The sequence below is a fragment of the Camelus dromedarius genome, chromosome 3 (assembly GCF_036321535.1).
Source record: "Camelus dromedarius isolate mCamDro1 chromosome 3, mCamDro1.pat, whole genome shotgun sequence".
NCBI lineage: Eukaryota > Metazoa > Chordata > Mammalia > Artiodactyla > Camelidae > Camelus > Camelus dromedarius.
The window spans coordinates 106,090,329-106,142,365 of record NC_087438.1 but is presented as its reverse complement, the minus strand read 5'-3'; the positions used below and the strand labels follow the sequence as shown (position 1 = coordinate 106,142,365).

At 52.5% G+C, this 52,037-nt stretch overlaps 2 protein-coding genes across 8 annotated transcripts; one reads left to right on the top strand and one right to left on the bottom strand.

Moving 5' to 3' along the window:
- Positions 1-6,324: 6,324 nt before the first annotated feature.
- On the top strand, positions 6,325-14,966 carry CD74 (CD74 molecule). Of its 2 annotated transcripts, XM_010991166.3 has the most exons (9): positions 6,421-6,670; positions 10,023-10,195; positions 10,408-10,481; positions 11,017-11,079; positions 11,808-11,903; positions 12,182-12,269; positions 13,301-13,492; positions 13,996-14,058; positions 14,332-14,966. In XM_010991166.3, exons 1-9 carry the CDS (start codon positions 6,594-6,596, stop codon positions 14,340-14,342), a joined length of 837 nt encoding a protein of 278 aa, XP_010989468.2. In that variant the 5' UTR covers positions 6,421-6,593; the 3' UTR covers positions 14,343-14,966. The 2 variants fall into 2 exon arrangements, with proteins under 2 accessions (XP_010989469.1, XP_010989468.2); XM_010991167.3 differs by lacking the exon at positions 13,301-13,492 and having other exon boundaries at positions 6,325-6,670.
- Positions 14,419-51,746, bottom strand: TCOF1 (treacle ribosome biogenesis factor 1). 6 transcript variants are annotated; one of them, XM_031449339.2, is made up of 27 exons: positions 51,566-51,746; positions 49,137-49,192; positions 46,184-46,326; positions 44,003-44,076; positions 43,038-43,224; positions 42,359-42,432; positions 40,409-40,639; positions 38,331-38,543; positions 37,894-38,115; positions 37,507-37,713; positions 37,180-37,359; positions 36,759-37,013; positions 36,476-36,670; positions 34,075-34,302; positions 33,786-33,971; positions 33,458-33,661; positions 30,778-30,888; positions 26,275-26,458; positions 24,890-25,011; positions 23,306-23,419; positions 22,778-23,024; positions 22,192-22,277; positions 21,488-21,677; positions 19,083-19,622; positions 18,402-18,499; positions 17,618-17,661; positions 14,419-16,795 (listed from the first exon to the last, which is right to left on the bottom strand). In XM_031449339.2, the coding sequence occupies exons 1-26, from the start codon at positions 51,671-51,673 to the stop codon at positions 17,635-17,637; spliced, it is 4,482 nt and encodes a 1,493-aa protein (XP_031305199.2). In that variant the 5' UTR covers positions 51,674-51,746; the 3' UTR covers positions 14,419-16,795; positions 17,618-17,634. The 6 variants fall into 6 exon arrangements, with proteins under 6 accessions (XP_031305199.2, XP_064340508.1, XP_031305200.2 ...); XM_064484438.1 differs by having other exon boundaries at positions 30,778-30,885; XM_031449340.2 differs by having other exon boundaries at positions 34,165-34,302; positions 51,566-51,745.
- Positions 51,747-52,037: the final 291 nt, after the last annotated feature.

Here is a 52,037-nt window from a genome sequence, read left to right as displayed (position 1 = left end):
ATGTAGGTGTAGGTGTCACACAGAATACAGCCGGGACCAAAACTCTGGGGTCTACCTGTCCTGGAATGTGTTCTCCCAAATTCCCCATCTCAGTGAATGCCGCCATCCATTGTATAGCTCTAAACCTGGCACCATCTCTCACCTCACTCCCACAGCAAGTCCTGACATTTCTACCTTCAAAACAGCTGTTGAACCCATCCACTTCTCCCTGTCTTCACCACCACCTGAAGTCACCACCGTCTCTCACCTAAACTACTTTGCTTCTAACTGATCTCCAGGCTCCCACTCCTGCCCCCTGTAAATCTCTATGCCACACATCATTTTAAAACATAAACCAGCCCCAGCCCCAGCCCCTCCCTGCCTGACACCTTCTGCCAGCTTCCCACTGTCCTTGGAATAATACCTAAGCTGCATCAAGCCTGCACCATCCTGTTCTGGCCTGTCCCTGCAGCAGCATCCGAAACCACTCTCCCCCTCACTCACTAGGCTCAGACACACTGTACTTCTTTCCGTTCCTCAAATGTGCCAAGGACTTCTTGTTTCTGTGAATGACATCATCTTCTCCGTCATCCAAGCAGGAGAACTTAGCAGCATCCTGGTCTCACCCCTCTGTCCATATCTAGTCAGGCCTGAGTCCTGGCCTCTGTGACAAGTGAGACCTCCTACTCTATTAGAAGAGAAGGAGGGAGCTGTCTTCCAACCCATCCTTCTAGTTGGAATTATCTTCAGCCTCCTGTGGGTGAGGACCGGATGACCTTTTAGGTCATCTTCAGCTTTGGCCTAAAGCTTCTTCACAAGGAAAAGGCTTTAGACTGCCATTTTGTTATCACAGTCAGCTTAGAATCAACTGACTTTGATGCATGTGTTTTCATTTAAATGTAATTTTAATTTGTATCAAAGTTATAAATTCACGTATCTAGAGAACCAAATCCTTCTAAAAGGCTGGCTGTGAAAACCAACAGTTCCTCACCTTCCTTTTCTTGCCACTTTATATAACACTTTTCGCTGATGCTTTTGGTATTTACCTCCGTATCTCTGAATGACTTCTGGTATTGTTACTGTTTGATTCTTCAGTTTTAAACCTCTGGCTGGCTTTTCACTGTGGAAGACAAAGATTTAGCCCTCTTTCTTCCTCTGTCTCCCTAGGTGACTCTTCCTGTCCTCGCATCCTCTCCAATGCCTCTATTTTTAGTTAGATCGGTATTCACAGTTTACTATATTAAGACAATGTAAATGCCATTCATAGCTGAGCTGCATAGTATATAGTATGATGACTAGTCATCTCCTTTGTTTTCCCAAGAGTTAATAGTTGTCTTGATTTCTCATTTGCTTAATTTTCTATGAATTTATCAGAATTCAACCTCATACTGTCTAAAAATGACCTAAATTGCCTCTCAGTGTGTTCAGACATGTCAGGTATCTATCAGTTTTGTCTTGTTGAGGAAATGTCTTTAGGAGCCTTTGGGCCTGATCCAGTGTGGATCTGCTACTTAACTCCCAGGACTTCACCGTACTGTCATCCCAGGGATCCCCGTTCTCTCTCGTGAGTTAAAGTTTAGTTTCCCATGACCCAGGTCTTTCTTTATTTTTAGTGAACACTTTTGTTTTGGTGTTCCTTGAAGCTTTCTGAGGAAGGAAAAATTTTTGAGATACTGAATGTCTGAAAATATCTTAATGATGCCCTCATACCTATTTGATAATTTGGCTCAGTAAACATTTTAGGGTATAAATCATTTTCCCATAGAAATTTGAAGGCATTGACCCAATATCTTCTGGTTTCAAAGGTTGCTGCTAAGAAGTCCAAAGTCATTCTGGTTCCTGGTACTTTCTATCTGTCCTGTTTTTTCCTTTCTGTGGAATCTTCTCTGTCTTTATTTTTCTGAAACTTCATTTGATATGCCTTGGCATGAAATTATTCTCGTACCTTGTCCTTGGTATTCACTGGGCCTTTTCAGTTTGGAAATTTATGTCTTCAATTTCTGGAAATAGTACTGGATTATTTCACTGACATCTTCCCCTGTATTTTCTCTCTTCCCTATTTCTAGAACTCTGATATTTGGCTTTTGGACCTCCTGGACTGGTCTTTAATTCTCTTACTTTTTCTATTTTTTTCTTTTTATCTTTTGGTTTACCTTCTAGGAGATTAAAAATAATTTATCTTTTATCTACTTATTGTTTAATATCTGCCTTTGTAGTTTTAATCTTTAAGAGATGTGGGGTTTTTGTTCTAATAGTACTTCTATCTTTATAGCTTTCTATTCTTGTTTCATGGGTACAGTATCATCCTTTATCTCCCTAAGGCTGTTTATTAATGACTGTTTGTTTCCCCCATGGTGCTTTTTTGGAGTTTGGTTATTTGTTTTGTTTACTCTCTTTTATATTAGAGGTTTTCTTCAGATGTCCCATGAGCCTTGATTGTCTAAAAAATCATGTGGAACCTGTGACCAATAAGTAGGGCTTATTCACTGAGGGCTTCCCTGTAGGGTTATCTGGCTGTGTTGTTTCATTGATGAGAAGATTTACGTCATTCCTTGTGGGATGGTCATGCTCTCTGGAGAAGGATCCTTTAATTTATTGCCTGGAGAGAGAAGGCCTGGCTTCTAGCATTCTGGGAAGTGGGTGGGGGAGAGGGCTGGGACTCATAGCTTCCAAACTGGGCCCATCCCCTGCCCTGGGCCTAGGGATAGACTTCAAGTCTTAGGAAGGGAGAGGACATGGATATCCAACTGCTTCATAAACAGACTTCCAACCAATCCTCTTTTTAGCCCCACCTGTACTCCCACCCAGGGGCCTCCTACCCCAGTGCCTGAGCCTGTTCAATATAAGTAGGTGGCTCCTCAGCTTTTCTAGCTGCAGGTTTAGGATTAAGCTTTCTGGGGTCTGTTAAGGACTACCTCTAATCCACTTGCCTTCCAGCTTCCAAAATCCTGCTGCTGTTGTATCCTGTTTTCTTTGTAAATTTTATATTTACACTTTAAAAAAAAGAAAAAGGCAACTTTGTCATTTTAGTGACAGAAGCCAAGTGAAAGAGGAAGCAAAGGTATATGAGTTCTAGCCATCATTAACAAGTAATCTTTTTTTAAGTTGGGTTATAAATTCACATACTATAATATTCAAGCTTTTAAAATCATACAGTTCAGTAGTTTTCCATGTATCCGCAGAGTTGTGCAATCATCATCACTATCTAATTCCAGAATATTTTCATCATCCTGAAAGGAAACCCCACACCCGTTACAATCATTCCCTGTCCCCTTTCCCCCCAGCCCCTGGCAACTGCTAATCCACATTCTGTTTCTATGGTTTGCCTAGCCTCGACATTTCACATAAATGGAATTTATGTGAATATGCAGCCTTTTGTGTCCGGCTTATTTCACTTAGCATAATGTTTTCAAAGTTCATCCATTTTGTGGCATGAACCAGTACTTGATTCCTTTTTCAAAAAATTAGTTTTATTATAATATTAATCCTTTTTTGAATTAAATAAATAATACTTATTTAATAATAATATTCCATTGTATGGATATACCATATTTTGTTTACTCACTCATTATTTGATGTGTATTTGAGTTGCTTTCACTTTGGGGCTATGATGGATGATGGTGCTGTGCGCATTTGTGTACAAGTTCTTGTATGGATATATGTTCTCATTTCTCTTGAGTCGATATCCAGGAGTGGAGTTATTAGGTCATATGTAACTCTGTATTTAACTTTTTGAGAAATTACCAAATTGTTTTCCAAAGTAACTGTACCATTTTACTTCCCACTAGCAATATGTAAGAGTTCCAATTACTCCACATCCTTATCACCACTTGTTATTATCTTTTTGATTATAGCCATCATAGTGGGTGTGAAATGATACCTCATTGTGGCCTGGATTTGCATTTCCCTAATGACTAATAATGTGGAGCATCTTTTCATGTGCTTATTGACCATCTGTATATCTTCTTTGAAAAAGGTCTACTCAAATCCTTTTCCCATTTGAGACTGGGTTGTCTTTTTGGGGGGGAGGGAGGAATTAGTTTTATTTATTTATTTATTTATTTATTTATTTATTTATTTATTTATTTATTTGTTTGTTTGTTTGTTTGTTTGTTTATTTATTTGTTTGTTTATTCACTTAATGGAGGTACTGGGGATTGAACCCAGGACCTCATGCATACTAAACACGCACTCTACCACTGAGCTATATCCTACCCCCGAGACTGGGTTGTCTTTTTATTGTTGAGTTATAATAGCTCTTTATGTATTCTGGAATTAGACCCTTATCAGATATGTAATTTGTAAATATTTTCTCCTATTTTGTGGGCTGACTTTTCACTCTCTTGATAGTGTCCTTTGAAGCATAACTTACCTATTTTTCTTTGTTGCTTATGTTTTAAGAAATCTTTTTTAAAAGTCCCATTTTTAAAACAGTCCTATTGAGGTATAACTGACATATAATAAACTTTACGTATTTAAATTGTACAATTTTGTAAGCTTTGACACACACATCTGTCATGAAAACAGCCCCACATCAAGATAACGAGCATAACTATAACATCCAAAGTTTCTTTGTGCCCCTCTGTCATCCCTTTCTCTTGTTCCATCTTGTACCACACTCCCTCAATCCTCAGGCAGATCTCACTTGCCTTCTGTCACTGCAAGTTAGTTTGCATTTCCCAGAATTTTATCTAAATGAAATTGTACAGTATATACTCTTTTGTTCTGGCTTCTTCTTTGTGTGTGTGTGTGTAGGGGGAAGGTAATTAGGTTTACTTATCTATTTATAATTCTTTAATGGAGGTTCTAGGGATTGAACCCAGGATTTTGTGCATGCTAAGCATACACTACCACTGAACTATACCCTCCCCCTGAATTCTGGCTTCTTTTATACAGCATAATTATTTGAGATTCATCCAGGTTGTGTGGGTATCAATAGTTCACTCCTTCTGTTGCTGAGTAGTATTCCATTGTATGGGTGAAGCATAATTTGTTTATCCACTCACCTGTTGATGGACATTTAAATTGTTTCAAGTTTTCAGCTATTACAGACAACAGTGCTATGAACATTTCAGCCCAAGTTTGTGCGGCTGTATGACTTCATTTGTCTTGATTATTCAGAAAATATCTTACTAGTAAATATTTGAATAATAACAGTTTCATTTCTTGAGCATCTCCTGTGGTACCAGGATCTGTGCCGTATACTTATTTAACATAACAACTATGCAAGTTTAGTACAATTGTCCTTACTTTACAAAGGGAAAAACCAGTTTAGAAATGCTGAGAAACAGGCTCAGGTCTTAGACCTGGGATGTTTCTGACCTGGGATTTGGAATTCAGGTCTAGCTGCGTGAAAGCTCTTCTCCTTCCCCACAGAACACACATACTATCTCCCTTGACTTCTGAAATCTAAGACTCATTGATCTTAGAGCCACAGAGTCTTTAAATTAAAACACAATTATCAATGACAATTTTAAAACACACAAAAGACATAAAGACTAATAAAAACAAGTATGGTCTATGAGCCACAGATAGTGAGAAGTAAAACATGCCAACAGTTAAATCGCCCCTGGGTACCCTTTCCCAGTCCCTCCTCCTTCCCTCCCCATAGAGACGCCCACTCTCATGAATGTGAGCGACACAATTTGAGCATCAGGAGGCAGAAAGGTAGAGTGGTTAACATCAAGAGCCCAATTCCTGCAACATGTGATCCTGGGCAAGCACGCAACCTCTCAAAGCCTCAGTGTCCCTGTCTGTAAATGGAGATAATAAAACAGTCCTCAAAGGGTCACTGTAAAGATGAAATGAAACAAAGCATGTAAAATGATTAGTACAATGCCTGGTACAAGGGAGGGCTTGGTAAGTGGTGGCAAATAATAGTACCAGAGCCTTAGAAGCATGGACTTAGGTTCAAAAAATGCTTGAGTTAGAAGAGAGGAGAGGGAACACTGAATCCAACTTTCCTCCCCCATTTTTGAGATGACATAACTGAGGCCAGAGAGGAGAGGAATTTGTCTAAGTTCACAAAGAAGTGATATGTATGTTCTATATAACTGAAGAATTGTGCTGTACACCAGCAATTGACACAACATTGTAAACCGACTATACTTCAATAAAAATAATAATAAAAAAAGGAGCAGCCCCTTTCTGTGCCCACTCATCTATGGGTGAGAGGAGAGACAAACAAAGCATTTTCAGCATTTTTTGCTTCAAAGTGATTTCCTGTCTAGGGATTGAACGTTTGCCTGTTTCTTGGAACATCCAAAGAGCCTTATGAACCCAAAGGTCTGCCCAGAAACAAGTGATGAGGGCCCTGGGCAGCCAATGGAAGCATGCTGGCCTTTCCACCTGCCTGGGGAGTTCCCCCTCCCTATCCTGCCCCATAAAGGCAGCTTTGCCCGAGTGGGGGGTATTTCCAGCTTTGTGGCTTTCACTTCCACTTATACCAGGTGGGCGGAGTGGCCTCCTGTGGACAAATCAGAATCCTCCTCAGCCTCAACTTCAAGAAGTGAGCCAGTGACTCAGGGTCCCAGACACACAGGCAGCAGCAGCAGCAGCAGCAGCAGCAGCAGCAGCAGCAGCAGGAGGCGTGGGGAAGACCAGAAGCCAGAACCATGGAAGACCAGCGCGACCTCATCTCTAACCACGAGCAGCTGCCCATACTGGGCCAGCGCCCTGCAGCCCCGGAGAGGTACGTGTGAACAGGAGAGGTGCTGTGGAAGGAGGTGCAGATTCGGACTCTGACTCCAACACTAACTGGGCAATTCTGAGCAAGTCTCTGGCCTACCCTGGGCTTCGGTTCTACCTCTTGTAAAATGAGGGGGCTCCTCTAGGGCAGGGATTTTAACTTTCTTTGCATCGTGCGCTTCCCTTCTGAAAATCAGGAGAGCGCTCTGGACTCCTTCCTTAGAGTTTCACACAACATCCAGGTGTTTACAGGGCCCCTGAGGCTGGGCCATGAACCCTAGGTTAGAAATTTTGGACAAGATTTTGAAAATATTATGGATTCTAGGTGGAGCAGCAGAGTTTCTAAAAGAGAATGGTAGAAGCAGCTCATCACAGGAGTTTCCTCCTAACTACCATGGATGGGTATACGTGTTTGTATTAAGGGGATTATAATTGCAGGTGCCTTGTAAAGTAGATGGAAATGTCTGTCATCACCGGAGCGATTGAGAAATGTTGGAGTCGGGGTCGAGAAAGGGCAAGGGGGGCTCTGGCTACATTTGTGCCCCTCTTCCTTGAAGCAAAGGGCCAGCAAGCCATCCTGAGGACCTTTCCCCAGTCCCAATATGGCCTCATCCATGCGGTTCCCTGGGGAAAAGGGGGGGCTGGTTAGACTGTAGCTACCCCAATGTCCCCGAACCCCCCAATCTCCAAAATAATCTGCAAAGTACAGGGATTTAACAGGTATGATGTCAGCTGTTGCCAGGCAGAAAGGGGTTTGGGAGAGGCACTCAGAGATGTTATGAGGAACCGCATTCTGGAGGACAGGTCACTAGGTAGAGACAATTAGAGCCTGGTCTGTGAAAATCCTGAGAATCCCATGGCTAGGAGGGCTCTCTTGTGAGGTCTGGATTCTCATCTAGGTTTTGCTACTGTCACATGTGACTTGTATAAATCACTGTTTCTCTCTGGGTCTCAGTAATAATAAAAAAACAACGATGATAGTAGTTATAATAGTTCTTATTTGCTTTATACCCGTCACCAGTCCTTAGTCACTGTTAGTAATTACTGTGGTTAGTTATGTGCCAGACACATAACTAAATGCTAAACTCAATCCTAATACTCACAGTAACCCTAAGAGTCAGGCCCTTTAATATCCCCATTTTTATATAAGAGAAAATTGAGACTCATATAGTTAGTGATTTACCTAAGTTATCACAACTAGTGAATACTGGAGCCAGAATTTGAACCCAGGACCAGCCTGATTTCAAAGTTTGAGTTCAGTCTGCCACCCAAGCCTCTTCTAGAGGCACTGTTTGCAGGGAGGAGAGGTGGTCCCCTCTGAGCTCAGCCCACCCAGTGAGTTGCAGACCCAGCATGGGCTCAGTGAACAGAAAGGGTGCCCCCTAGTCAAATCCTTGTCTAGTTTTTCTCTTAGTTCAATTACTGCTTCTAAAACTGGCGGGGCCTGTTTTTGGACCCTTTCATGAACACTTCTGCCTGGCAACATTTGTGTCATGATTCCTGCTAGTTCTGGTTGGCTCCTGATTTTGGCCAATTGTTACGTAAGTAGGAGGCAGCTGAAAGGAGGAAGTGAAGAGAGGGGTTACAAAGAGTTGGCACTCATCCAGAACCAGGGACTGGCAATCAAGATGCATAAAGAGGAAGGAAACCAGATGCTAAAGTTAACTATTAACTCTCTTGAGACTAGAGCTCAGGGTTACTTATAGTTCTAACTGTGTGCTAGGTATGGAGCCAAGAGTTTTACCTTGTGATCTTATTTTACATAACAACCTTTTGAGTAGACGTTCTTACCTCAAGTTTCTCACTCAGAGAGGTTAAGTGACTTGCTTCTGGTCCCCAGGCTAAGGGAGTGGCAGAATCAGGATTCCAGTGGTTTCATCTTTACTATGACTCTAGATCCTCAGGCCTTATGAGAAACGGGTTCAGAGAAGGGATGGTGGGAGGCAGAGCTGGGACTGGAGTGGGTGTGAGGTTGCAGAAGGGGAGAGAATGTGGAGCTTGAGTCCAGGCAAGACCCAGGCCTGGGTGGACATCTCACCACCTTTAGAGGCCAGGCCACCCCTGTTCCTTGGGACGGCCAAGAAATAGGATGTTTTTCCCTCCTGTCTGGTCTCCTCTTTTTCCCCACACGGGGTTTCTGCTTTCTTCTTTCAGAATAATTATCCCATGGTCTGAGCCTTGACCCATAAATCACAGAGGGCTGGCAAGAGGGGAGCCAATGAGAATGAGCCATATCTGTGGTGTCATGAGTTACTAGGCAGAAAGTTCTCCCCAGTGTTCCCTAAACTGTCTTTGCTGGTTGCTGGAGTAAGCAGGGTACAGTCTCTTCCTCAATTTCCAGTGGGGTCCCAATAGTCCTACCCCTGGGGTAGGTGGGAAGAACAGGTCAGGAACTCTCAGGGCCCTGGGACAGGATCCTTACATCCCCCATACTGTAACATGTACCTGTGCCCTCAAAGCCGTATTGGAGGCCAACAGCTGCAAGGCTCCCTGAGGTCGGGCCACCCCTCCCTGTGCAGCCAGCCAGTCTAGAGAGCAAGAGAAATTCTCCAGGTCATACAGGCTCAGACACCCCGCTCCTGGTGGATATCCCTCCTGGGTGGATATCCCTCGTGAGTGGACGTTACCATTCAGAACACTTCTGTGGTCACAGTCAGATCTTACTGCAAAGACCACCAAATTCTATTATTGCTGAGGTGAGAGGTACCCATGTAACAGGTCCAGAGAATGGCACGAGGCTTGATCAGAGGCACAGGGAGAGTTTGGGACAGAGGATGTTCTCCCAGAGAGGATGGTGCCTGGCCCTGCTCCAGCCTGGCATTGTCAGAGGCCCCGAGCCCACTCCTAAAATGGCAAGGCCTCACTTCTCTTTTTCAGGTGTTCTGCAGGCTCCGCCGTCCAGGTCCTAGTTGCTTTCTTTTCCTGATTTCACTGCAGGGGTTGGGTGGGCAGCATGGGTGAAAACCCCCTTCCCCTAGAGAGCAGCCCTGATCCTCAGGAGACCCCCTGGCAGAGGGAAACTGGGGAGACCTTCCATCTCAACCCCTCAATGCACAGGAGGGACTGAGGCCCCAAACGGACAGGGCACTTGTCCCTGGCTCTTCTCTAGGCAGCCTAGGCCCAGGGGCGGCTCCAGGATTTCTACCTGGGAGAGCTGTAGGAGCAGGAATGGTGGGAGGTACGGGGCTGGGAGAATGTCTCCAAGCTGCATGTTCATAGGCACTTGTGTGTTTGTTAGGAGTAGATGAGGGCAGGGGCTGGAAATGGGGGCATGCATTCCCCGACTCCCACCTAGCCCTTCAGGCAGCCACACCCCTGGACTCTCCTCTGACCTATCTCCTCCCATCCCCTAAAAGCAAGTGCAGCCGCGGAGCCCTGTACACAGGCTTTTCTGTCCTGATGGCTCTTCTCCTGGCCGGGCAGGCCACCACTGCCTACTTCCTGTACCAGCAGCAGGGCCGGCTGGACAAGTTGACTATCACCTCACAGAACCTGCAGCTGGAGAACCTGCGCATGAAGCTTCCCAAACGTGCGTGTCCCCTGTCTGTCCTGACATCCCTCACCCCCACCATCCCTTACCTCAGAGACCCCCATTCCTGCACCCACCTGGGCCCACTGTCCTCTCCTTCTGGTCTGGAATTCCAGGCCCTCATTTGGGTCTGAGATCTTGGTCCCCAGATCTGAGTACCCTCTTCCCCGGGCACTGGGGCCACACTCATGCTGTATCTCCTGCCCCTATAGCTGCCAAGCCTTTGAGCCAGATGCGGATGGCCACCCCCATGCTTATGCAGGCTCTGCCCATGCAAGGCCCACAGGTAAGGACAACCAAAGGGCGGCAGAGGGGGAAGAGTTATCCAGCTTGGATGGCGGGCAGATACCAAGGAACAGGGGAGGACTGCCGGCCCAGGGAAAGCCCAGCTGGGGAGGGGCTCTGACTGCTGGGGGAGGACTGGGCCTACCTTAGGAAGAGGAATTCCAGGGGCAGGGGAAGAAAGAGCCTCTTGGGGCCATCCCTGGGAGGGCCCAGCCCGCCACAATTTACGAAGTGCTTCTTCTTTCCCAGAGCATCTCACAGTCCCTCCTATTCTCAAAGCCCTTGATAAAATATATGCATAATGTTTCTGTCCACAAAGCCATGGGCAGGAAAGCTTATGCAGATTTGACCAATAGGACATTGAGGCAGGAAGGTAGTGACTTGCTCGAGCTCTCACACTTGGAAGTGTCAGAGATGGGCCTGTTGAACATCTGGAACTTGAGACTCTCACCCAGACCCCAGCTGCCAGCTCCAGGACCCCTCTCTCCATGGGCCAGTGCTGGTAACCTCACACTCTCCATTTTTTCCCTCCACAGCTCATGCAGAATGCCACCAAGTATGGCAACATGACACAGGACCACGTGATGCACCTGCTCCTGGTGAGTGAGGCGATGCACCCCCAAGCCCCAGGCCCCCGCTGAGGCTGCGCTCCAAGGTCTACACCATGCCTGGCTCACAGCAGACATTTAATACGGGCTCACCAGATTAGCGAAGGAATGCCAAGTGTGGCCCTTAAACATTACATGAAGTTCAGCCCCGCTACTACCCACGTTTTTGAGTGTCTGAGGTGGAGAAATCAAGGTGCAAAGCTTATTTTTTCCTTCCCAAATTTTTACTGCCTATCTACCCTGTGCCAGACACCATGCAAGGCTCAGGGACTACAATAGGGAGCAGTCAGATCCAGCTCCCAATCCTGTGGAGATCCTAGGCTAGCACGGGAGACAGACAAGTGACCAAGTGATGAGGGATGTGCAGGGGGCTTTGTGAAGACAGGCCGAGGACCTGAGCTAGCCAGGGGGTTGGAAGGAAGTCCTCCTGGAAGAGATGAGACCTGAAAGATCTCATCTACGTGCCTGAAGACTAGGGAGCTTAGGCGCAGACGACCAGGGGTTATTGGTAGAATTGGGCCTGGAACTGGTTCTCACGACTCCCAACGCTGGGGTCTTGGAGCCGTGCAGCCGGATTACCTGTACCACTACCCGCCACCCCCACCAGCTCCAATATGCTGAGGTGTAGGCTGCAAGCTTAGCACAGCTTGGGTCCACCTCTCAGAATGGAAGACCAGGAAATTCTTTTTAACCTTCCTTCTTGCCTTGCTACCCTGCAGAAGGCTGACCCCCTGAAGGTGTACCCACAGCTGAAGGGGAGCCTCCCAGAGAACCTGAAACACCTTAAGAACACCATGGACGGCATGAACTGGAAGGTCAGCAGGCTTCCGTGTACTGGTCCCTTCTTTTTCCTGATGTCTAGAGCAGGCCTGGGAAGAGGCGGGGTGACCAGGGAAGCCATTCCGCAAGTTGGAGACAGCTTACCAGCACCTTGAAAGCCACAAACATGAAAGTGTGCTTGGAGTTTAGAAACCACCTCAGCCAAGCCATGTGGGTCATTAAGCTGGCCCTCCATGTTTCTGTCCTCAGGGGCAAGGTCAGGTGGGGTTGGAAAGGGCAGTTGAGCCTGACCCTCTGCCTCTATCCCCATTAGCTCTTTGAGAACTGGATGCATTATTGGCTCTTGTTTGAAATGAGCAAGAACTCACAGGAGGAGCAGCCCTTTGAGGTTCCAACAAAAGGTACATGGAATGGGGGCTTTGGGGAGGCAGGGTTTCTGGGCGCTCCCTCAAGCTCCCCTGGAGCTGCGAAGGGTAGGGCTTTGAGCACTCCCCAATCCAAGCACAGGACTCTCCCAGCCTCTCTGCGCTCACTCGTCTCTCCTGCCTGTTTTTCTGGGCATGGCTTGCCCCCAGCCCCCATCCTCCATCCTGTCTGCACAGAGTCCTCCCTTCAGAAGGTAACCTCCCTTGGGGAGGATGGTACCGTGCAAGGGGATCTGAAGCAAAACCCACCCAAAACATCCCAAGAGTCATGGCAATGACCTTCCCCATCCAGCACTGCACCCCTGTGGGTTCCCGGGAGGGGGCTGGGCTCATGATTCCCACCTTTTAGAGGGGTCCTCTCTGAGGTGATACAGCCAGCAGGTACCAGACCAGAGAGCCTTGGGGTTTTTCCATATCATGGGCAACACCAGGATTTTCAGCCCTAAAGCCTTAAAGGGGCTGTGTTCTTATCCTGGTGCTACTTTGCTGTGCAACTTTGAGCAAGTCTCTTCTCTCTGGGCTGTTTCAGAAGTGGAAGATCAATGGCCCACTCCACTCTGGGCCTCAGTGTCTCCATCGTAGATTCAGAGAGGGCACCGTAGATGCTCTCTTGACCAACTCCCAGCTAATGTCTGAATCCCCTCTACAATACCCCCCTCACATGGTAACCCCCACTTCTACTTAGATATGCCCCCAGTAATGGAAGCTCAGACTTACCAAGGTGTCCACTGCTTTTCTCTAGAAATCAGACTCTTAGGTGCAATTCTGAACCCCAACAGGCATTGAATGTCAGAAGAAATCACGTTCTGGGATGAATTAGCCACACAGCCTCTTTGATCCAGGACCTTACTGGTCCAGGCCCGTTTCCCCATCCGTGCAATGGGTAGAAGTACAGCCACTTGGGCAGGAGGCATTAGACTGACAGCAGTGCCATGTGGATCTCTGGTTCTGCTGAGACTCTGGCCCAGAGCCCACTGACACTATGTTCATCGTGCCTGTCGCTTCAGCACTGACCAAGTGCCAGGAAGAGGTCAGCCGCATCCCCGCCATCCACCCGGGCACGTTCAGGCCCAAGTGCGACGAGAACGGCAACTATATGCCGCTCCAGTGCTATGGGAGCATCGGCTACTGCTGGTGCGTCTTCCCCAACGGCACCGAGGTCCCCCACACCAGGAGCCGCGGGCACCATAACTGCAGTGGTAAGCAGTGGCCACTGCGCCAGGAGCAGGAAGGACCAGGAAGGCTGAGGGGCAGGAGGTCCCTCCTGGCACGCACGGGGCCAGGATACTCAAGGCGGCAACTCCTGGGGAACAGCCACTCAGCCATGCATCCACCCACCTGTGCATTTCTCACCTGTTTGTGCATCTATTATTTTTCTCCTTATGTCCACACTTACCTACTTATTCATTGATCCTTCAGTCCTTCCTTTTGTGACTTTTACCCATCCACGCATGCATCCAGGAGTCCTCCAGATCCACCCATCTGATTCCATCACCCCCTCCTTGGCCTGGCTTACTTGATTGCCCAGCCATACTTCATTGGCACTTGCTGTTATCCAACAAGCATCCTTCCATCCGCAATGGCTCTACCAGATGCCAGGCCTGTGGTGAGGCTGGGAAGAATTAGCCCCTCCCAGGCCCCTCACCAATGGGTGCTGTGGGCTGGACTCTAGCTAACAAGTAGACTTTCTGCTCCTTTGCAGACCCACTGGAAATGGAGGATCTGTCCTCTGGGCTGGGCGTGACCAAGCCAGATCTGGGCCAAGGTAAGGGCCCCTGTAGGGAATCCGGTCCCCAGCAGGTTATCCCCAGAGGGGCCACCTCTCTCATGGTGGATGACTCCAGGCCATTCTCCAACGTCCATTTTGCAGATGAGGCCCAGGGTTGGGGGTTTTAGGGGCTATGGTGGTCGGTACTTGTACCGAAGCAGGGGGCAGTGGAGGGTGAAGAGTCCTCGACTGCTCTGCGGCCACAGGATGTAGGAAGGGACACGGACCTCAGGTGACTCCGACCCTAACCTGCTGCTTCTTTCTCTGTAGTCATCCTGTGAGAACAGAAGACGCAGATGCCAGCACCCAGCCAGCCCTGCATGGCCACGGCTTCCCTGCTCCCCTGCTCCACAACCCTAGCCCCTCTCTCCTTCCCTTACACACCCCTCCCCACACTGTCTCCCACTCTGCGCCTCATTCCAGGGGACTCTGGCACCTGGCTCTCCATCATCCTTGGACACAACAAATCATATCAGAACAGCCTAGACTGATGATGCAGCAGGGCCCTGCTGCCCAAAGCCCCCCACACTAGCAGGGACAGAAGGCCTAGGGAGGTGGAGCATGAACTAGGCTGACACCCATTTCTGACATCACAGTAGCCTCTAACATGAAGCTCCAGGATCCAGGCCTGTGGACGAGGTGGTCAGGTGCAGGGAGAAGAGACAACAGTATCCCAAGCCCCAGAACGGACACTCCTGCCGTCCCCTCCCCCCCGGCCTCGGCTTTCCAGCCTGTTTAAGAGGAGGGTGAGCCACCCTTCCCCTCTCCCCACCCCCACCAGGAAGAACCACCTCCCCACCCACAGCCCCTCCTCACTTTCTGCCAACCCCTAGTTCCTGCTGCGCAGCCAAGCTTGTCATCAGCCCTCAGGGCCACAGCTGTGAAAATAAAGATAGTAAGTAGAACGCTTGCAGCTCTTGGCTGTTCTGTTAGGTCTGGTTCGGTTACCCCAAGGGGGTTAACTGGAGACCGTGAACCCTGTGGTCTAGGTGGGAGGATGCAGCCCAGGGAGCCCAAACACATGCCCGTGGGACCAGGCCGGGCTGGGGTGCTCCAGTCATTGGACACAGAAACACTTGGCTTCCACGTGTAACACACAGGAACATTCTTTACTTCCAAAAAGAAACAGGCTCCTGCCCGTAGCTCTTTAAGCACAGCCTCTGTGGGTCCAGCTTCCATTTTCTCACATCCCCATTTTCATTTCTATACTAAGAATGGTACAAGTGTGATGACAGATGGCAACAACACGGGGCCCCCATGTCGGGACCACCAGGGAGTGGGGGCTGTGGAACTGGGGGCCTCTGTCCTACTTAAGGGGTGGCTGCACAGCCCCAGCTGGTTGTTGCCAGGAGGAGCAGAGGCCCCTGTCGTCAGAGTTCTGGACTTTTCAAGAGGCGCTCCAAATCAGGAAGTTTGGTGAAACCCCTCCATCTCTAAGTTTAAAGACATTGCTCTGCTGCCTCTGCTCTAGACCAACACATTTGTGGGGAGAGAGGCTACCCAGGGACGGGCTTTGCCCAAGGGCCCCAAGCGTGCAGCCAGATGCCACCCTGGCTCTCCAGACATCCACAGCCAGTGCTGTTTCTGCACAACCTCCCACTATCTCTAGGGGGAGGCCAAAAGTCTCGGAGAGATGTCTCCACGACCTCAGGCGCTCCGCACTGCTCTGGGCCCAGGGAAGTGGGCCTCCGCACCGCCCACCATCACTAAGCCCTGTGGACAACACCCTGACACATCTTTTTTTGAGTTCCTCCACTTCTTGCCTTCATCGCTGCAGAACCTTTGTTGCCTACACATGAGGACAACTCATTTCTAACTGACCTTTCTGCTCCTACTGTGCCTGCCAGCTATTCTTCACTAGTTACCTTGAGAGAGCCTGCCCGCTAGCAGCTCATCCTAACTTCAAAAGGTGACTTGGAAGGCCCTCCTTATCTCTTTTGTTTCCGGGAGGACGGCCAGGGTGGCATCGTGTGAAGTTGGGCTGCAGGTGCATGAGCCAGGTCTCGGACCAAGCCTGCGGGACTGACAGGCCCTGCAGAGAAGACTCCTGGTCCCAAACAGGAAGCATGGGTATGCAGGAAGCCAGGGGCCCGGTGTCCTACCCCAGCATCTGGAAACCAACCATGACCATGCCTGAGCTCCCCCTTAGCTTAGATACCACCTCCTTCAGGAAGCCGCCTCCACCCCAGTGCACACCAGGGCACTTCGAGTCTCCTCCGGCAACCTGTGTCTCACTCACCACAGTATCCCAGAGCCCTGATACGCAGTCAAGAATAAATCCTGAGCGATGGTCTGTTCACTTCCAACTGTCAGACTCTCCCAAGAATAAATCAATGCAAAACATTTGCCCTGGATGCACTGGGAACTTGCACCTTTCCTTCAAGTCTTTTATTTTTTGAGTTCTTACTAAAAAAACCACAAACAAAACGGGAAAAAGACTAACAAAAGGAGGACAAAGCCTCAGCATGAGCTGGAGACCAGGGGTGTGGAAGGAATTGCAGGCTGAACCTCGCCGGGTCTGCAGGGCAGAGGTGGGAAGTCCCGAGGCCCCTGGGCATGTTGGGTCTGAGAAGGGAGGGGCAGGTCACTTAAAAAAATATATATATACTGTACATGTCCATACGTAGCATCCTGTGTCGGAACAGAAATCAGCCTGGGGTCACTGAGTGGAGGTCACGGGAGCTCTGCACAGCTCACTGGCTTGGCCAGCATGGACACCACAGCAGGCCATCTTCTGGGGAGGGAGGGGAAGTTAAAAAAAATTTCAATTCCAACCCATGGTGGGCAAAGGGCAGAGGCATGGAACTGATCACTACTTGGCTAAGAAATCTGGGCAAAGGAAACATGTTCAAATGTAAGATTTCCCGACTGTTTTCTCCATCTAGGAGAACAAAATAAAATCAAAATCTGGCATCTCCGACGCAGGGAAGGCACATTAACTAACCACAGTGGATCCTTGTTAGTGCTGACCATGTCCCAGGCAATGGGCTGAGTGCTTTAGATAGAATTTAACTTCAGTGAATCCTCACCACCAGCCCAGACCTGTATTACCCCCATTTATAGGCGGCTGGGTGGCTGCGGGGGCCTGCTCAGCCTGGCAGAGCACTCAACCCCTTCACCATCACCTGGGAGGCACGGAGCCATTGGAATGGCTTGTTCTGAGCAAACCATCTTTCCTCCCATGAAGAAATGCCCTCGAATTACAAAATCATAAGGAAAAGGAACTGACAGAGGTGAGGGAGTGACTGAGCTGTCCCTGGCCTCAAGCTTTATCCGCATGCACAAGAGGCACTACCTCAGTGCTCACCTCCCATGGTACGCCCAGTGTCAGTCATTGCTAGGATTGTTCTGGATCCTTCTGGGTCTGCAGCTCTGGTTCCTGGCATGACCCACTGACCCTGAGGAATGGAACCTCTTTCTCCACACCCCCTTCCCTTCAGGGCCTACCCATGAAGCCCTGTCTAGCTCCCTGGGACCACGGCAAATGCTGGAGTTGCCCTCCTGCCCTCCCCGGGTAGTGAATGATCAGCAAGGATTCCAGACTCAGGAAGCGTACCTGCCGCCTGGTGTCCTTCAGACCGTCTGCTCTGCCGTCTTCTTCTGTGAGGAGAGAGGCATGACAGGCTCTCGTACCTGAAGCATCTCCCCACCCTCACCGCCCCCACAAGCAGGGGACCTGATAGTTCCTCCTGAGGATTCGTGGCTCCCCTAGAACAGATACCGGGGATACAGGGATCCCCAGGGCAGGGACAGTGCCCCATCTACCCTGGAGGAAGAAGCGCAGAACTCTCGGCAGCAGCTTTTATGACCAGAGCAGGGGCCCTGCTGGCCACAGTGAGAACTGCATTTGCGTGGAAGGTGCTGAGGGCGCCCTCTTCAGGTGATCAGGACTTGACATGCATGAAGCAGATGGGTGTTTCTGCGGTGGGAATACCTTGCCAGCTGGGGCACGCACACCCCAGGGGATGTTTCCTCTTATCTGGAAACCTGCAACGGCCTACCTGGCCTCCCTGCCCCCTGGAGGGGCTCCCCTTCCTTCACCCACCATAAGAATATCCTTCTACTTCACAGACGAGACGGGGCCACTTCCGTGGCTCATGGCTCCTACACACACAGACTTCTTGCCTCCTCAGGGTGGCCTCCCCACCCCCAGCTCTTCCCCAGTGTCTCACAACACACAAGCCCCCAACTGGACCCTGAGAATGGAAAGGGCAGAGGGACCAAGTCTGGCTCGCCCATCCCCTACCCTGCAGTGCACAGGCTGGGGCTGATCACACGCACCCTGGGGACTGGGTTTGGGTCCCTTTTCTGGCTGGAGACCCCTCAGGAATTCACTCTACCTTTTTCTTCTTTTTCTTCTGGAATGGTGAGGCAGGGTCTTTGGTTGAGGCCTTTTTTGCTTTCTTCTTCTTATCCTTTTTTTCCTTGTCTTTTTTTCCTAAGGGAAGAAAGGAAACTTGCTAAACAACAGATGTTAATCTTAAGTGCTGGGGTCAACACGGAGAGACACACAGGGCAGGTCTCCAGGGGCCCTGTCCATGGACTGACCACCTGGACTACAACCGTTTTTCTTTAACTCACTTTTTAAAACTTCCACACATTTATTTTAAAAAGACACTTTCTACCTGTAAAATGGGAATGAAATGTCACCTACTATAGAGGGCTGGTGTGAGAGTTAGACAAGGCCCTGTCGCACAGCGAGGTGAGGGAGGGGTGGCTGTTGGCGAGGAGCCGGGACCCCGGGGAGCCTGAGCTGCAGGTGTGCGTGGCTTTGGCGGCTGTGAGTGCACGGGGGTAGGGGGGGTGCTCCAAGAGCGGAACATGCCCTGGAGCATGATCACCTCCCTGGCCGTAGTGGCCCTGAAGGTCCAGGGCTGGGTTCTGGCTTTGCCAGTCCTGCCCCCATGACCCTGACGACCACAATCAGCCCCCCTGTGCTGGCTGAGGGCTGCCTGCCTGCCAGCCCGCGTGGTGACCACAGCCCCCCGCGGCCGGGGCAGTGCGCTCGGCTGGCCACTTACTCTTGTCGGATTTCTTCTTCTCCTTCTTGCTCTTCGGGTTGCCTTCGTCTCCACCCTCACCCTTCGCCGTCCCTGGCCCCCCTTTCGGCTTCTCCTTGGCCCCTTGGGAGCCGGGAGACTCCTTCTCCTTCTTCTCCTTGATGTTACCACTCGCTCCGTCCCTCTTGGATTTCCCCTTGGGAGTCCTGGGGGCCTTTTCTGGGGAGGGAGCACGCTCCCTGCCTTCCCCGGCCGCCAGCAGCTTCTTCTTCTTGCTCTTGGAGGCCTTGGCGGTCGTCTGGTCTTCTGACAGCTTCCGCTTGTGGCCCAGCCGGCCCTTCTGGCCGCCCTCCTTGGCAGCATCCACAGCCTTCTTCCTCTCCTGCTCCAGCAGCTCCGTCAGGACCTTCACCACCGAGGCCTGCACCTGCGTGTCGCTCAGGGGCCAGGGCTCGCTCAGGAGGCGCCGGGTGATGTCGCTCTGCAGCGCCAGAGTGGAGGCCTGAGGGCTCCCAGGTCCCTTCTGGGGCTTCTGAGGTGTGGTGCTAGCCTCTCTTCTGCCTACAGAGAGAGGACCTGGGGTCACAGATCTGGGAGAATCAGGTCACACACCTCTCGTGGTGTGAAAGCCAAGGGGGTCCAGCACAGAACTGACCTCCTCGGACACGGTACAGACGGGGAAAGGGGGGCCCCACTGGGTCGCGCCCACACCTCTTCACCAGCTTTTAACTGGGAGCTCTTTTCTTGCTCCTCATACCAAAAACTCAAATTTGGGTTGGGGATGGAAAATAACTCCAGAATGTTAATGAAAGGGCCTGAAATCTATCAATGAAATCTAAGGTCAGACAGGAGGAAGGTGGGTTTTAGGTCTGACAACCAAACTCCATTTCCCTGTTTGTAAAAGGAGGGATAAACAGTGATCTCCCCCTATTCTAAACCATAGGTTCATAATAAAGGTGAAGGTCATGCAGCTGTTTAACTTGTGCCCATCTGCACACAGTGAGCCTACAGCCGTTCATGGTCAGGGGTCCAGGCGGCTTGGCCTGGGGGTGCTGGCTGCGGCATATTTGCACATGGTGGCTGACTAAGCAGGTTTGCTGCCTGCCAGAGTGACTTCTGGTGCAGCCTTTGTTTAGAATTTTCCACGCCTCTGCTCTCCTTTGATAATTGTGTGCTGACTACACGTGTGAAAAAACCCTTCCACAGCCCCCTCTAAAATGTCTCCCTGTCGCACCCGCCTCTCACAAAGGGAAGAAAGTGAGCAATGACTCCTCTGCCGACCCGGCACCAGGCAGGCTGAGGCTGAGAGCTCATGGGCTGGAGGGTGCAGGACATCCGCATATGTCCCAACGCCGCCCCTGACTTCCAGATTACTGGCAGATCTCCTCTCCATCTGGGGCCTCACGGGCACAAAAGCGACTACACACTGGGCTCTGGGAGGTGCTGGGTGGCTTGGTCCGGTTCAACATCAGGAGCCAGGGCTGGCCCTGCGGCGGGCCTGCAGCAGTGCACGCCCCAGAGCTCTGGTGGGCCAGGGGAGGTAGGCAGAGGGGGTCCCAGGACAGATGGAGGCCCAATTCAGTCCTGTGGGGCTTCTGGCAAGGACAGGAGTAGAGAAGGCTACACAAGGCTTGGCAAGGATGGTAGAGAAAGAGGCTGAGGAGGACGCTACCTGGGAAAACTCTTTCCCTGCAGCCCACTTCTCTGCTTCCTGTCTACAAACACCCTAGAATACCAAGGCTGGGGAACCCCTAGAGCTGTCCCAGGTGTGCCCTGTGAGACACCTGTCCTTTAATGCTGGCAGAGTCGGAGGTGACTGATGCCCCAGGCTGGGTGACCTGAGCACTCCAGACTGCCCCCGAAATACCACGTGGCTATTTTGTTTCCATGTACAGATGATAACCACACATAGAAAACTGCCTGGATGCACCACCCTCTGCCCCTGCCCCATACGGTTAAGACACTGAGGACCAGAGCGGCCAGGGGCTTCTTTGAGGCTTCGGAGCCAGTCAGTCCCTCGCCCAGGGTCTTCCTCATGTGCTGGAGACTTCTCCAAATGTGGCCCCACCCTCCATCTGAGCTATCCTGAAGTCCCTACACCCCTCATCATGAGCCCACTTGATAGGAAGAAAAGTCAACAAGGACGGCTACAGAGAGCCAAGGTCTAAGCTTTAAGTCAAGGTGTATGTCCCCTAAGGCAGGGGTCCGTCACCCTGCCAGGTGCACCAGCATCCCACAGGAGCCAGACACCTGGGGTGGGCCCCCTGCAGTTTGATGAGCACCTCCAGGCCTGACATAGGGGTACCAGGCCTCATTGGGGGAGGCCCTGCTGGCAGACAGGATCCTGCTGGTGGGACTGCTCCTGAGGCAGGGACTGCCTTGTCGCTCCACGTCCTGATGTGTCCTTGCTGCAGCCCTTGACTCACCTGTTTTAGGGGACATGGTGCCTGCTGCTTGGGGCTGCTCCACTTCCTGCTTGCCGTCCAAGGCATCTTTGGTGATCGAAGTAGAAGAAATGGAGGGGTTGGGATCTGGTTTGGGAGTGGCCTTTGAAGCCTTTGAAGCCTGGGAACTGGCTGGAGTCAGCCTGGGGGTCACATAACCTGAGAGGAGAGACTGAAGAAGCCCAGTGTGAAAGAGGCGGGGGCCCTGCCCCACCCAGCCCAGTGCAGGGCCCGCTGAGGACAGCAGCCCAGGGACCCCTGAGATGGCCGGTCCTGCGGGTGGTGGGCACATAAACCTTCCATGTGTACCTCCTGCACTATTTTAATTAATACATATTTTAAACAGGCACATTTAAAAGGAAATTTCTTAGTACTAATGTGAATGAAAAAGCAGTAGCACTTGCCATGTATAGACGATAAACTTAAAAGAAATTCCATCTGTTCAAGAATGTTTTTATCTGGGAATCATCAAAATCAAGGCAAACCCTTTCTATAGACTCCAGAGTCCACTACTCATGACTTTATGCTGAAATGGGGCCTCAGGGGAGGAGGGCCCCTGGGAAGAAGGGTCCAGACCCCCGCCCCAGGGGATGGCTTCGGCCTAACGCTGCTCAGGCGGGCAGGAGCCTGGTCTGGGGCTCCTGCCCCAAGACCCTTTGGTTGCCAGCCCCTTCCCTTGCAGTTACCTGGGAAGGTTCCACCACCTCATCATCACTGGACTCTGCTGTGGTCTCTTCCACCAAGGTCTCCCTCTTGGAGGCGGCTGCACCTACTGGAGAAGCACAGGTGTCCCGCTGGGAATCCAGGTACCCCTTGCCAGCCGGGTGGTGCAGAGCCCTTCACGAGGGCCCTGGGATGGCCTGGCCCCTCTGTCTGTGCATCACTCTCCAGCCCAAGGCTCCCTCTGCTCTTCCAAGGTCAGCTGCTATTCACAGCATTCTAGGGGAGACATCTGAGCGCCATACTCTTCCATTCCTGAGGCCCTACTTATACTTCCTGACTGTCCTGTGGTGGGGGAGGGCATGGCCCTGGGGTTTTTGGGGGGTCAGTTATGGGAGCCTGATACCAAAAAGCCAAGAGTAGCCAAATAGAAGAATCAGAGGTCTCTGACATCATTTGGACCAACTTCCTCATGCAGCTGGGCAGGCGGGGTAACTGAGGCCCCGTGTGGGATGCCTGGGCCAAAGTCCCAGAATAAGTGGAGGCAGAGAGCAGAGGCCTGAGGCTGGGGCTCCACCCTGGCCCCCAGCCTTCCCCTCCCAGGACCCTCACCTGGCCTGTGGGCTGACGGGGCCGTCTGGGGCCCCTCAGCGTCTTCCTCGCTCCCTGAAGAGCTGCCGCTACTGTCGTCGCTGTCGTCTGAGGTCCCAGAGGCCTTGGCTTTGGGGCGTCCCGAGGGAGTGGCCATGGCCCGCTTGGCTGTAGGAACCTCAGGCTTTTTAGGCTTGTCAGTCACTTTGGCCTGCGCAGGGGTGTTCTGGGGACTCGTCACAGGGAGTGTTCCCAAAGCATTGTCAGTCTAATTTGGTGAAGGGAGAGAGTGGAAGGAGAAATTAGGGGAAGTAAGATCTGGGCACCCTGTGGGCTGCTTAGCACACAGGCCTCATTTAACACCCCCACAACTCTCTAAGGTAGGCAGCGGAGGCCGAGGGAGGCAAGTGTGTGTGCTAAGGTTACTGGGCAGCTAAGTGCTGGTGCTGGGACTCAGGCCCCTGCCTGGGCCCAGCCTTCTACCCTCTGTGGTCTCTGATCACCATTCCCTTCAGGGTGGGCCCTGGCCCCCTTGGTTCCCCAGCTCACCCCACTTGAAGACAGGGTCTTGGCAGGAGGAGACTTGGACTCAGTGGCTTTCTGGGCAAGGACCTTCAGGGCAGCCTGGGTCAGCGGGAGGTGAGCTGGGTTCGTCTTTGTCACCTATGGACAGCCAAAGACAGCCATGAGACTTTCGGATTCTCAGGATGCCACCTAGGCCACACACCTGTCAGATCCTGTCTGGCTGGGGTGGGAGGGGACCTCTATCTGCAAGAGGAGCCTTGGGGCTGGAAAGGGACTGAGGGGCAAAGGGGCAATGCAACCATCTGGACAGAAAATGGGGCCAGGCTTGGGGTTATGGGCTAATCATCGTTCTCAGAGGATCCGAAGACAGCTCCCAGCCCAGGGGAGGGCAGTGGCTTAGGCCCTGCTGGACGCTCCACCACTCTATCTGAGCCTCCGGCCTCGTGGCTGCAACAGCCTCCTCGACGGTCTCCCTCCTGCAGCTCCTGCTTCCCACACCCACCAGCGGCCATGGAGAGAGAACTGAACAAGAACTAGGCCTGACTCCTTGCTGAGACCCCAGGCCCCCTACGGCCCTCATCATGGGCTGGCAAGCCTGGCCCCTCTGCCCCACCTTCTTTTAACTGTCGCACCCCAAGCACTTCCCCAGAGGCCCCTGCACTGGGTCTCCCCGCCTGGAGTGCTCCCCAGCTCACCCAGGCCAGCTGCTTCTCTGGCCTTAGTGTTGCCTCCTTGAGGAGGCCACTCTGGCCCGTCCTTCCTAAAGCAGGTCATCCCACCGCTCTCCAGTATATCCTGTTTCCTTCAAAGCACCCACCAGCTGGTGACTACTTTATTTTCTGGACTCCTTGTTTAAGGGCTGCCTCCTGTCTTGGGAACTCCATGAGGGCAGGGACCCTCCTGTCCTCCTGCTGTATCCCCAGAGCCCGGCATGGACAGACACTCAGCACCATCTACTGGCTGAACAGCCAAACCGATGCAGCACGTTGGGTGCAGTGACCACGACCCAGCCACCCACTTAGCACCCATGCTCCCAGTCGTGAGGAGCCCCTCTGAATGGGGGTGCCCAAGTCCTGCTGTGGCCTCCCCCAGCTCTTTCCTTCCTTCTCAGAAAAAAGGGGCGGTATGCAATGGGTCAGGCAACCAACTGCCATGACGGCCCCAAGAACAATGGAATAGGAGCCAGGAGCTCTGGGTTCCGACCCTGCCTAATCCTGGACCCATCGTGACTCTCTTGCCGAGGGGGTGGCACTTAGTTTCATCATGTGAAAATGAGCCGTTAACTCTCCCCTGCCTGGTTTCCAGGTCCCAGCAAGGACCAAAGAAAAATGCACGGAAAGTGGTGAAGCCTGGGAAGAACGCTAAGGGTCACTATGATGAGTGCCAGCAAAGGCCAACTTTTGTTGCCTTTCAAAACCAGGAGGGAAAAAACAAACCAAAAGCCTGATGTCGGAAAAGCTGCTGCGGGACTCACAGAGCAGCACTGGCTCTGCCCGGGCTCTGGCTTCGAGGGGGCGGGTGAGAGAAACCAAGGTGCCACCCAGTGGCCTTATGGGGAAGCGAGGGCAGAGCAGGCCGCCCCCCAACCCCGCCTCGCCCGCCAGGTACCTGAGTGGCTGGCGCCTCCTGCTTCTTGCCTTCGGACACCGGAGTGGACTCCTCATTGCTGCTGGCTCTGGGGGATGTCCTCGGCTGGGCTGTGGGCACCGTCACCACATTGGTTCTAACGGCTGAGATGAAGTGGGATGGGGGCACGTCAGCTCACAGAAGCCCGTGGCCTCCCCAGCGCGGCAATACCCAATTTATCAGCCCTTCCTGGGGTCCTGGTGCTACGCCCAGGGCCTAGCGGTAGAAGCCACTTTAATCCCCTCCCTTAGCCTGCCAGGTAGGAGCTGCCACTGTCTCCACATTACAAGGCTCAGGGAGATGACACGGCTGCCATCACCCTAGGCTTCCTCCTCGGCTCCTCCTCCTCACTTCAGTCCCCTTGGCTGGCCAGGCAGCTCCTGAGCAACGGGCAGAGCACCGGCGCCAAACTGGACTTTCCGTGCATTTACAACAGTCTCTCTTGAGAATCACTGCAGTCGCGTGCAGAGGCTCAGTTACGCCATGCTCACTGTGGCGCTGTTTGTAACAGCCCCAAACCACAGACAAAACCCTCGGCTTCCTCCAACACGGTACTGGCTAGACAGCCTGTGGGATCCCCACCCAAGTGACCACTTTGTAGCCAGCAGGAACCACACTGTAAATACACAATGTCAGAATCTCTCAAGTAGAGATTACTGAACATATATACAGTGTGGTCTCACTAAAAACACACGGTATATCTTAGGTTTTTGTAAAGTTAATAGCTGTAAATGTTAACAATAACTGCTCTGGACAATGGGATTACAAATGATGTTTTTTCTTTTGTGCTTATTTGCGTTTCTTAACTAGCCCACCTAGCTCAGGTATTAATATCCTCATTTAAAAGTGTTCTAATAACACTAATAGTAATTAATAATCACTATTATTACCTTTTTTTTTTTTTGCTAACACTGGTAGAATCACAGGTTGTCCAAAGTCAAAGAAACTCCAGATCTGATCCTGTCTCCAGGAACCCTTCCCTACAACGTCTCTGTTCGGGGATTCCCTAACCCCCTTTCTTTGCCACCGGGAATGGGAGGCTCGCTGCCACCTTGCAGCCCTCTCCACAGACTATATAAAAACCTGGCCCTGCAGCTTCTAGCCTCTGGTCTGGGTTCTAACCTTTGGAATCAGCACAGAGAAGCCCTAGCAACTATTTCTCCTGAAACAGCCCCTCACTGGGATGAACCAATGCATGGCCCAAGCCTTGCCCTAGGCCCCTCCCAAACAACAACCTACTGTGTGACTCAGTCCTGGGCCTTAATGGACGGGTGGTGGTGGTGGGTGGTGGGTGCGCGTGTGTGTCCGTGTGCCTGCCTGGCAGCTGCAGCAGGGGAGTCAGCCCTGCATAGCAGGCCCGCGCTCACCAGGAGTCAAGCATTGCGTGGCGGGGATCACATCCTCATCCTCACTCTCAGAGGAGCTCCTGGCTGTGCTCTCCGAGGCCCGGGCCTTCCTCGGGGCGCTCGCAGCCTGGGCTTGGGCGGGGGTAGCAGCTGGGCCAGCTGGACTACGATTAGGGTCGACAAAAATCAGAGGGGTTTTAATCACCTTGAAAAACAAAAACAAAACACAACCCCCCAGTGATTAAAGGCTTGGCCAGGGGAAGGGGAAGGTGGGTGGGGGGGGTTTCACAAGGCAAGGGGTCCAGAGAGCTCGGGGCAGCCAGTCATAGTCAGAGGCCATTCCAGCTGCCCAGGGCACTCCCAGCTCACTCCCAGCTCACTCCCAGCCCGCGCACCCGCTAAGACCCAGCACAGCACCTCACAGCTCACAGCCCATCCGACCCTCACATAAACCCCTGAGGTCAGCAGTATTAGCTCCATACAAATAGGAAGAACACAAGCCCAGAGAGAGGAGGAGAGTTGCCCAAGGTCACACAGCCTAACTGAAACAGAGCCAGGGCCAGAACATCCAACTCAGCTTCCTTTCTCTGGCTGACCTCAGAGACAGACACTTGCTGAGTCGGGTGCTCTAAGCAGCGTAACCCTTGCCGCCTGGTTGTAATACATCATCTGCCCGGGGAGTTGTTCATAATCTAGTTGCCCCGACCCCCAAGATTCTGATGCCTCCTCCTGAGGCGCAGCCCAGGATTCAGCAACCCAACGACATCAGCCCAGTATCTGCATGCAGAAAGCTAACAGATTTAAGACCGAAGAGACTCAGCACAGTGTGTGGCCCTTATCTGAACACTCCAGATATGGAAAATAGCATTCATGAGACAAACGGGGAAATGGGGGTGATGACTGGGCAGGTCAAACTTTTTAGTGACTGTGGTTGTGCTTTAAAAAAAGAAGAAGAATCCAGGGGCGTCGGGGAACTGAGTGGAGGCTTGGATAAAAGCAGTCTGTTCACAAATTCAGCACTGTTGGAGAAATGTCGGGGTTGGGGACGGTACACAGGAGCTCTGTACACTCTTCTACCTTTGGGTACGCTTTACATTTTCCAGTAAGGCATTAAAAGAAAGGGAAAAAGTGCAATAGCTTACTGGTATTCTGCAGATGTTGGGAACCACAGCTCCAGCAAATATGCCCACTGCACAGAAGGGCACTTGGACAGCACAGGGAGCCTACTTTCCATTCCCCCAAATTCAGGTCTGGTCTGAGTTCTGCCCTCAGTGGGGAGACGCAGGGCAGCAGAAGGCAGCTGCCTGAAGCTACAGCCTGGAACCCAGGTCTCTGCCCACCTCCTGAGCCAGACTCTGCACCCGCCCAGGGTGCTGCAGGAGAGGTCAGTGAAAAGGAAAGCAGAAAGGTGCCCGCCTGAAGGGGGGAAGCTGTGCTGAGCTTGGGCCCTTCCTACCCCTGCCAAACAGCCTCCCCCGCAGCTGCTCTGATCTGCCACTTCCAGAGCCTTCCTTCCCACGTGATGAAAGAGAGAAGGATGGAAAGTGGGAGAAGGCTTACAGTTGAGGGAGGGGGGATCTATATATATGTGAGAAGACAGAGGAACAGATTGTCGGGGACCAAGAGAGGCAACGAACCCACTGAGGCAAACAATAGCGTCTGGAATGTTAAAAGCAGCTCTGCAGCAAAAGCCTCCTCCCTGTTGCACCTGCCCACGCTGCCTGCCCGGCCTCGGGGCTGGGGGCAGGGCAGGGGGCCTGGCTCTGGGGGGCGGGGCACGGGGGGGGGGGACTGCAGCTGAGTCCTGGGCCCTGGATGGGAGAGGAGTGCATGATGGCAGAGTTCAAAGGTGGGCTGCCCTGCCCAGGGTTGTGGGGGATGCACTTCTGATCCCTCCTCTGCCATGACCTCACTGTGTGGTCCAGCTCTGAGCTTCGTGGGCCTCAGTCTCCCACCTGCTGAAAGGGCTATTAGCAACCCCAGCCCGGGCTCACTCACTGGAAGGCCTCTGGTGTGTTTTGGAAACCGTAAAGCACAGGAGACACAGGTGACAGGGGCCTTCTTTTGGGGCTGGGTCAGAAAAGACTGAAGCTGAAGCAGCCCGAACATCTGGCTGGACCACCCTGTAGGCACTGTGCAGTGAGGGCCCAGAGGGGACACAGGGACACCCTTCCTACTGCAGGGTCCGATGCCTGCAGAAGCAACGCCATGGGGCCTTCTAGAAGTCACAGCTGAGTATATCCCAACAGTGTCCTTGTCCAGCATGAGGCAGATTGGCAGTAGGGGGCAGACTAGCCCAGGTTGCTGACCCTGGGGACAAGGGACACAGCCACAGAGGCACATGAGCTCTGGAGGGCAGCACTTCTCCTAAGCCTCTCCCAGAACTGCCTGAGCCAGCCCCACTCCGGGGAGCTGAGGAATCCCACTCTTGGGAATGTGGCCCGGAGCCTCCATGGCTCACCAGCCCCCAGGGAGTCCCACCCCAGGGGTTGAGAAGGCTGAGGCTTAGAAAGGGCAAGCGGCCCCACCCAGGGTGACAAGCAAACTGGTGTGAGAGTCAGGACTGGAAGTTAGTCCTCCAGGCACCAGACAGGGAATTCATTCCTTCCAGGACCAAGCATGCTAGGCCTCTGATTTAATGCCCTGATTTAGTCTCCTACAGGTCTCCTCTTTCTCTCTGACTCAACTTGAAACTCTGAAACGGGGCCTATGTCTTTTTAACTCGATACTTATCCCAGGCCCCAGCACAGACCCTGGCCTGGGGTTAATGCCAGCACAACAGGACTGAGCCACAGACCACCCCTTACCTCCTCTGCCTCCCAGCCCGGGGCTCTGCTCACCCTGGCCATCAATCCCTTTCCCCCACTGATGGGCTAATAATAAAAAAAACAGGCAAACTTATCAATAGAGAAGTGCTTGATAAACACATAAGAATGGTAATAATCATAATTAGTGAGCTGGGGAATAAGGAGCTAAAAACCCCCCAGTTGGGAGGAGGCTGCAGCTTCCCCAGGCTATGCCGTCTTCCCTGAATCCTCCTGGGGAATGCACAAAGTGCCGACTTTTTTTCCTTCATTTTTAATAGGGACTCCAGGATCTTCAGGACTAACGTACCAATTAAATGGTTCAGTTTAAGCATGATGTTCATTTTAATTGTGTTAGTCCACCCCCGCAGAGAGGGGCGAAGCGGCCCCCTCCCTCCCAGCTGTTTCGATCCTGCTCAGAGGAGGCAGCCTCCAAAAGGCTCCACAGAGAGCCAGAGGGCAGTGCCCAAGCCCTGCTTTCTTCCTGCCCTGGAGAGGGCAGTGCCGGGGAGCAGGTCAGACTGTGGACAGCCTGGGTCCAAACGCTAGGTCTGTCCCCTGGTTATAGCCATGTACTGCTGGGGCAGTTCACCCAACTTCTCTGGGCCTCATTCCTTCCTCCTCAAAAATGGGAATAGAAGTGGCACCTACCCTCATTGGGCTGTTGTGGGGATTAAACAGAATAACATAAGTATGGGGCTTAGCACAGTCCTTGGCACTCAGGAAGTAACGAGTAATGTTAGATATCGTTGTCCATTATTTTCATAATTTATGTTATTAAGGAGAGAAAGGCAGTGAGCACCCCAACACAGGGGGTGTGCCAACACTCTCTGACTCCACTGATGGACTGATTAGCAAGTGGTATGGTATCTAAGGGGAGATGGTTAGGGAGACCCCACTGGTCTGAGGGTTGCAGACTCCAGCATCTCTGAGGGGCCTGGCAGATGCTTCTAGGATCTTGGGGCTAGAGGGGGACAAACGGCAGTGCCGTCTGCTGGAAAGGCTTGGGGGTCACAGAAGCTTGGACGCCTGCTCAGTGGATGTGGACCTCTAGAGTTGAGGAGACGAGGTGGGCTTGGTCCCATCCTCAGGGGAAGAGTCAGGGAGGACGGCCAGTGTGGCATCGTGTGAAGTTGGGCTGCAGGTGCATGAGCCAGGTCTCGGACCAAGCCTGCGGGACTGACAGGCCCTGCAGAGAAGACTCCTGGTCCCAAACAGGAAGCATGGGTATGCAGGAAGCCAGGGGCCCGGTGTCTACCCCTTCCTCGGCTTCTTATAGGTCATAACAACTTGGGGAAATCATTTCAAGTTGTTTAGCCTTGATTCCTGCCGCACCATCACGTGCCCTCCTGCAGCACCAGGCTCCCTACAGGGCAGCACACTGTGTACCTGCGCCAGAGCAGAGGCGGGAGGCAGGACCGTTTTCAGCTGAAATGTCCTGGCCTCTGAATGGTTACGGCCCAGGACAAGCCCAGGCCGTGGTGCTAGTGGGTGGGGGAGCCAGCTCTGACCCTACACTGTCTGCCTCTGAAGCCTGGATGTTCAACAACGCTCTGCCGCCTGCCTCCCGGGTTACCATGAAGATGATGTGTCAAAACAGAGGAAAGAGCTCAGGAAACTGTGAAGTGCTGTTTAAGTGGGACAGAACTGCCCTCGCCCCCAGAGGCCCACCCGCCCAGCTCGGAGCCTGCAGTGTCCTCAGAGAGAAGGCCCAGCCTACCTGGCTGTCCGGCAGCTCCTCGTCACTGCTGGCTGAGGACTCTTTTGCCTTCTTCTCCGGGGGTGCTGGGGCCAGGGTCTTGCTACTGGCGGTTTTGGAGTTACCCTCCTTCTGAGGGGACAAGCACATGGTGGAAGCATTCATTAGTGAAGGGGAGCACAAGTGAGGGGCCGGGGGTGGGGAGACCACGATCAGCGAGCAGAGACCCTCACACACGCTGGCCCTCTGGGAAGGTAGTGTGACCCTTACCCCCACCAAGTACATGGGGATACAGCTTGCTGGCCGGCATGCCCCACAGCCACTGGCAACATAGGCCTCCACTCTGCCCATCCTCCCTCCAGAGCTGATTTTGAACAAGAAAGGGCTGTTTGAGTCAGACACCACCAAAACCTGAGGGCTGGCGTGCTGTTGGCCAGGTGTCTGAATGAGAGGTGACGGCAGCCTGGGACAAGATTGCAGGGGTGAGCTAGTAGCCTCAGCACAGCTCACATCCGGCTGTCACAAGCACCCCCAGCTAAAAGCAGGAGCTGACGGTGTCATCTCCTATCGGGCCAGGCATAAATGAGGGGGGCTGGGTGGGTGTGAACGGCAGTTGGGGGCCAAAGGAAGACTCGGAAAGCAGTGACTAATTAGCAGGCACTGGTTGTGACCAGCTCAGGGGCAAAGGACAGCTCTGTGCTTCCCTACAATGTGAAGGCCCCACCTTGCACTACTCAGCCCAGCCAGAAAATCAGGAACCTATGTTGCCGGAGCCTCCAATTTCTCAAGAAGCTAGAGGATCCTGATTTATGTGTGTATTTCCCAATTTTGAATGGGTCAAATACAATACACACTGCAACAGCCATGCCCCCATGTCTTCCTTGCTAACAGAACCCTGACTCGGTTCTGGTGGCCCCCACGAAGGGCTTTGGAGAGGGTGGCCCCTTCTCCTAGCCAGTCATGGGAACTACAGGCCCCTCATTGGTGAGTGTTTTTTTGGGAGGTGGGGAAGGGAGGGAGCATGTGACTTAGACCTGGTCAAGGAGACAAGGAAGAGGGGAAGTCAACTGGGGGATTTCCTAGCTCTTTAGGAGACGCTGCAGCCCTGCTGTGACAATGAGGCAGGTAAAGCATAGAGATGTAAGAAATCTGAGTAACTAATAAGGCTGAGCTGAAGGAACCACCTTTACAGCAGCCTTACCCTGAAACTTCATACTCTGGGAGATACCCAGTTTCCTTACTCCCTAAACTCTTATGAATTAGGTTTTCACTTGTAGATTAGAACATCCTGACTGAGACAATAACCCATTTAAAACTTAAACAAACAAAAAGCTGCACAGTTTGAAACATAGTTAGGGCCCTTGTGTCTTAGTCTGGCATTTAGGCCCCCAGAAATGTTACTGGTAACAAGCAACCAGAAGTGACTGCTGCCTGCGCGACAGCTGGCCTCTGCCCAACCCACCTGACTTCTCAACCCCTCCCCTTTGCACACACTCCCCTCCCCAATTTAGGCTTGTTTCTACCTCTCTGTCTAGTGAACCCCAGGTCCTCCTCCAAGCTCAGCCCAATCACCTCCTCTTCTGGCCTTGCAGACACCTGTTCCCCCAGCTCCATCAGACAGAGCACAACCAGAATATCCTCCAATAATCCAGGCACCTCGTCTTGCCCTACAGACTATAAGCTCCTTGAGGGCAGGGCCAACATCTTTCATCCCTTTATCTCTACCAACAAGACAGTGTGTTCAGTAGTTGGTCTAATGCACTGAAGGCAGAGAGGTTAATACTATAAGCACCTACCAGACTTCTAGTGCTTGTTTCACTCATGAGGAAACAGAAATCTACAATTTACTTGAATTGTGAGGAGGGAACACTATTGGGCTGGAGAATTTCCCTTACGCGTCCCTTAAGAAATACAAGATCTGGCCACATGATGGGTACATTTCCACCGGGTCACAAATAGAGCTGACAGGTACCATCTTTCTTGATGGGGCAAGGGCTCTCTAGTTTGTCCTAGTTGCCACCACTCCCTACTGTCTCTCCTGATTATCAAGCCTCCACGTCAGTCGCCATTTATCACCTGCACTAGGCCTGCATTGGCTGTGTCCATCACATGTCTGAGCCCTGTGAGTCCTGGAGTTTGCTGCCCTGAACTTCTGAAGGACATAGCCTCTCCTGCTGCTTTCTCCAAGCAGACAGAGGGAGAATCATCCAGCTGAAAGTCGCTTCCTCATTCTTCCCTCTCCCCACGCTTCACATTAAGCTAGAATTCTCCTGGGAGACACACATGCCTACAGGAGGCCCCAGGCCCAGGTGGGGGATGTGACTTCCTCCAGCTCCAGGGCCTCGTGGTACCTGCATCGCAGTCCAAGCCTCCTCACAGCTCTCTGACATCTTTGGAGGCTTGGCGGGAGTTGCTGGCCTAGCCTTCCAAGGGGCTGGTGTGCCACTCCTGCTGTGGAGGCCCTGGTAGATATGGGAGTGCCCAGGACGCCCTCCATCAGGGAGGCCTTGGATTGGGGGTATTTGACAATAATTTTCACTATAGAGGTGCGGAGGACAGCAGCCAGGGAAAAGGATCCTGGAGCCAAAACCTTAATCTGGTCTTCCTTCCTCATCTGGCCCTGAACCCACGTTCTGACGGAGGAGTAGGTGGAGGTGGCTGGGAGGCCTGGCCTTGCAGTTGCTTCCCCACGAGGCCTCACCTGGGCTGGTGGCACAGCTGCTGGCGCCTCCTTGTCACTGTCTGACTCCTCGCTGCTGCTCTCCGAGTCCTCCTCCTGCTTCCTGGCCTGGGCGGCTGGGGGTCCTGCCTTCCCAGGGGGTGCTGTGGCAGCCCCTTTTTTGGGGGAACCTTTGGTGGGGGCTGAGGAAGCTCTGACCTGGGGGAGTTTCACTGAGGGCTTTGCCTGGAGTGAGAGAAAGAAGCAGGGAAGGGAGACAGGAGATGGATGGGGCACATACAGCTACGCTGTGGGTGGCTCCTGGCACAGAGGGGAAGCACAGGGATGCTTGCCATCCTCCAGGCCTCACCTGGGTGGGTGCCTCCCCTTCACTGTCAGACTCCTCCTCACTGCTCTCTGAGTCCTCCTCTGGGCCCCTGACAGGTCCCTGCTGGTCCTGGGCTGCTGCGGCCACTGCCTTCCCCACAGCTGTCATAGACACCTGGCCCTTCCCCGAGACGACACTGCTCTGGGGGGTCCTCAGTGGAGGCTTTACCTGAATTGTGAGGAGGGAACAGCATTGGGAAAGAAAGTAGACAGCATGGTTCTCTTTAGATGAAGCCCCACCCATGGCATGATTGTGGGGAGGTTACTCCCACCTGTGCAGGACCCTTGTCCAGACTGGGGCCACTGCTGGGTCTTCCTCTCCATCCCACCCTGGCACCACCTGTGGCTCTGGTCCCACTTGCCTTGGCTGGGGACCCCGGCTTGGCCTGAGCAGCTGCAGTGACCCCTTTCCCCAAAGCTGACACTGCCCCTTTGGCTGAAGCTACTCGGCTGGCAGCCAAGTTAGCTTTGGTCTGAGGGCTTTTCACTGAAGTCTTCACCTGGAAGGAGAAAAGGGAATTATTGAAAGGAGGTGAGATGCAAAAGTGATTAGCTAAGAACACTGATGCTGGAGTCAGATGCCTGAATCTGGATTCTGGCTCCTCCATTAATAGTTATGTGAACTATTCAACAACTCATTTTATGAGGCAGTATTATCCCAATACCAAAGCCAGGCGAAGACATCTCAAGATAACTAACTACAGACCCGCATTCTTTATGAACATAGACACAAAAGTCCTTCATAAATGATTTACAAACCAAATCCGGCAACAAATAAAAATGCGTATACACTATGCTCAAACAAGATCTATCCCAAGAACGAAAGTCTGATTGATTCCGACTCATTTCTGACCTCAGCAATGCTGAGCACAGTGGAACCAGTGAGTGTGCACAGCATTTTGAGGGTGAGGCCATTTAATCCACATGAAAGGCAGTTATGATCCTCATCCTTCAAGAGAAGGCAAGGGAAAAAAGGTGGCCAACAAGACTCCTCCTATCAGTCCCGCCTGTTTTAGCAGAGGTCCTTCAGACCTCTTGAACTTAGGAAAGGCGTCATCTTCTGACAGAGCACCAGGCTATAAGGTTAGGCTGCTAGAGAGGGACTGGCTGCCCTATTTTTCACCCTGAGAGAATAAGGCCCCAAAGTACGACCAAGTCTGTGGCTGGAAAAGTTTTGGCCAAGATGTAGTGAAAGGAAGTGGGAAAGGCAAAGGTTTTGGAGGCAGGAGTTGGTGGGGCCGGAGTAAGTCACTAAACAACTCCTCTAAACTCCAATTTTCTCCTCCAGAAACCAAAGCAATTGAACACCTGTCTCACAGTACAGCTGGCAGGCTCAGATGGGAAGACAGATATTTAAGTGATCGGCACAACGAAACTTTCTAAGATACTTCATCTTCTTTTTTTAAATGGAGGTCTGGGGACAGAACCCAGGACTTCATGCATGCTAGGCTCACTGAGCTATTATTCCCCAACCCATCACTGAAACTTTTAAGGCACTGGTTTAGAATGTCTGCAGCTTGGAAAAACAGGATAGGAGCCTGCTGAGCTGAAGACTCTGGGAAGGCGAAGTATAGTTTAAAAGCTCAGTAAAGGACTCACAGGACCTTGGTCCCACAAGGTAACAGTGAGAGCAGGACAAAACAAACCAACCAACAAGAAACAAAAAAACAAACAAAAAAAACCTCCACAGAAATGTGTGTGCTGACACAGGGAAATAAGAAATGACTAATTTGAGTGGTTAGTGAAAAAAAGAGCGACAATTAAAAATAATAAACGGTGGGTGGGTGAGTACAGGGAGTGAGCTATCTTCACTTCTCCCAGCTCTCCCAGGCTGGAAGACAACTTGATTCTGCTCCCTCAGGGACAGGGATGAGAGCCTGCTGTGTGTGCACAGGACCCTTGCTGGGTGTGGTAGGCGAGATCTCATTAAATCCTCAACCCTGTGCAGGTTGATTTCCAATTTACAGAAGAGCAAACAGGCGCCCTGTTGGATTACATCACTTGCTGGGACATGGAGCTAGAACTTGAACCCAGGCAGCCTGGCTCTAAACCCCCCAGCCACTCACCCTTACCACATGGTCTACCCTAGTGATCCCGCCAGATACAATGCTCTGCTTGAGGAAAACCAAAAGGCCAGACACTCTCTCACCCCCTGGCCTTTGCATAGGCCAGTTTCTTTGCCTGGAACACTATGTCACCTGGTCAACTCTTTCAGCCCACAATTTGGATGCCACTTCCTCCAAAAGGTCTTCTCTCCTGAAAAACCCCTAGATGCCATCGCCTGCCAGGCTCTGCTAGCCCAGGTACACACCCTTTATCTCAACCCTATCACACCACGCTGAAATAACCCGTGTACAGGTCCACGCCCCCCCATCTAGGTGGGAACTCTGAGGGCCATGGCCAAAGGAGCTCCAGACAGAATGGCACCTGGTAGATGAGATACTCAACAGAGCTTGTATAAAAAAGTGTAAGAAATCTCAGTGGGAGGTCAAAAGGGCATGAAGGAGACCCTGGAGCTCTGATGGGCAGAGGAGACAGAATGGAAAGTGTGGAATGAGGCTGAGCAGAGGCTGCCCTGGACGCTTCTGCACACCCTGGGAAAGAGCAGCCTGTGTGAGCCCATCTCCAGCCTGTCCCAGGCACTGGCATGGGTTGGCTCCTCCCAGGCCTCACCTGTGCGGCAGTCGAGGCTGCCTTCTCATTGTCTGACTCCTCACTGCTCTCTGAGTCCTCCTGTACCTCAGCTTTGACCTGGGCCATGACAGTCCCTGCCTTCCCTGGGAGCACTGGGGCAGTCCCTTGCCCTGAGGGCCCCTTGGTGGGCGCTGAGGCAGCTTTCCCTGGGACGCTTTTTCCTATAGACTTCACCTGGAATGACACAAAGAGAGGTGTGTCACGGGAGCCAAAGGACTGGGTGGGGACCGGTCCTGACCCAGCCAAGCAAACTTGGCCTCACCTGTCCCACTGCTGTGGCAGGAGCTGTCTCCTCCTCGCTATCTGACTCTTCGCTGCTTGAAGAGTCCTCCTCTTGCCTCTGGGCGCCCCTGGCCATGGCTGGGGATGATGTGCAGGCTAGTGAAGACACCGTTCCTGCTTTCCAGGGGGCTGGTGTGCCTGCTTGCACTGGGGGGACCTTGGCAGATGCAGGTGTAATGGGAGTCCCCTTCCGTGGGGAGGCCTTGGTCTGAGGAGTTCTCCCAGCCAGTTTTGCCTGAAGGGGCACAGAAGACAGAAGCTGGAGAAGGATCTTGGATGCAGAGCCCACATCTGCTCTGGAGTGGAGCCCCACTGCCGCCCTTCCCCACAGCTCCCTGTGGAGCTGACCGGCGAGAGCAGCTCAGGGTCAGGCTGTGGAGCTGCCCCTCCCGAGGCCCTACCTGGGCTGGAGTCACAGCTGCGGGTGTCTCATCCTCACTGTCTGACTCCTCGCTGGTCTCCGAGTCTTCCTTGGACCTTTCGGTCTTGACCTGGGTGGTTGCAGGCCCGGCCTTCTGAGAGGGCCCCTTGGCAGGACCCGAGGCAGGTCTGACCTGGGGAACTTTCCCCAAAGACTTTGCCTGCAGTGAGACACACGGGATTAGGGGAGAGAGCCCAAAGCGTGGCTGTGTGCAGAGACACTAGAGACCGAGAGGGCCAACAGGCACAACGAGGGGACAGGAAGGGCACTGAGGGGGAGAGAAGAGCCTCGCAGGCAGGGGCCTCACCTGGGCCGAAGCCGCGGCTGTCGGTGCCTCCCCGTCGCTGTCCGACTCCTCCTCACTGCTGCTCTCCGAGTCCTCCTCCCGCTTCACGGCCTGGGCAGCCGCAGACCCCACCTTCCCAGGGGGCCCTGGGACAGCGCCCTTTGCTGAGGGCCCCAAGCCCAGAGCTGAGGCAGCTTTGACCTGGGAGTTTTTCCCCAAGGCCTTTGCCTGGGAGTGACAAAGGACAGAGTCAGGATAGGGAGCTTACAGGGGAGCGTGTGTGAGGTAAGGCAGGAGGGGAGACGGGTAAGTGGAGGGCACAGGGCTCTGGGTGCAGAGGCGGAGGACAGGCGCACGGGGTCTCTGCACACCGGGCACAGGGCCGCGCAGGGTATTCTCCAGCCTCACCTGAGCCAGGCTTGTGGTCTGGGGCACAGCTGCGGGCGCCTCGCCCTCGCTGTCTGATTCCTCGCTGCTGCTGCTCTCCGAGTCCTCCTCCTGCTTCCTGGCCTGGGGGGCCACAGGGCCTGCTTTGCCCGGGGGTGCTGCAGGCGCCCTTTTCCTAGGAGATGCCTTGGCAGGTGCTGCTGAGGCAGCTTTGACCTGGGGGATCTTCCCTGAGGGTTTTACCTGGAGTGAGAGAAAGAGAATTGGCGGGGAGCCCAGAAGGTGGGTATGAGGAGACACAAGGGAGCAGACAGGGTCAAGGACACCAGAGGCGCCACAGGTGAGAAGAGGCAGGGCTCTGCGCATGCATGGGGCGCAAGCAGAGTGGGAGAACAAGCCCTCAGAAGGCCGCCTGGGCCGGGGCGCTGGCTGCGGGGCTCCGCCTCCCCAGGCCTCACCCGAAGTGGGGTCTTGGCAGCTGGCAGCTCCTCCTCACTGTCTGAGTCCTCCTCGCTGCTGCTCTCTGAGTCCTCCTCAGGCTTCCCTGCCTTGGCCTGGGTGGCTGCAGGCCCTGCCTTCCCAGGGGGTGCTGGGGTAGCCCCTTTCCCAGCAGTCCCCTTGGCAGGACCTGAGGCAGCTCGGACCTGGACAGTTTTCTCTGAGGCCTTCACCTAGTAAAAGAGAAAGGGCAGTTTGTTCCCCTCCTTCTGAAAACCCTCTGGGGATGCCTTCAGGATAAAGCCTGAGGCCTTAGTGGAGCTCACAAGACCCCCCTACTTCTCTCCCCCACTTGACTGGAGCTCCAGCCAGTGTAGCCAACCAGCTTCACACCTCTTGGGGCCTTCACCCACCACCACCTTGTCTTCTGGGTCCCAGACAGGCACAGTTACTTACAGCAGTTCTCCCTGATGGCCCTGCACTGTCTGCATGGCTGCCCTGATACACAGGGTATCATGGACTGTCCCCGGCTGGGCTTTGCACAGGCACCATGTCTGATGGACCTACTGCTATACCCTCAGTGCCAACCCCCAGTGTATATGTGACTGGACTTAGAGGAGGGAGAATGCAAAGGCCCAGAGGGAGGAATCAGGGGAGCTTGGATGTGGCAAAGGGACACACAGTCCAAAAACGGAAAGGGGACAGAGCGAGCCCTCCCTGGGCTTTCTGCACATGGACAGTAGGAGGACCCCTGGGGAGCCTGTCCTAGCCTCAGGGGGCAAGGCCCTGAGAACCTCAGCTTCCCTCTCACTAACCTACTGACGCTTATTGGTCTCAGGCCCTGCTCCTGGCCTCAGGGCTTTGGCTGGGTGGCCACAGACCCTGTCTTCCTTGGAAAAATTGCAGCTGCTTGGCCCTGGGCTGATCACTCCAGAAAATCAGCAGCTCTGATCACTTCCTTTCTAGACACTTTCTCAAGCAGAGGGTTTAGGCTGCTACAGACAAGCCTTTGTTCGGCTTGCACTTTTTCAAATTTTTGAACCAACATGGAGAAAGTAGATTTTACACAGTTCACTTTTGGGCTCCTTCTGAAAAAAATGGATGCCACGCAGCACTGGGTACCCTTGGACACTGCAAAAGTGCTCTGAGCTGAGGAGCAGTGGCCCCTGTGGACAGGATCTGTATCCTCTGATCTGTCACAATTCCCACCTGCACCTCAGGGCCTTGGCACCTGCTGCACCTCCAGCTTGTAACGGTCTTTCTCCAAATGTCCACAAGGGACAAGGCCCCTTCCTTCAGGTATTTAAGACTTTATTTACTCAAATGTCTCGTCTGGAAGGCCTTCCCTAAGTGCCCTATTTCAAATGGCCACCCCTTCCTCCTTCCCCACCTTACTTTCTTCTATAACATTTACTAACACTTAGCAAAGTGAATCTTATTTATGTGCTTGTTTCTTGCATCTCATCACCCTGCCCGCAGCCTGGGTGTGGGACCTCTCCTCATAGGCCTCACCTGGGCGGAATCAGTGTTCCCAGGGGCCTTTTACCACCTGTCTGACCCCTCTCGTTCTCTGATTCCCAGCCTCTCTGGCTTTCCCTAGGGATGTGCCCAGAGCCTTTTTAGGGGCCTGCAGCTCTGGTCACTTACGTGGGGAAAGGGGGTCCCAGGAGACAGAAGGTAACCGGATACCTGTTCGCTAACAAGTCATGACTTGGCTTGAGAAGCCAGAGGACCAGGTAATTAAAACTTGTCTGGTCCCTCCATGGCAGGATTAGCCGGGATGAGAGCAGCCCACTGACTAGACAGGGAAACTGAGGTGAAGGAGAGTGGTTATAAGTGGGGTGCAGGACCCACCCTTTGGGAAGCAGCCATTCCAGGCCCCTGCTGGGGCAGGAAGGGCAATTTCCAGAGGCAGCTGAAGCAAAATCAGTTGTCCATGCCCTTCAGCTTCCACAAGCCCACCTCTCTCTCCCCAAACTCCAAGGCCAACCTCCTCTGGTAGGGTACATGCTCATTACACAGCTACCTCACCAGCTTCAGGGTGGGGGAGAGCCCCAGGCTGCCAGGGGACCAAGGAACCCTGAAGGGCAGCCCTCACCTGGCTGGGGGTCCCTGCAGGAGCTCCCTCCTCACTCTCCGACTCCTCCTCGCTGCTCTCTGAGACCTCTTCTGGATTCTTGGCCTTGCCAGCTGAGGTCAGGGTATCTCCTCTGACTTGGGGTGTCACATTCCCTGCCTTCCCAGGGGTTGGAGCCACCCTTCTCCTTGGAGACTCCTTGACTGGGGCTGGTGGGGCTCTGACCTGCGGCAGCTTCACTGCAGGTTTCATCTGGAACAAGAGGATGGAATTAGGGGACAACAATCTTCACCCCTGAGGGGCGCAAGATGCTTCATAGTCTATGAAGCCCTTTCCTAACGTCATTTGGTTCTCAACTCCCTAAGACAGGTATTATCTTTACACCCACTTTCCAGAAAAGGATAAAAGACTCAAAAAGGTCAAATCACTCAAAACCAATACCAATAACCGACTGTAACCCATATCTGTGAGGCTCTGGGGACAGAAGTCTCAACCACTATGCTCCTCTGGCACCTGGCACATAGGGCCCAGCAGAGGGGCAGCCTCTCTCAACAAGGACGGCTGGTACTTGTCTGCCCCTTCAAATACAGTATCTCATCATGGTGGCCTTCCTGATGGCCCAGAGGCCAGGGTTTGAACTTCAGTCCTGCTGTTGAGTCCCTGGGCACGTGCCTTCCCTCTCTGGACTCCAGCCCACTGAGGCTGTATGTTTGGCTGCAGGTTTCCCAGAGTGTCTTTGTTGCTGGCTGTATCTAGGGCCCAAAGGTAGGGATGGAACATGGGGAGCATCCCACAGGTAGGCCCAGGGGAGAGAGGAGCAAGGTTTCCACCTTCACAGGTGACTGGTTCAGGCGGGAAGGCGAGGTAGGAAGTGCCCTGGGTGCCAAGTCAATCCTTCCCTGAATCCTGCTGGTTTCTGCTGGGTGCCCCAGTGCCAGCCATCAGCATCTCTTGCCACCATTATTCCAACAGCCCCCTCAATCACCTCACTACTTTTATTTAGCACCACCCTCCAATCCAGGCCACAACTGCTGATTTTTTTGAAACATAAATCAGGCCATCTTACTCCTGTGCCTGAAACCCTGCAACAGCTTCTCACAGCCCCTAGAATAAAACCTAGACTCCTCTCAGTGGTCCTTCTGGTCAGGCATGGATCTGGTCCCTTGCCTATCTCTCATATCACTTTCCCTCTCATTCACGAAACTGCAGATCAACATTCCTTAAGAGCACCAAACTCGCTTTGTCTCCATCTCTGCCTGTACTGTCCCACATTCCCGTTATCACCCCTCCTGCTAAGTTTTCCCTTTACAGTAACCATTGCCACTGTAGTTACATTTCTGAGGGACCCTCCACTTCCCCAAGGTAGCAGGACCCCCGCCCATCCTGCCTACCTCTGTTTCCCCAAGGCCTGGCACTTGAAAGGTGCACAGTATGGAATGACCTCTGGGGACTTTTCCCTGGTCACAATTCAGAAAAGAGACAAGGGCCACAGATGAAAAGACCTGGCCATCTCTGGTCAAGTGCTGAGGCTTGGCATACAGCAGCAGGCCAATAACCTCCAGCAGCCTCACCCCAATCACCCTGCTTCTCTTCCCAAAGCTGTGTTCCTGCCCCTGGGCCTTTGCTCGTGCAGCTCTTCCTGCTCAAAAACCCTCCCCTCCACATCCTTCCCCAGTGAAGCTCCCTGTGCCTCAAAACCCTGGTCCTGTGCTACCTTCCCCAGGAAGCCTTCCCCCACCTTGTAGGCAGGATGGCGTCTCCCCACCCCAACAACCCCAGATCCTCTCCTGCCCAGATGCAGTGAACAGCACCTGGCTCCCCACCTCCACAGGCCTCAGCCTTTCCAGCTCCTGGGCACCCTGAAACAGTGGCTGAATTGATCTGTCGTTGCTGAAATGTGAGGCCCCAGCCAGGCCCGCAGGAGGGTTAGAGGTCCGCAGAGGGCAGCTCTTGAGAATGGGTAGCAATTACCTCCATGTCCGTCTCGTCACTAGAGCTGGAGGACTCCTCGCTGGAGCTGTCGGCCTGGCTCGCTGATGCCATTCCTGAGGGATATACAGGAAGGGGACTGAGGCACCCTTTCCAGACCTGCCTGAGCCTCCGAGGCACCCTCCGCACCAAGTACTCAGAGCCAGGCACACGCTCCTCCTCCCCCGCGCTCTCCGGAAGGCCCACAGCTGCGCGCGCCACGCTCTCCCTCTGTTCCCGTTTGGCCCGAGCCCCGGGTAAGGGCTATAACAGGCCTTATCACACATGCGCCAGGACCTCACAGCTGAGAAAACCTCCTTCCATCATCATACGGAAGCAGGCTGGGCCTATTTTACATGAGAAACAGAGGCAAACTCAGGCCTCTTGGTTTGGCTTCTAAGCCTCTGAGATGGGCCCGTACCCACCTGAGAGCAATAAACCAGAAAACGCTCCAGCACCGCCCTGGCTGCTGACACTCCCTCAGCAAAGCCTGCTGTGTCGGGGCAGCTGACTCTCTGTCACCCAGGCGAGGGGAAAATGGCCAGAAGTGGGGGGAGCCCTCACTGTCATAGAGATAAGCCCCTGAATTCCAGAATGTCCTAGGACCCGGTAAAGCAGTGCCCAGGCCTGCCTCCCCAGCCCGCACTTGGGGGGCCTGGTCCTAGAGGCGGGGGCTCCTCACCAGGCTTGGCAGTGGTTCGGAGGGCTGAGACGCTGCCCTCCTCCTCAGTTTCTGAGACCAGGATGGTATTTCCCAAGGGCCCTGCTGCCTTCTTGGGTGACTTCCCAGCGAGGAGATGGGCCACTGCCTTCCCGGAGGCAGGGTGTGCCGTGGAGTTCACTGGCTTGCTGGCTTTCTTGGTGTTTGCCTACAGAGAACAGGAGTGACAGACACACTTGGGTATGTCCCGGCGAACAAACAGCACAGATCAATCTGACCCCAACTCCACCACTTCTAGCCATGTGAGTTTGGGCACATCACCTCCGTAAGTCTCTGCTTCTTCATCTTCAAAGCAGGGCTAAAAATGGTACCTCCCTTCACAGAGGTATGGAGAAAACCGAAATACAGTTCTTGGGACACAGCAGAAGTTTGTTGTGGACATTTGCATGACTTCATAATTGTTTCTATGTATCTTTGCTAATGTTCTAGGCAACTTCAAGGACATAATACTTAATATGTCTGTAACACTCCTTTATGGATGACCAGAAAATGATATTCTACTTTCTAAGTAGTTTCCAGTCTAGAAAGTGCTTTTCAAGTTTTGAGAACCACGGGTGTTTTATCCAGTTTGGTGTCTCCACTGCCTCGCCCAGTGCCTGGAACTTAACTGTACTGGTAACAGTTTGCTGAGTGAACAGGTGAAGGCAGGGATGGAAGAGGAAAGAAACTGTATATTCTAGGTGTGTAATGTGGCCAGTGGTCCACAGCGGTAGGCACCAACCCCACCTTACAGAAAAAAACAAAAACAACAGAGGCCCAGGGAGGTGAAGCGACTTAACACAATCACATAGCTGAGTGTGATCACTGAGATCCGAACCCAGGCTGAGCAATTACACACAACCCTATCCTTCTGTGACACAGAGGACTGTGCCCTACAGGGCACTTCAACTCCCATGGGCGACAACTTGGAAGGTGGTCACACTCACCTTGGCTTTTTCTTTCATGCTTGAAGGTAAAAGCGCCCCCGTGACTGAGGAGTTGGTAGATGCTAGTCTCGGGGCTGCAAGACACAAACACCAGCTGGTTGAGCCAGATGAGCCTTTTCTCATGAAAGGGCAGCAAACAGGCTTCAGCTCACCTAATAATTCAATTGGCATGGCTGGCATGAGACCTGAGGCTGAGCCCGGACTGGGAAGAGCTCGGTGGTGCATCAGCCACATGCCCCAGGAGCAAGAGAGAAGAGTGGAGTCATGAAAGCCACATGTCTGCGTCCCCCACGGAGTCCCAAGTCCCTGGTGGCATGAGACGCTGAGGACCCCAGAGGAAAAGGGCCTGGCTCAAGCCTGCTGCATACCACCAGGGAAGCACTGCACACCTCCAGGGGTGCCATCCCCACAGGCAACCTGCCACTCTGGAGCCCTGAACCTCACTCCACAAGACAGGGGCAGGCCAGGCAGCCCCAGCTGCACAGAGAAAGCTGCTCAGAATTTAAATGGTTTCTCCGTGGAGAGGTAGCTGAACCACGAGACCAGGACCCAGTTAGATGTTGAGATTTCCAGATTCTTGGTGCTTTTTTTTACACCAGGTTATGCTCTCCTTAGATCTCAGATTAGGAAAAGATTTCTAAGGTATGCTGTGAAACAAAGATGTTGCTGAGATGAATGACACGATCTAATTGTTTCTCTGACATTCAAGTCCATCTCTCTCTATTTTTAATTATGGAAAAATTTAAGCCCATTCATAAGCAGAGAGAAAGTGTATTAAACCACCCAGCCCCAATCATTATCAACTTGTGGCCTTATTTCAACTGTCTTCTCATTCACCCTTCCCCACTGAGCACTGTTCTGAAGAAAACATCAGACATCTTATGGTGTTGCCCAAATATTTCAGAATGTTTCTCTCAATGAGGACTATTAAAAAGTATAATTATAATTCCATTATCATAGCTTTAAAAACTCACTGAGTAGGCAGTCAGTATGAAATTTTACAATTTTTTTTGAACAGTTTGTAAGTGTAGATGTATGCACGTATGATGTCTATCTGTATGACTGCAGATTCAAAGGAGAAAGTCTTTTTTCTCTGTTTTTAAATTTAATTGAATTATTTTATTTTATCAACAAAGGAGAAAGTTTTAAGGCTACCCACTGGGAGGTACGTTTAAGGAGTGAGGGGAGCAGGCAAGAGGAAGAGGAAACCCCCCCATCTTTCTTCTGTATGCTTTTGTACTGTTCACAGTGAACTTGTTCTGTGTTATAATTTTAAAAGACTAAGCAAGGTCTAAAATACATATTTAGTATGATCTCAAATATTTGAAAAAACATGCAGGATAAATAAATGGAAGAATAATTTGCCAAATTGTATGCGCCAAAGATATGGGTAATTTTTCCCTGCCTTTTTAGAAAGTAATTTTTATGTATTCTGTAACGAATATTCCATAATGAAGCCTATATTTCTTTTACAATCTGAAAATACCTCTAAAAATAAAAAAATTACCTCCCACGTAAATAAAAACCAATAATGCAGAGAAGAAATGATAATTCCCCTGTGGAGGTATGATTACTGTTGGTTAAGGCATAAACTGCCCTGAGATGTGGGGAGAAGGGGCCTCACTGGGTCACTCCTGCCAGCATGTGCAGGACAGCCTCCCAGCGCTAACCTGTACACTGTGACAATAACAGGGAGATGGGTGGCAGCTCTGGAAGCAGCCCACAGGCACACAGAAGAGATGCTGCCAGCTGCCCTCTCTGAAATCTCTAGCAGCTCTTCTGAAAATGTGGGCTTTTCCTCCATCTTTCTCAGAATCACCTAGGGACTTGTAAAAAGTCAGCTCCTTAGCCCCCCTGGAGGGGCTGACACTGTACCCCAAATTAGACTGTAAAGGCCCATCTACTTTTTTGTTCACCACTGGATTCCCAGCACCTGGGACACAGTGATTGGCCCAGAAGAGCTCAAGTCAAGACTAAAGTAGACAAAAGAGATATGTGGGGTACTTCCAACCTTCCCTCTGAAAGGGCCTGGTCCTCCCTGGGCTTGCTGAAGGAGGCTGGAGGTGTATTCTCCCCAGGAACAATCCAGTGATCTGACAGCCTGTTCCCAGAAGGGGCAGGGTCCTGGGCTGAGCTCACCAGCACCAACGATGGGGGACCCCCAGCATGCAGGAATCTTACTGGCTTTGGCAGTTTTGGGTTCTGCCTCCTCCTCCTCCTCTTCTGAGCTCTCTGAGCTGCTAATGGGGTCTGACACACGGGTCTTCTTGGCCTGCAGTGCTGCATCTTCCTCTGCCTTCCGCTTCTGGCCAATCTCTGAGGTTCTGCAAGACAAGGGTGACTGGCTATCCCAACCGTGTGACAAGGACAATCCCAGGAGAGTTGAAAAGGAAGACTTTCCCACATCCTCCCCGACCCAAAAGGGAACATGCATAAAAGAGTTTAAACAGCGATGAAAGACAGTGTAGATACAATTTTGTGTTCTGTATTTTCACTCATTTCTCGTGCCTTTACAATTGTCTCAGTCTTCAAAATAATCAGGAAAGATGGAAAACACATAACACCAGCAGCCAACCATCACTGAGCAGTTAAGGCTGGCACTGCAGACATCTGACACAACCATCGAGCTCCTCCTCCCCCTAGAACTTGTGGCATCTGCAGTGCCCTTTCCGGAAGAGTCTGCCCAGGTTCCTCTTGTCTTCAGGCCTCAACTCCATTACTGCCTCCTCCAAGAGGCCCTCCCTGATCACCACACCCCTCCAAGACATCTCTGCCCTGCCATCCTGTTTCACTTTCTTCAGAGCGTTTTTCTCCCTTTTGGTATTTTACCTACTTCCTGCTCAACGCCCCCACTACACAGCCAGGCCCCAGGAGGCGAGGGCTGGCAGGAACCTCTCCACTCACTACAGCACCTCGAGTGCACAGCACGAGTCTCAAGGCTAAATGACCTCCCAGGGTGAAAGTAAGTCTGGGGCTCTGGGCAGGATAAGCACCCAGGTGGCTGGGTCACCAGAACTTTCATATATCATCTTTTCTGACCCCAGCTTCCCACCCTGAGGGAGTCACTGTCTGCCCCTTGTTCTCCTACTGGGACAGGAGCTGGCCTGACCCAGTCTGGGATGCGCTGCTCAGTCCCCTCTTCCCAGGAAGGCAACCTGTTGGGAATCTTCTGCAAACACAAGTTTCATTTATTATGTATATCAGTTCTTTCCGCCTCTCTCCTCCCAACAGAATGTAAGCTTCACAAAGGCAGGGATTTTTCTCTGGTTTGTTTCCTGTTATATCAAGAACAGACCTAGCTCACAGTAGGTGCTCAATATACCGGGGGGGGGGGGGGGGGGGATTTCTCCAACAGTCAGGTTTAGCACTTTTGGTACTATTATTATCCTCATTTTACAGATGAAGACAGACTTGGGGAGGCCAAGTTTGTCCAAGGTCCTACAGCTGGTTGCTGGGTTTGAACTACTAGGTCAGAAATGACGAGGCTAGGCTGGCTCTGGTGGGTGTATGGTCCTTGTCCCATTCAGTACCCCTCACCCATAGAAGGGGCCAGGGGCAGGGAGGGGTGTGTGGTGCGGCTCACTGAAGCAGTTCTCTTGTGAAGGAAGTGCTGTGCAAACACCCAGACACCTGGGCGAGATGGAGGAAGTAGGGGTGTGCCCTGTGCTCGCCTCAGCAGCAGAGGAGCGCTAAGACCTGAGGGCTGACAGGGCTCTCAAAGACCTCAGCTCTCCACTGGAAGCTGGGATCCCTTTCACACCATTGCCTGCCTTTGTTTACACACCTCTGATGACAGGGAACTCACCACTCCGCTGTAGTCTCCTCATTTTTGGAGTGCTCTCATGACCAACTGCTTATACTCAGAAGCTGAAACCTGCCTTCCTAAAGATGAATACACATGGGTCCAACTTCAGTCTCTCAGAGAACATCCCACTCCCTTTGTCCTCAAAGATGTGCAGACCGTGGTCCCTCATTTGCCCCTTTGCCATTTCTTTTCCATCCCAGACAATTCAGGATTCACTGTACCTCCTCATGGGGCATGACTTCCCCTAGCTGGCTGTGGTCAGGTCAGTTCACAGAGAGAACAATTATCCCCTCCTTCATTCTCAAGCCATTCCTCTGTTGATATGCCCTTGGATCACTCCCCTTTCCTTGTTTTACGAGTTTCACAGGCATTTCATATCCAACATGTCCTTGAAATCTTTCCTTTCAAATCAGGTTCCTTCCTTTCAGGTGTACAAGCCAGACACTGGGAGTCACTAGACTGCCTCTCCAAACCACCCGCAGACCCTGGTCTTATCCTCTAGCATTCCTGGAATCCACTGTCTACTCCTCTGTTATCCCTGTCTCAAGCCCCGTCAGCTCTTGCCTCACGCGATGCTACAGAGTGCAGCACCACTGTCCGCTTCACCCTTCGGTGGCTTCCACTGCTCTTGGGGCAAAGATATAACCTCTCCCTGTAGATGATCAAGTCTTGCACCAGGTGCTCTCTGCCAACTGCCCAGCCTCACCTGTACCACGCCTGAGGCTACAGGCCTCAGCACCAACAGTTCCCCCTGCGAGGTACACTCCACCGGCCTCTCCACACCTATTGCCTAGTTCACTCCCCTACTCCCTGCAGCTCTCAAATCAAAGGTCACCTCAAGAAAGCCTCCCCTAATCCCCCAGATGAAGCTAAGCTCATCTGTTTATGTGTTTTGGGCACCAGGCACCTCTTTCGTACTCCTCACCACCGTGGTAATTTTACACTCATATGTTTCACTCTTTCAGACATGCTTACCTCCCTGACTCCACTGTCAGCTCCAGGAAAGAAGGAACCATGTCCGTCTCAATCATGACAACGTCTCTGTGCTTAGAACAGAGCCTGGCATTCAGTAGGTACTCAACAAATGCTTATTGATTTAATGAATAATAAGCTGCAGAGAAGCTTCTGTCCTTAAGAGACACTGATCACAGCTCTCAGTGTCCTCTCCCACTACCAGACACCCGTATCTGCGATCTCGCTTCCTGGAGGTGGTAGCAGTACCTACAGTGGGCTGTGGGGACAGACCTTAGCCCAGAGTGCATCCTAGTTGATTCCAAGCTGGTAGCTTGGGATGTCCATACACCACAATTTCAGCCAGGTGAGACTTACTGTTGCCAGTGTGTATAGATGTCCAGAAGGGTTACAGGCTGAGCCATGAAACTTTTCTGCAAAGAAGTAAAGAGAAAGCAACAATTAGCCCCCGAGCACAGTAAGGGTCCTCCTCACTCCCCCTGGGCCCCACTCTTATGACCTCATGACCAGCCCAGGTGGCTGAGAAGGTGGTCTTCATGCTCTGGGAAATATGTCTGCGTGGCCCTGCCAGTACCACCCAAACCTTCCAGAGACAAGCAGGGCGAGTATTTCCAGCTAAAACCTTTTACACTAAAACATTGGTGAGAGGCATCTTTAGAGAGGTTGGCTGTTCCAGAGAGAATAGGAATGTTCCAGGCTAGCATTTATCCAGCCCCCAGGCTTCCGGGCACTTTCCAGGTTTTAGGGCCACACGACAGAGCTTTTTCCACCCCTGACCTTTCAAAAGGCTTTCCAAGGCCAGTCTGGTCAATCTCCCCAGGACAGTAAGAATCACAGTCCAGATACCCGAGGCAATCCAGGTAGCATCTACTGGGAAGAGACTGGAACCAAATGGTACCAATCCTTTAGTAGAAGCGGAGGCCTCTGAAGCCAAGATCAGAAACCTACTCTTTCTGCAAATGACAAGAACCCGGGGTGCCAAGTGCCCCAATGAAGCTGAATGAGTAATGTGGGGCGAGGGCAGTGTTAGGGATCTGGGCAGAGTGGCGGAGGGTGCACTTGGAGTCAGGCAGAGTGCCTCTGTTAACTGGATGGGCCAATCTCTTCACTCCTTCAAACTTCAGGTTCCTTTTTGATAACATGAGGACAACAGCAGTACCCACCTAACACGAGAAAATCTAGTCAGTGCCCAGATTATGAGCCAGCAACACTGAGACTTCAAGTGTCAGTTTCACTCTACTTGGGCCCCAGGCATACTGGCCTTCTCAGTGCCCCTCAAAAACATCAGGCCACCCCACCCCCATCAGGGCTTGCCATTCTTCTGTCTGGAATGCTCTTTCCTGCCAACAGCTCACTCCTTCACTTCCTCCAGGTCTCTGCCCAAAAGTCACCTTCTCAGTGGGGCTTCCTGATCACCCCATTTATAATTTAACCCTGACATTCCTTATTTTCCCTGCCTGCCTTATTTTTACAGCTAGCACCTACTATCACCTGACACTGTATCATTAACTTTTTAAAAACTCAGCCATCTGTCTGCTTCTGCTGTAATGTATGCTTTATAAGAGGCTCGTATGCCTATGCAAATGCCCCAAAGATGGGTACTGCCTCTCGCCCCTTGTAGCTATTAAGTGATATAACTGGAGTAAGAAGGGCAACTAAGGTCCAAAGAGGATTGGGAAAGGCACAGATAATGTACTAGGGCCTATCACCCTTTAGTCTCTCCAGGAGGTCCTGAGAGCAAGCCAGAGCATACACCACAGCTAAAGGGATACTGCCTACTTAGGTCAATAGCCACCATACCAGCTAAAAACCTTCCAGTGGCTGACCACTGCTCTTCAGGTGAAGACCAAAGTGCCCACAGTAAGGTCCAGCCAGCTCCCTGCCTCTCTCCTTAGGGACCTCTATCACATTTGTACTCCACGTTTAAGCCACAAAAAACTTTCCAGAGAAAAGTACAAAGGCAACAATTTCCCTCCCACCACAGGGCATTTGCACCTCCCTTTTCTCAGATCTCAAAGCAACATCCACTTCCTCAGGAAAGCAGTCCTGGTTATCCCGGACAAGGGTAATCTGCCATCCGTGTGTCTCTCATTCTTGGCACTTAATGGAGTGTTAACTGTACAGTTACTTTTGTGATTCTTCGATTTATGTCTATCTCCCCTGCCAGATTTAGACTGTATACTGTAGAAGGGCTGGGGACCCTCGCTTACCATTCCATCACCAGGACCCTGAACGCCAGACTAACAGTTGCTGAGAGAATGGATGAGGTAAATGACTGCGCCACAAGTTCGAATCTCAAAGCTGTCCGACTCAGTACTGAAGACCTGCTAAGGCCTGAGCTCCATCTCAATTAAGGCGTCACATGCCCCTTCTCAGAATGGCGCTCTTTCGCCCCTCCAGGGCTGGTCACAATCCACCCTTCAGACTCGCAGCAACCTTCTCACCCTAGGGGGCCGCGCCGAGCCACGTGGCCCAAGACTTTCGAAACTTTAAACCGCCGCTCCCAGGAAGTGGGTGGAGGTAGGGGCGCGGGAATTATGAAGCCCTGCGCCTGGGATCTCATGTCCGGCTCGCCCACTGAACAGATGGGGAAACTGAGGCCCAGAGGAACTGGGAGCAGCAGGGGTTGGGGGAAGAGGCTGAGGCTCCTTCGGCACCCCTGGCCGCGTCCCGGCGCACTGCGGGATACGACTCTGGGCGCCCTCCAGGCCGCCAGGGAAGGGGGCGCAGGCCGCCTCTCCTCAGATCTCGCATGCGGCCCTTACACACGGCCCGCGCACGCTTACCTGCCCGCTCTGCTCCTTCACTTCCCGCGCTGCGCGCACATAGCCCGCCTGCAGCAGATGCTGGTAGATCAGGGGAAGCAGCTCCCGCCGCTTCCTGGCCTCGGCCATGCCCGCGACCTCCGGCCGGTTAGTTTACCTGCACGCCCCCCTCAGTCCCCGCCCGCCATTTCCCCCTTGCCCTTAGACCTCGCGCGCCCCACTTCCGGCTCCTCCTCCGCTCTGGCCGCACGGCATGCCGGGACGTGTAGTCTTACCTCCAGGCGTGGTCGGCCCCGCCCCGGTGCGTGAAAGGGGCGGAGACACGGAGGACAATGAGACCTCCCATTGGCGAGGGAGGGCGTGGCCAGACTCGAACCCGCTCTCTGGGCCGGACGTGATTTGAATGACTCCTTAAATCCTTCAGACTTACTCCTTCAAGGGATTTGTCTTCCGCTTAGATGTCTGACAGCTGCAATCGCGTTTTACTCATCTC

Bases quoted from the DNA above. Each gene is read 5' to 3' on its own strand.
- CD74 (XM_010991166.3), top strand. From the start codon at position 6,594: ATGGAAGACCAGCGCGACCTCATCTCTAACCACGAGCAGCTGCCCATA. The intron at 6,671-10,022 runs GTACGTGTGAAC...ATCCCCTAAAAG, and splicing joins CGCCCTGCAGCCCCGGAGAG to CAAGTGCAGCCGCGGAGCCC. The intron at 10,482-11,016 runs GTAAGGACAACC...TTCCCTCCACAG, and splicing joins TGCCCATGCAAGGCCCACAG to CTCATGCAGAATGCCACCAA.
- TCOF1 (XM_031449339.2), bottom strand. From the start codon at position 51,673: ATGGCCGAGGCCAGGAAGCGGCGGGAGCTGCTTCCCCTGATCTACCAG. The intron at 44,077-46,183 runs GTAAGATTCCTG...TGTGTCTTGCAG, and splicing joins ACCCAAAACTGCCAAAGCCA to CCCCGAGACTAGCATCTACC. The intron at 37,714-37,893 runs GTGAGGCTGGAG...TGTCACTCCCAG, and splicing joins AGACCACAAGCCTGGCTCAG to GCAAAGGCCTTGGGGAAAAA.